This window comes from Ammodytes marinus (genome assembly GCF_949987685.1).
Source record: "Ammodytes marinus genome assembly, chromosome: 14".
NCBI lineage: Eukaryota > Metazoa > Chordata > Actinopteri > Uranoscopiformes > Ammodytidae > Ammodytes > Ammodytes marinus.
This window is the reverse complement of record NC_137218.1, coordinates 25,736,477-25,808,565: the sequence shown is the minus strand read 5'-3', so window position 1 is coordinate 25,808,565 and position 72,089 is coordinate 25,736,477. Positions and strand designations below refer to the sequence as shown.

Genomic DNA, 72,089 nt, shown 5'->3' with positions numbered 1-72,089 from the left:
CAGTATACTATAGAGTACAGTTTGGTTCCTCCAAGTTAAACATGTGTGTGGTTGGAGAGGTGCAGAATGTAAACGTGTCCCCAGGTTGTCACTATTTCATAGAAGAGTTGATTTACAATAACCCATTGCTTTGATCAACAGAGAAGCTCAGACGTTGGTTTGTAGCAGAGAGGTGTTGACTGCACATGAAATCATCATGTTAACGTTCATCCATCAGCTCCCCCCTACATGCTGATGGCCTTGTGCATGGCATGAAAAAACTATTTAACTATACCAAGATGTGGTAATCCTGCTGCTGTTGCCATTAAAATATATCTTACTCTGTTTGATCTAGCTATTGCACCAGTCTGCGGTGCAACAACACTGTCTGTAAGATAGACACAATAGAATTAAGATGAATAATATTTGATCATCTTCAGTAACCCTTGTTTTTCAGGGTCTCTGCTTTTTAGGCAAGAGAGACAACAAATAACAGATTTTGGATAAAGGCTTTTTCATTTTATAAATAAAAAAATACCATGTATCGCATTTTCCTCATGTTTTAAAGACTAAATGTTACATAAATCATACACATTACAACATATGAACAGATCTGTCTGTAAGAACCTTCAGAACAGTGCTAGGAATTATTACAGAAAGTAGAGTTGATGCTAGTGCTTTAAAAGTTTGCTTTTGGTATTTTTGAGTATTTTGAAAAAATAACTAATGTTGAGATAATGGACTTTAAAATGTTGCACTTACACTGGTTGTAATTTGGTCACATAATGGTAGTGCTTGACATATTTTTACTATCATTATAGCAATATATATTACTGTTGTAATAGGCTCCTCATATATTTCTTCATATATGCTGTATAGAGAAACAGAGCTGTTAAACCCAGGAAGAAAAGAACATTAACACAATAATCAACCAGCCCTTTGCAGTAGTTCTGCTGCTTCAATCTGAGCGTCTTCCTTTTTAATCATCATCAGAGTGGAGCATGTACGGCAGGTGCTCAACATTCAGGTGTTAAATTGAGTGAGAGCATGTGATTGTGTATGGCAGCCTTTCCAACCAAAAGTAACAGGAACTTTTAGTTTCAGGAACTCCTCTTCTCCTCCTGGGAACTTTAAGGTCCCTGTGGCCCGTTGTTGTCTCTGTTTCCACCGCGAGATGGAGAGATCGTTGGCACTGCCCAAAAGTTCCTGAACATTTGTAAAGTAGTATCACCCCAGAGCACCCTTTTTCAGGGGGTAAAACAATTACTATATTTAGACCCAGTTCCTCCAAAGTTGTCCTATGGTCCGTGCTCAGACCAGTAAGCTGAGCAAATTTTAATTTGCCAGTGGCAGGTCTGGATTTTTTCTGCTAGTAGACCTATGCAGCATGGGAGAACACGTTGCTCTGTAGTTGGTACATGAGCGACTCCTACTTCTGCTTTGTAATAAGTCACAGCTTGTCTATTGTAAAGTAATCTCCCTGCCATATTTATTCACTTAGTAAAGAAAAAGAGGAATTCAGCAATTGAATACAGTACAAACATAGTGTATCAAACAAAGCCACATGAATTTGTTGACTTGTTTGATATATTATGAATCTGATCCGCTGTTTGTCTTTTGCTGTAAGGGATCACATGGTTTGGATAAGTTGTGCTTTATGGGACGCCAAATTCATTGCAGTCATCTCCAAATTATATTTGAGAAGTTATAGTTTTTCATTAGTGTGCCGTGCGTCCAGTCTTTTTTTCATTTATTTACTCTTGTCAAAAAAATTCTGGCATCCCAGCTGAGATCTTAAGCAACCCATTGAGTTGACTTTGGAAGGCGCTAAGCATTCCTGCTCGACACCATATTAGCCCCTACTTCTCCCCACCTCGGGGGGGTTGGGCAGCCTGCCAGGTAGAGGGTTGCCATGACGCCTAACACCACCCTTTACACTGCCCCCCCACCCTCCTCCTCCTTCCAGAAGGTGCCAAATTTTTGGGAAGGGGCAGGCCAGCCTATAACGTTTTGATTTAGACAAAAGATGTCTTCACAGTGTCAGCAGAATACTTACTGGGAATGTTGTGGCTTTTCTGGTAGGAAATCATGTGATCGTTCCAAGCCAAGGGTTTTGTAACGGTGCCAGCCTGAGCTGAGAGAGAGACAGAGCAAGACACACAGAGGGAGAAAAGAGGGAAACTTTGAATAACGATGCCAGCTTATCCTTTTTTCTCCTGTGTTTTTTCTTGTTTTCTCGTTTGTTTCGGAGAAAATGGCGGACGGCACGTTGCTGAACTGAGCCATGCTTTGTCGGTGAGCTCAGTGTAGAAGTGTCCCTCGGCCTTTTCTTCATTCCTCTCATTACTAGAAAAAAAAACGGCAACATTCTCAGTCTCATTGCTCAAACCCCAGGTAGAGTAAAAGATTATAAATCAGACAGGATAGTAGAACTCGTGGGGTAAGTTGCATTTTCACTCTCTCACTTCACCCCCATTCCTTTGTCGCACTGCGGCCGTAGTAGGAAGAGTCTGTTGTTTTGTGTCTGCCTGGCACTGGCACAGTTAATGGTAGCTGACCGTGGCATGCTTGATTACACTGGCATCCCATCTCAGGGCTCTGCTCTCTGCTCTCTGCTCTCTGCTCTCTGCTATCTGCGGTAGTGGCTAAAGTTGAGCTAACCTCTCTCACCACAGCCACATTGCCGCTTGGCCCAGGAAAGAGGACTGCTTTGGCAAATTCTGCAGGGACCGTTTGGGATAGCAGTCCACAACAAACTACCGATTGTTATTATTACGGACCTCATTTCCACATCTGGGAACTGCTGAGGCATGTGTCGCTCACACACCGAGGCACAGCCATTTAGGAATATACAGTCGTTTGTGTTCAAATGTTTTTGTCAGAGCAGTTTCGGGCATGTTTTGTAGCAGAATACTTCTCACTTGTTTCTTATGCAGGTTAGCGATAGTGTTGCTAGTAGTTCATAACTGTAGTGATCATCCCTTGTTAAAAGTTACACAGGCCTTTATAAACAGCAGTTACATGTCATTGCGTGTTGTATTGAACTTTCTTTTTCCCTGTTTTTTAAAGAGCGGATCTGAAGATTGACCCAGGTCAGCAAACCCCCTCCACCCCCTGAACAAGACACTTCTATGAAAGGTAAGTAATCACAATCCTTTGACCAAACTGTTTGATGAAGCCTGATTTATGTGGTAAATCTCAACAAAGGCTTTTGGTTTCTCTAAATGCCATCTGAACTCAAAACCCTTTTCTCACTGAAATTTGGACTCACTGTGTCTTTCATGCCTCTGTGGAACGTAGGCCAAAACACAGTCAACTGATTTCTGGTAAACAAGCGGAATTTTGAGGTCAAGTCCTGTTTGTTTGATTGGCATCTCTCTCTAAATGAACCGACACACGGCACGTCACATACAGTATTCACATCTGGAGTCCTTTGTCATTTTATGAGAGACTCCATGTGCTCCAGATTTCATGCTACTTTTTAGCATCCTTTATTCAATTATTTTGATACTTTGGCCATAATAACCATTTGGCACAAACCCGTAGATCCGATCTTGTGGGCAAATCTGACAGCACAAGCTCGCCTCTGTGGGTCTCTGTCATCGTGGTGTGAACGTCATCTTTCTACTTTTTTTATATATTTTTTTCACTTCTTGCTTGAATAACATTGGTAATAAAGCTCATATGAAAGGTGTTATAAACGTATATGAATCACATGGCAGTACAATGATCTTACTCTGACATCCGTGCAATGACCAACAATCTGTTAGTAGCGAAAGCTTCCAATAGGCATGGGCCGACAACCGGTTTCAAGGTATACCACGGTTTGAAAAAGTCAAGGTTTCAAAAGCGCCATTATATTCCTTCATACCCTTCTAAGGTGGCCTGGTCCTACCAGTCCATCTTACTTCATTTCATTTGTACAGAAGGTCTGGAATCGCTCAATTGACAAACGTTAACTCACCTGAAGATGGGTGTCTGTTGAAGTTTAAAACTATTGGATCTGCCCAGTGCCACTCTGGATCTGCCAACCAATCGCATAAAGTTTGGTCGTGACGTATGTCATGCGCCGGCTTCTGAGCCACTCCTTCTGTTAGCTGATTGGACCGGCAGAAATCTGTCTGGAGAAAACCCAGTAATATACCGCACACCCAGACTGACAACTGAAGGGTAATGAAAATTGAGAGGAAGTATTTATGCGGGCGGTGTATGTTAACATACAATTTTATTAATGTTCCAGATATTCCTTCATCATTACTTTTACGAAAAGAGAAATGTAGAAAGTGAGCATGTCTCTGAAAAACCTTGTTGAGCTACTCTCTTGAAGGAATGCTTTTATTTCATTAATTGCAATACCGTGATACCCTTAAACTGTGGTATTTTTGCATTAAGGTTATCATACTGTCAGAATATCATGCCGGCCCATGCCTTGCTTCCAATATTACTTCCGCCTGAAACATGACAATGGCCATGATTCTGTGTCAGATAAGGAGAACAAAGAGTCATTTTAGCCAGAGGATGATGTACTTTGTTTAACAAATAGCCAGGAGGAACCCTAGCTGAAAATGTGTGCATCCGGGTTGAGGTAGTAGGTTGTATGGTTTAGAATTACACCCTGGGAGTTAACTGTACAACCTTCTAGCTTTCCTTGGAGTACACGTATGACATCAAGTCTGTAGAGCAAAATGTTTAGCTTATGTAACTCGCCAGGCGGTATGACATTTTTCTATAGCGTTAGATTGTATATAATGCCTCCATGCAGTGTTAAAGGTCTTTGTATTAATGTCATTTTTTTGCCCATCTGAGGTTCTCATTTCATAGCTGTGACCTTAAGCTGTGGTCACCCTGCCTGCTGCGCCTCCGAACATTTCAATTAGCTTTAGCTTGACATATACTGTATTATTTAGACATGCATAATGCACAATGCATTATGTTGAGGCCGAGTAATCCCACCGCATCGATTGCATTATGGTGTCGCTTTAACTGCTTAACACAGAACAAATGAATGAGAAGGCTAACTGTTTTCCTAGATCCTAAGTTAAGCAAGTCTTGCTAACTAACAAATCTTAGGAATGAGTGCAGATTTATGCAGGTAAATGGGCTAAATACATTTCAAACTGTTAAACCATACTGTTGCATTGTTGCTCCTCAAAGACTTCTTTGAGCTGTAATGTACTTTAAAATGATAATGTTAAAATATATCAATTATGCTTTTTTAATAACGATGGCTTCACTTCTCCAACTGTTGTGCACTCTTTAGCCCCTTTCACACATAGTTCCCATTACATTACCGGGAATACATTCATTTTACATTGATTTTCCCTTTTTAACACAGTTAGTCAGTGTCCCTCCTTTGCGTCGTTAGAATCAGTCGCATGTGACCTGTGCGTGCCAAACATTATAATGCACAGATGGTTTGACTCAAACACAAAGTTTGAAATATAATCATCATAAATCTGACTTGTTCTGTTTAACAGATTCCTGTCATGGCTTGCGATTTTTACAGCAATGCAATTTGTACATTGCATTTTGCCGCATTTTGTGTGGCAGCCGACTCAGGTTGAATACATTGCTCAGGGATTCAGAGGTTTGATTTTTCATAACATATCCCTACAGTATTTACAGCTGTTTGGCCCATGCTGCTGCCACAGTGGACCTCAGTAATATCCCAGGTTTGTCCCAGCGTGGGAAAAAGCTGTATGTTTATACATTGTCTCTCGGCCTAGTGATATTTTGTCCGCAGTTCCATACAATGAGCATTTGTGATATGAGGTCTGGTTTCAGGTTGAAGCTTGCCCTGGCGACACTGAAGTCTCTGTTTACTGTAGACTTGTCCACTAAAGGCTCAATGCGTCTGACTTCATTTTCTGTCTGGCATTAAGCCATGGCTTGTAAATTGACTCCATAGCAGCAGCGCACAGCAGAGACAAATGGCCCAGCAGATCACCTCAAGATTTACCCCACAGATTGTTACTCTTTAGGACCACTTGATTTGAAATGCAGCTTGAGTAGAGGGAGCGTTGTTGTCATTTATGCTCTGGTTCTTTATCATAGTGACAGTTTTTTTTTAGTTTGATGGATGACAAGGGGGATTTTAGCTGTTGTTTAGGGCCGGGCCGGGCTGAGTGGACCGGACCACCTTTCTGTTAGTTCCTTTGGTTTCATGCTCGTGTTTGCTTCTTTTTTTTCAGCAGGTTTGAAGTTCAGTTTCCACATCCTCATACTAAGCAATCACACGTATAATCCTTTAGAATACTCTCTTAGGGCTATATTTGCACTTTATATTTTTCTATATTCTCTTTAAAGGATTGCGTATACATGACACTATAATAATAACCAGGAGGGGCTTTCCATTTTAAAGTAATGGTGAGAACTGAGACATTTAGGCCACACTCCCAACGCTAACACACCTTCTTTTTTTGGACAAATAATATAGAAAATCCTGGAAAACTCCTTACTTGATTTCTTTGTGTGAAAGATATTGAATGGGATTAATTGGAAATATCTATTTTTAGCTCATCAGTAATTAAATCTGGAGCGGGTACTAAATCCTCCATAGAAGCCCAGTGATCCTGCTCAGCCTGGGCCATTGTCATCCAACAGGTTTCTGTGAGGGAATATGATCCTGGTAAATCCTTTGGAAACCCAATAACACCTTTTTAACTATTTTTTTTGTTGGCAAGAATCACACCTACTCATTCAACTAAACATTGCCAGGGCTCACAGCACTGGCCAACCACTCATTTGTAGAATATTTTGAATAAAAGCTATTTGCACACTGAGTCTGTAGGTTTCGCACAAAACTGTCACACATTTAACAATAGATACGAGCTCACGTTGAGTCCATCACGTTGACACACTGTCTTCAATGAATTTGTCTGTCACATACGTGTTTGGATCAGGTTGGATTATCAGCGTTTTTCTCTTATCATACACATGTTTGTTTATGTGTGTATGTATTTGTGTGGGGAGAGGACTTTAACATCAATTAATAGAAAAAATGTGCAACAGACTCAGTGTGCAAGGTTCTTTGCGGTAACGAAAAATTACAGATAAGGAAAAAACGCAGAAGAAAAATACAGACAGTTGGCACATCATGCTAGTCAGATTCTAAAATAAAAAACTAGTGAAGGTAGGAACACATGTAACTGCTTTATTCAATCTTCTAAAAGTAAAAAAAAAAAGTAGTTCCTCTTCCATACAAACCTTATAGAGTATGGACACTCCAGAGTTGTGAGTTTATTTAAAGAAGTGTGATTTTCTCATCTCTCCTCGCCTCTCGATGGGTCCTCCAGATGTGTGGAGGCAAAGCGCTGCTGCTGACAGTCATGCTGGCTCAGCACTCCTCTGTCCAGCAGCTAAAAGTCATTGTTTGCAGCTGGCCATTCATTTATGGGATGGTTGAACAAATAAATGATGGGATTAGATAAGGGCCGCTTCATGCCTTCACTGCTACAACAGTCCCCTTTGAGAAAGCAGTTGGCTGGGAGACTCAAGGTTATTCAGCTTGACTTTAAGAATTCATTAAATAAAGATTTTCTTTATTAAATGTGTAATGCTGTGGTCAAAATGATGTAAAGCAGGGGTGTCAAACTCTGGCCCGCGGGCCAAATCTGGCCCATTTCAATATTTAATCTGGCCCGCGAACCAATTCGGCAATTCCATTCAATTTGGCCCGCAAAAAAAAAAATATATATATATATATCATGATTTTTTTTTTTTTTTTTTTTTTTTTTTCATGTGGAGCCTGTGCCATATTGGCACGTCGCACACGCTCCCAACCGTTAGGACACTCGCATAGCTTACCACTAGGAATGTCTGCTGAAAGTTCCACAGCTCAGGATTTTAAGCCATGAATTGATGAATTTGCATTGAAGAAAAGATGTCAGTTTTCTAATGGCTGTAAATAGGCCAATCTATGGGGCTAAATAGCATGCTAATATGATGATTGATTGTGTCAACTGTCTAAGGATGAATGCTAACATTATCTGGTTTCTAACTTTTGCCTGAAGTTACAATATAGCTCACTAACTAACGTTAGATACCCGCTGATAGCCCACCCCTTTTGTTTCCAATGGTGGCTTTGCATTTCATTACCAATGTAAAGTGTCATAAATAGTTAACACTGGTGCTGGGTCATGATTCCTATAAAAAAATAAAATTTAAAAACGTGATATGTTTTGAATGTGCAGAAAGTTTTGAAAAATCCAAGAGAAAACATATTGTGGCTCAATCCAGGATGCCTGAGAGCCTTACTGCATTATAGTCCTTTATAATTGTTTCACCAGGAACCTGAATGTTGTCTTTTCCTTTACAAAAATAAAGACATTTCCACAATAAATTGACGCAGAAAAGGCACAGAAAACCAACACAGAAAAATCCACCAGAATACAGGAAATTAAGTGTTTGACGCACACAAATTTCTGGGGGAGCACCCCCATACCCCCCACATATAATTTGTCCCCCAAAATATGTAAAGAAAATCTAGCCTATGCCTCGTATGTACGCAGGTTATATACCTAGATATGTTGTTTGAGTTTTTGATTAAAAAGAAGGCATGTCAGTAAGCGACATGTCTGGCCCTTCGTGTGATTATCATGTCGTAATTCGGCCCTTTGTGAAAATGAGTTTGACACCCCTGATGAAAAGCAATGACTGACACTGGCAACGAGTGCAATGATGTTAGTGTCTATTGCACAAAGTTATATGACATATAGAGTATGCCCCAAATTCGCATTACTTTCTATTTAAAAAAAGAACAATAATTCTAAAAAACACAAAGTGGGAATTGATTGATTCAAATTTCCCTTTCTTTCATTGGCTAGTTTATCATGCATTAGTCAGCTTCTAAATGTATTGACTGCTGTCTCTTAATACCAAAGCCGAAACAAAGGAGTGAATTGTCTCCTATGGTGTGTACAGCTTAACTGGAAGAACACGGAAGATATCCAGAGATTTAAATAGCTCCTATTTGAAGATATAGACTTAGAGAAGCAAAAGCACACGGTCCCCAAAGGATCTTTATTTAATTATCTGTGAATGGATGGATTCAATATATACACGTGATCACATCGCGGGTTATCCTTTGCTTTTTTGTTTAGAGACATTTAAAATGGAATTAACCAAACACACAAGGGAGGAATTTACTTTGTCATACTTTCTCTTCCTCCGTTGTTCAAGAGCCATCCACAATCTATCACAGGGAATCTCAACCTGGCACAAAATACTTGTAAAAATCAGCCAATTGCAGCTCGCTTTCTGTAAGCGGTGATTGGTTTCTTGTTTCTTGACGTCACAGACGGGTGGGGGGTGGGGGGGACCTTAGTAACAAAATGGCCTTATACCAGAACACTGTCAGTTCTAGCTGAGCCCGGTTCCTTTTGCGCTCCCCTTAACTCATAAAATCTCACTTCTCCTATAAAAACCAGCAGCCTCCAGCACTGGATCTTCCCAAGGAAACATATTCCCCTCTTTTTCAATGTGCTGGAGTTAATGGCAAATGAATAATCATAACACAGCGATGGCAGACATTGATCTGTCTGGAGTCAGGCCCCTCTCTGCCTTGCTGCATCAGCCACTCTCTCCCCCTCTATTGATAGGCTCTTGGCCCTTGACCCCCGGGACAGATCAATGGCATCGATCAGAGAAGGGCATGGGACAAGGGCAGGATCTGCTGACGGGGCCCGACAGCTAGTGTGACAAGACATGATCGTCATTAATGTCCCGCTGGCTGGCTGGCTGGCTGGCAAGGCGCTGTGCATCATATATATTCCCCCCCCCCCCCCCCCCCCCACCGACACACACACACACACACCTACACACACACACACACACACACACACACACACACCTACACACACACACACACACTTCCCTCACCCCTCTTACTTCTGCTGCTTCCATGTTCCCATTCTGTGCTGCTTGCAGAGATATACTGTATCTATTGTTTGAATACCTGTCTGATGCTTTGCCTGGCATCCATGGCACACAGATATGCATCGGCAGGCTGCGTGGAGATATTTTGAGCTCATTGTAAGGACAAAAAAAACGGTGTCGTTTGCAAAGCGTCTGCCTTCTTAATGTCTCTCGGCTCATTGTGCGCGCTATACTTTACCAATTAGAAACAGAGCCTCCCGGTTCCTATTTTTGGGAGCTTTGAAAAAAAGAGTTGCTCTTATCTCGGTTACAATTCAAAGCCAGTGAATTGGAATCCACTTCAACCCATGTCACAACAACTTGATTCTGTGTTTTCCCTGATTGATGGTAAATCCAACCCCGATAAGTTACTCACGTGATTTTCCAATTCCCGACACTGTGAACATGTGTCATGTGTATTTATATAACAGGGACTGGATTGTGACTATTGTACTACGCTCAGGTGGACCAATTTCATCTTGGTTATATATCCGTCTAGACTGTTAAACAAAGTGAGCAATGTTTGCATGTGTGCCTGCATGCGTGTGTGTGTGTGCGTGCGTGCGTGTATGTGTGTGTGTAGGCGGAGGGGGTGATGGGTGGGATGCGGCGACAGCTCCAGACTCGGCAGTGACACGGCTGTAATGGAGCTGATTGATCACCTATATAGCCGCCTGCTGGCCCCGCTGGCTTTATCATATACCAAACCCCCCTCCCCCCGTCTCTGCGTCACTGCCGACATCAACCCAGCCAATCTGCGAAGCCCCAACCTTCCCCCATAGACTTCAACCTGGCCACGGTTTTGACATTGGCTGCAGGATTTTTCTGCACAGCTCTCCGGCGTTCGTCGATTCGTTTTTCTGTATGTTTCCATCGGATGGCAAAAGGTATACCGACGCATTTGCCGTATTTGTCGAAAGCGACATTTATCAATTCAGCCTTTTTTTCCGTGTATGGAGTCAAAAAGCCGCTGTTTTCCATTTGAATTAAAAGGGCATAATCAATCAATGATAACATTCACCGATCTCTCTCTCTGCCCCCACCCCCACTCCTCCACATGTCACACGGGGTCATAACCCTAATTTATCCAGGGCGTTGAAGGTGATTAAGCTCTGAGATTAGAACAAGCTGTCAAGGGCAGATCTCATTCAGACTAGAAGGAGAAAATACAATATATATATAAGGAAAATAAAAAGTCAATGTTCTGCTGTGTCCATGGTTGGAGCAGGTGTAAAACATTTATAAGCCTATAATGGTTTTCCTGTTGGAGTTGTCCATCTGAAGAAGGCTATCAGACCAGAAAAGAACGAGAAGCCCTTCAAAGTAAATTCATTTAGAAATTGATTCACTATTCTTGTGATCAGATACAAGTTTTAACAGTTTGACTTGAAAGGCTTTACTGCAGAGCTCAAATGCATATTCCATTGAATAGCTGCATGTGTACAGGCAGAAGTGTGAATGATAAGTCGTGTGCTGGCAGTCCATAGTCAGTGTTACATGGTTGACATACAATATGTTAAGGCCCTCGCGTGTTTCTGTCCTGCTACGCTGGCAGGAAGATCATTTACAGGAAGACACTTCATACACATGTACACATGGAAAGCCATCAAATCACAATTCAAAATTTAAATATGGACATAAAATATGACAAGTTTCCTTGTGTCAATGGATCGTTTGACTCACTATCAGCCATTGCTTTCCCCTCTGTGTGCCTTACGCTGCTGCCTGCTTCTCTCACGCCTCCGTCACAATATTGTGACAGTGACTGTTTGTTCACTTCACGCTTGAACTGACCACATCGCTGTCTGTCTGACAGGTTGTGTGTGTGTGTGTGTGTGTGTGTGTGTGCGTGTGTGTGTGTGTGTGTATGGCACACACATAGCCTGCCTGGGCTTGTGCTGCCGGTTCTGCCTGTGTGTGCATCTATTTTTGTGTGTCGCCTTTTACACATGTTTTAGTAGGGGCTTCATCTGTTTTGTGATTGTATGTGTGTTTCTACAGTTTCAATCTACAGTTCACATGTTGCAAGACAGTGGGATTGCTACAGTGCATCTTTCTCCATGGGCAAGCAGTTCGCTGCAGTGTGTGTGTGTGTGTGTGTGTGTGTGTGCGCGCGCCGCTGGAAAAGAGAAGAAATTGATCAGCGCAGGGAGGAACGTGTTCACCAGCAAAGGCTGAATGGAGGGTGTGAGAGAGAGATGGAGAAAGAGAGAGAGAGCGAGGGCTGTCGCTGCAGACTCCTGCTGCAGTATCTCACTTTGGGCAAAGCAGCTGCAGACAGGGAGTAACAGACAAGGAAGACAAGCAGACAGGTACGGGGGGTAGTGGTAGAGGGCAGTATAGATGCTAGAGAGGCAGGGCGTAGTTTGGGGGGGGGGTTGAAGGGTCAAATGGGGGAGGGGGGTGGGGGAGGTAAAGGTAGTGGGTTGCGGCAGCTGGAAGAAGCGTATGTTTTTGGCTCGTTTTCTTTTCAAATTTTTCCTCTGGGTGATGGCAGAGCATCATGTGGGACCTGTGACCAAAGGTAGATGGAAGTACAGAGGTGTTGATGACAGAGGCAAGGCATGGCCGTGTCTGTCTGGAGCATGGGAAGAGGAAGAGGAGTAGTGTTAGAGGTGAAGGAGGGTGGGGGGGGGAGTTAAGATGCTGTGGTGGAGCTGACAATGCAAATCCTTCGGGATGGAGCGATGCTGTGTGGTGGGGTGGGGGGAGGGGTGTTCCAGGCGTCCCACCTCACTGACCTGCGTCTGGGCTGCAGCAGCTTCCCCGCCGCGGACACCTTCGGCTTCACACACACACACACACACATACACACACACACACACACACACATACTCATTCTGCCACCGCTGCCCTTTTTTCTCCCTCCTCATCCTCGGCTCAGAGGTTGGATAACAAAAGGCGTGTAGAGTTGGTCGGCAGACAGAGGAGTGAGCGTGCTCGGCAACGCAGCGTTGGGGCTGGGTGGTTCATGCGTAGCATTTCATTTCCGGAAGCCTCCACTTTCTTACGCCTGGCGTTTCCCCAGAGAGAAAGAGACAGTCAGAGACATCTATCCTTTCTTTCTCTTTAGTCTGAGGGGGAGGAGTTGTGAGGTGGGTGGCAGGAGAGGAGGGGAGAGGTGGTGGGGGGGGTTTGGGTGGTGGTGGTGTGTTTGGGTACATGACAGGCAAAAATGGACATGGGAATGTTTTCAAAATGACTTTGTTGATATTTACTGCAGTTTGGCAATTTTATCGCAAGATTATTTTTTTTCATTAGAAGCTGTTATGTCTGACTCAAGCTTGTTGCCTTTGACATTGACAACTTATTGCCATGGTGGGGCAAGTGTCTGGTGTGAAGGTTGTGCCGCAGTCAAGTGTGGAGTTTTTACCTGTGTTTTCGCTCAGCCTCCGACCGCTGTATTTACTACATATTTGAGCGAACACTGTTGGTGCTTGCCCCTGTGCTGGGGGCTGAGGCTGTCTCAGTGCGTCCATCTGTCAGTGCAAACGGACAAACGGACGGCCGTCCACAGTCGGGTCCGGGGTTCAGCCACCATCGCAGGAGAGAGAGAGAGAGAGAGAGGTAGACTGATGATCAGCCAACGCTCCTTAGGACAAAGAGGAGAGAGCCCGGCTGCTTGGCTTTGGGGGGGCTTTTTCCTTTTTCCAGCACAAAGGCTAGTTAGCACAGAGCAGGCAGTGCTGCCCCCAGCCTCTGCCTGCCTCTGTCTGGCTGCTGCCATCAAGATCATTTGTACAACTAAATGTACCTCTTTGTCTTCCTTTGTCATCTGTCTTTTCTCTTTTGCTGCTGCTGTCGCTGTTGTCTGGTGGTATTTAATGCATGTTTCTACCTTTGCATGTCTTTGTGTGTGCAGGAATCAAGCTTGAGCCTTCTGAGCAAAATAACTTAATCTACAGTGGAGGAAAAGAGGAACATGGGAACCTTTTTTCTCTGTCCCGAGCACATAGCCGTATTAGATTTTTTTGATTTCTGTTCATTCCTCATAAAACGATCGGTGCCTACGGGCAGGCATTTGGGTACTTTTAAGTGAAAGCGGTTGCGGAAGAGACAGTGTGTGTATGTGTGTGTGTCTCTGTGTGTGTCTGTGAGGAAGAGAGAGAGAGAGAGAGAGAGAGAGAGAGAGAAAGGTGTCAGTGCCCACTCAGTGCCCTGCAGCTGACTGCAGCCTCCTTCAGTAGACTGTCGTACTTCACCTGCTCCCTGAGACCCTAACTTGTGAGCTCTCTTGATCAAATATCACGGGTTAGGCTCTTGGGACGCGGGCGGAGGGCACAATCCTCTTTTTCTGCCAGAATGTTCCGAGGATGGAGTCGGAAAGAAGCACCAACTGTCCTCACTGTTCAAACTGTATGTCTGGTAGGGCCGATGGACAGAGAGGAAGATGAGTGGAGATATGAAAAAAGGGAAGTAGTTGAGCACAATAAAAAAGCTAATGTTTGTTGGATCTGTGTCCGTCCAGCTCCTCTGTCACTGCATTATGTTGTGTATAAGTCGAATGTAAGCCATGATGACACCACAAATGTAAGAATGTGCATGTTTGTTGTGTTTATTTTTATAAGAGCGCCTTTCGGCCATTCACTTCCAGAAACCGAAACACTCATCGACGTTGCACTGCATTGTCTATCGAACATTGTCATCTCTCAGTGTCAACGTCTGTGTTTGAATACCATCGGAGTAACACATGATCTGATTAGAAATGGCAGCACACACAAACCACTCTGAAACCACACCACACCCTAGACTCATGTCGAATGACCCCCTGTCAGCACAGCGTATAGCAGGGAACCAGCAAATATGTGTGTGATGCTGCATTACTGAGAGCCTTCAGCCAGATGGAGCAGACTGAGACCAATGCCACATCTGCTGCAATACTGCCGCTTTTCATGTAAAACCTAAAGATTCTAATACACGTTTTACAGTTGTGTTTTAACAGGCCATTAGCGTAATCCATAGCCAGCAGCCAGCAAGTCTCATATATTCACATTTACACATTCAGTCATTTCAGTTACTGCTTCAGAAAGTGATCAAATATTTTAAATAAGAATAATTTAGCGTCTAATAACAATTCTACTAAGAAGTTTTTACCGACTCGTTTTAAATATACGGAATCCCCAGGTACAAGAGCAAAGTATGATGCTCTCAAAATTATGTGGACAGTTACAGAGCAATTATTTGGTTTCTGAACAAATTCATTTTTAATAGAAATGGGTTATTGAATAGTCACATGTACCGTATTCATGATGACTCAAATTGTCAGTGAATAACAGCAAACAGAAAGAGCCCCCTTCATTGTATTAAGTTGATTGGTATGTTTAAATCAAGAACTGAAGACAGAAAAATTAGAACGCTTAATTTTTTTTTTTAAATCAGTTCCACAGAGATGTTGCTGCTTTCTTAATTTTGAACATCTCCGTCAAAAAATGTGCCAGTGTCACGAGACCTCACGACCAAATTCTTCTAAATCGATATTCAAACTTGAGGCATAGGACCACTCACACAGACGCTGTTAATTCAGCAAGACAGGCCGGCGAAAAAAGACCAGATTGAACATTGAATAGAAAATGAAAATTCGGAATCGGTCTCTTATGAACACCACCAAAGAAGTGCAATTAAAAATAAATTAGGCCTGCTGCTAAAAAAAAAAAAAAATCCTGTTTTTACTTAACGCTTTTCAAAGGTGTGACTTCACACCCCATTATAGTTTGACCTGCTTCTTAAACTTAAGAGTGTTCCCAAGGCAGCTTTCTTTCTCTCAAAACCTAATTTCTGCTAAATTACCCATATTAAGAATGCAGTTCAAAACAATTGATTTTTTCTTCTTCTTCTCTCCTCTCCATCTCCCTCCCAGTCTTCTGTCTCCCTCTCTCCCTAATTATGTTTTTTTTTTCTCGTCCCCATTCGGTCTCAATAGTGAATAATGTCGATGTGCCAACTAATCAGTGTGTAGCCTATGCCAGCAAGCCCTCCCCCCCCCCCCCCCCCCACTCACCCACCCAGCTACAGCCCCATGCATACCAAACAGCCAAGCCAGGCACGGTGCGACAAGTGCTGAGCAGTGAGACGCAGAGCTGGTGCCCACTAAACAGCCAGACACTTTTATTAGTGTTCCGTCTGTCTGTCTGTCAGCAGCCCCAGCCCCACTGATGAAATCCTCACTGTAACACAAAGCAGCACGCTCAATCCATCAAGGATCCAATAAATATCATTAAAAAAAATCAGCTAGCGGCTAGTTTGCAACGCCGGCGACTAGGGATTACAAACTTTGTTCAAAGTCAAAAGTGTTTCTCAATGAGCGACTGCTAAATAGATGTCTTGTTTGTCATCTCAACATGACACTGTGTCTGACACAACATGGGATCTCCCTCAGGGAAATTCTGCAAAAGCTTTCTCTGTAAATGCTGCTATTTTATTGGCAAAAAAAAAAGCTAATTAATTTGCATCCAAATCTTTGACCTTTTGAGGATAATATTCATGAAACATGTTTTGGTTTGCCTTCCTTCCTACTAAGTTCATCTGTTCATATTTTTGGAGGAAATGCATATTGACAAACCTGCTTTGTTCTATTGAGTCAGAGTCAGAGTCAAAAGAACAGTGCTTTTCATTTTGCTGTATTCTACAAAGGCTTGTTTGTATGGAAAATCCTTTCATTTTGATATAATATGATGATGCGCTCATAGTTAATCTGGGTAGTGTTTGTCATGCTCAGATTTCTTAATAGTTGGACAATATTAGCATGTTTTGTCCTTCAATAAAAACATCTTTGTACAGTGTTTACATAGAGCCAATCAAACTCTTTTAGGAAAACAGAAACATTTTAAGCAGCGACTATTTCACAGAAGAAATAACTAGCACTTAGAATACACTTAGAAACTGATAATCAAGCAGACATTCAGCTTTAGCCTTGACATTGACTGCACTAGTAACTAATGCAATGCCTCAGCAAAAATGTATATGATAATTGCATGTTAATCTGTAATATGCCTAAATAAACGGCATTCACTGTGTGGGTTTTTCTACACTCAGCTAGTCTTCAGGTTTGTCCAGGAGAGATTGATTCAGACTTTGAATGGGTGTAGATAAACCAAAGGCTTCCGCTGATGGACCTGTAGTGTGCACGGCGGAGATTACACTCCATTGTTCAGGGGTGGTCGTGTAGCACACAGTCGCTGCTGCCTGATCAAAGCAATACGGACAGATTAACATTTATCCACACACACATGTCTGGATTTTGGGGCTGACGAGATGGATTTAGTGAATTAGAAGGGCTTGTTTGGTGGTTTTTTCTCCCTATTTTTTTTCATACATTGATTGTCGGTGTTGCGTTGTCTGGTGAAACAGCTTAGTGGATCTCTTATCGCAGTGGGATGGGGGGGGGGGGATGCGTCAGGTACATGTCTGATAGCAGAGCAGCGTAGAATGGAGAAGGGGACCGGGTGGGGCGGGGTACGTCTGAGAATCCAGACACTGCGGCAGGAGGCCAGACAGTCACCTGAACACACACACACACAGGCTAGTGTGTGCCTATGACACCACACACATGCACCTGTTTAAGGCGAGACACAGCAGACAGAAACATTGTTTTTATTTATTTTCAATTATAAGATTTTTTACTATGTTGCTGCTACCAAAATACGACGACTTTCATGTTGTGCATGTTGTAAAAATGAAATGAAGATTAATACTCCTGATTCATCCCATTTTTGTTTTATTTACGCATAATTAGTTAATTATTTCTACATTTACATATTTATTCATAAAAAGTTTAAAAATGGTTTTCAAACATGTTTTGAATTAAAGTTTTAATGTGAGTAATCAACTAGCAAAGTTTCACAAGTATATCTAAGTTAAAAATGTGACCCTATTCTCCTTGTTTTTAATTCAATCAAGGTTATAAATTGTAGTGAAATGTAATTATCCCTGCACGTCAAAGGCACACAAGTTGCTCTATTATTCTCGGGGAGATAAAGTCTATTACCGTTTTACAGATGACAGTAAGTGCTCTGGGAGGTCGGGGGTCTGCTGTGTGTTTCTGTGTGTGTGTGTGTGTGTGTGTGTGTGTGTGTGTGTGTGTGTGTGTGTGTGTGTGTGTGTGTGTGTGTGTGTGTGTGTGTGTGTGTTTGAGCTGAGAGCTGAGGATTCTCACGGCGGGCCTTGTGTGGGCTCAGAGCAGGAGGCTGGAAAGTGGGCCGGATGATTGAAAACCAAACAACAAAGCTCAAGAGGGCCACAGGTCTCAGTACACAGCCAAATGGAATGCTCTCACTGCCCCATTTGTCCTCTGTGTGTGTGTGTGTGTGTGTGTATTGTCCAGAGGTCCATGGTGTTTTAAAGGGGTACATCCTCTGCAGGCCTTGGCCTTATCTCCCCTTCTCCCTCTGTGTGTGTGTGAACTGTGATTCACAGTTGGTTCATAGGCGTTGCCAGGGAAACCTGCTATCTGGCTAGCAGCTTGATGGAAGTTAATGAAGTGTAACTGGCAGGGATAATTATGCTCTGTCTTTGCAGGTTGACTGTCCAGTGTCTGGGACTCCACTGTGACCTATAAGCAGGCCCAGAGCAAAACGCTTTCAACCCCTTTGGCTGCCACACTGTTCAACTGCTGTAACTTAAGCATCTCTATGACTCTCGCTTTTGTAAGCCCATGTTATGCCGAGTTCTGCATGCCTGCCGAAAATTGCATTCACCTTTGTAAATGGGCTTAACTCCTTTGCTGAATAATGTATTCACATTTTAACTGTATTTCTGGAGATTTACGGGTTATATTTGTATTATATAGCACATACTTTGAGTCATTTTGGCTGCCCACTGGGAATTGCATACATTTAATCATGGTTTAATCAGCACATACTTTATTTAATCCACTTTGACAAATGAATGAATTTGACAAGCAACATTCATTTTTCTATAGGCTACTTTAAAACCCAATAGATGTTGTATCATCATTGATGAACCTGGCAAAGAAGATTATATCGTTTTAAACTGAATTTTGCCTTAATGATGCAATTGTTTCCCCTACAGCTAAGGTGCCTGGTAGGCATGCAGAACTATGCATAACACCGTCGCTACACTTGTGCCAAAGTCAGTTATTTGGAGACCTAGAGAGTTACATTTTACCACTTCTGGTTAGAAATGAATCTTCTCACTTGTATTCTCGCGAACACACATAACATGCTTTCTACACACACACACACGTGTTCAGCTAGCCTAGTCACATTCTGCTGGTTGGCTTTGTGTCTCCTGAACATTCCTAGTGTGTCCTGGAGTGTATCCGTTCAGGTGAACACTTGGGTAGTCACAGTGTTTCTATTCTGGTTATGTGGGGGATCGTCTTTGATACACCGCCACAAAGGAGCTGATAGTTCACAGATAATCTCTTCTCCATTTTTTTCTCAGTTTCAAGTTGTCCTGCGGTTTACCTCTCCTTTTAAAGGCTACCCCCTCCCCACACACACACACACACATACACTCTCACACACACACACACACACACTTATTCTAAATTGCAATCATTACTTCTTGTCTAAGAGCCTTTGTTCAATTGTCTGCCTTTCTCCACACTCAAAGGTCAGACAAAAACCAATAACTTTTGAATTTTCCGCTCAACAATAAAAATCAGAAAATAATTTCTTTCTGTGTGAGCCCATTTGTTAGCAGCCAGGTGCGTAGGTCAGTGTCATGTTAGAATGACTGGCTTGTTTTTTTGCATGGCAGCAGTAGAGAGTGAGTCAGTACAAAGTGTCAGACAGCTGTAACAGACGGCCCTGTGCGGGGTAATTAGCCCGGAGTCATTTGGAAAAGGCGCCCGGCCCGGCCCAGGTGCCCACTGTGCACAGAGAGAGACCAGACGACCTCCTTAACTCTCCCCCGTCCCACTGCAGTCACTTAAAACAGTGATGGATGTGTCCCCTGAACGCCCCGCTCCCTAGCAGGCCTCTCTCTCTCTCTCTCTCTCCCCAGTCTCTCCATTTCTCCTCTCCTTGTTTTCCTTCCATCCTTGACCGTTTACAGACGCTAATTCTCTCTGTTCTTCCAGGGAGCAGAAAGGCGTCTCCTCATTAGTATGCAGCTGATGTAGTCCAGGTGTCATGGCCGACAGAGCGGGACAGCAGGTAAGGACAATGAGAAGGCAAAGGGATGGACTTCTTTAGGGACTGAACACCTCCTACACATGCGCACACTTTCTGTACGTCACACTGCTGTAATGCACACACACACACACACACACACACACACACACACAGCTCTTTGGTTCAGAGCTCCACGTCCATTTATGCCAGAACAAGTTGCATTCAAATATTTGTGACTATCTGTTGAGTTGTGCTAGTTGAATTATTACAGTAACAATTATCCTGGATCATGTTGTTTTGTGTGTTAATCATATATTCTGTATTATACTGCATTCATTTACATATCTTTTTTTTTCTGGTTTATTCTTTGACAAAAAAAATGTAATAATTGTACATATTTCAATATCTGCTCTTCTCATTATAAATAGATTGGATTTGAAAATAAAGATCAATAAATGATGAATGTGTCCTCTGTCTGGTTATTTAGCAATATAATGTTTTATTCCATATGAGCAAACAGCAAGGAATCCAACATTTACATTGTTTTCACTTGAGAGGTTTTCATTCCCCTTGATATGGAGGATATTAGTTTTGTTGCCAAAGGCAACAAGAGAGAGGTATATTATACAAATACTCATACAGTCTGTAAGTGTGTGTGTGTGTGTGTCAGAGGAAAAGAGAATACAGCGAGACGATAAGAAAATGAGGAAGAGAGTCTGTGTAAATGTATTTCTGTTTGCTCTATTTGTGGCTGTGTGTGCGCGTGCATGCTTTGTGTGTGTGTGTTTGTGAGCAGTAGAGACAGGTTGCATGATGTTTGTGTGTGTGTTAAAGAGGTAGAGACTGACGCGGTGTGTGTGCCTGTGTGTGTGCGCCTGGTTGTGCTTGCGTGTGTGCTTGTGGGGGGGAGCAGTGTGGCCCAGGCTGCAGATATCATCCATCTCCCTGTCAGCTGGCCCAGGGGCTGCTGGGAAAGTGGCAGACAGCAGCGCTCTGACAACAGAGGCTGCATCCTAATGTTCCTCCTCCCTCACCAGGCTAAAGCATTAACCCTGCAGACCAGGGAACAAAGCACGCGGCTCAGCCCGGGACACCGCTGGCTGCAAGGCACATCAACTCCCACCATGCACCACACTCTGACCAGCAACACGTTATGCATGGACTACACTTGATCAAACCTTTCCTAAAACCTAAAATACTGGTTAAAGATGCACACAGAGAGGAACACCCTTAAAATGAGTCCATCTCTCAAGTCCCATCTACAAGGTCATATTTCTGACTGACACTGCAGTGATTTCATTTGTCGGGTGCATTTCTTTCAAAATAAAAGTCTTGGCAATAGCTGTTCTAACTGGATTACATGCTTTCTGGTTAGCCGTGACTAACTTCTGTTCTAAAGCTGCTATGAAGACATTCTATAGCTTTTGTTATGTGGGCCAGCGCTTTTGATTTGCCATCTCTCCAAGTGTTTCTCTGTGCGCTGCTAGGCGTCTAATAAACACGTGCATGAGGATTCAATTAGTTCTCATCAATGTGTCGTTTGCAGGTTTTTATTTTTTCCTGCTTGTCAAGTTATTTGAGTTTTATAGTTTCAATATAAGAAGGAAATCAAAAGGCCTTTGAGCCATGTAGTGTAGTTCTCACATAGACACCAAGTTAAAGTGCACACGTCAGGTCATATTTTCAAATCTAATTAAACTCATGAAATACAGCTCTAATGGTTTTCCTGAGCATTTATCCGAGTCCAACACAATATGTAATAGTGGAGCAATAATGAAAATACATGTATATGGATAAATATATGAATTATTGTTTCCCAGAAGAGGGAAGAATGGAAATATTGTTTATAAAAAACAGTATATTTGATGTCAAATCATTTAGACTTAACTAGACTGCTTTAACATGATACAGAAATGCACAGACTACAGAAAAAATTACCGTTCAAATGTTTGATTGATATACATTTGAAAGGATATGCAGTTATAAGTCGACTTTTTATATCAATGTATATATAAGCTATTTCACTTCACTCATTCATCTTAATATCATCAGAATATTTCATTCTACTGATTTTACCTATTACCTATTGACTTGCTCACATTGTACAGAACTTCCAGGGCAAAGGAATCCTTTCCCAACATGTGCAATACAAACATTTGTTCTGAGCAGGCACATTTAACCGTTGGAACTTTTCATGAATAAAGAACCATTGGATAGATGGAAAATAAAGAATAAAATCAAACTGTTTGTTTTTGTCTAACTTGTGTATGAATCATTGGTATAGGACAGGTCATGATTGATGTCAGGGCTTCAGAAGGTATGCATGTATGATCAAGGCTGTTAACATATGAGTGGGACACATGGGTGGGATCACACACATTCTCTATTGAACAAGCTCTCCATGTCGGGTGGGAGCTAATGTGTGTTAGCGTTAGCCAGCCATAGGGAAACAACTCCCACTGAACAACATACAGTAAACCTCTGCTGCCAATAACAATAAAGCCAATACATGGGAAAGTAAAGTGTGACTGAACTCAAGGCAATATTATCACTGGTGTCAACACAGAACAGTGTAAGGAAATTCACATTTCATTTTATACAACACTATAGCTCCCCTATGTAGCATTTATAATACATTATTCAATGGCTTTTTACACACTACTTTCTAAGATATAAAATTATATTTTAAGGGGAAAACTCTAGTATGCCATTGAATACGATTGTCTATCTTATGGTACGTTACTAAGTATTCATTAACTGCATGCACCAGTTGCAGTTACAATTTTCACTTTCATCTGCTGACTATCTATCTACGTAATAAACAATGAATTAATTGTATACATAGTTCTAAGATGTTAAAGTTAAGACAATTTTCTTATCACACATTCTTATAGAGCGCTGTTTTGAGGAGGGTCGTGGGTTACAAACGGATACAAACAGTGGAGTAGCCTACTGTGAGCTCCTCTTCAACTGTAGTGTCATGTGGGTTAGAGCCTCAATACAGTAGTTGTATAAGGCGTCAGCTGTGCTAAAGAGAAGGGCTTCAGAGTTAATATCTCCTCCTGTTCTCACTCACAAGGAAAGTACAAAATGATACATTCAGCTTTAAATGAACCAAAAGAACCGTATGACCTCAGTCAGTTCTTGCTGACATGAAGAGAGAGAGAGAGAAAAAAAAGCTAGAGCCGGTATACAGTGGAGCTGGATTTGTCATTTGTGGTTTGCTCCTCTGTGATTGGCTTTACATGTAAAACATGAACTCCATAACCAGGAACACATGTGAAAGAGCTCAGGAGAGGACAAACCAAACTCTACAGACAAGTGCAATCACTGTGTCTTTAAATGCTTCAAAGTGCCCCGAATAGGAACACTTCCACTTCCAGTCATTTCTCCTAGTTATTCCCACATGGCATGAACGCAGCATGAGCCAGTAGTATGACACACAGGGATAACTGTGCAACAGACAGTGTCAGAGAACATAACAGCAAAGAGCATCTTATAAAACTGGCTGTAAGAAAGAAATACTACTTTTTGGATGAAATAAGCTGTTTCCCCTTTCATTCAAATAAATAATAATAAAAACACAGATTGTAGGCTACATTGAGGTGTTCAACTGACTAAGCCTTGTCTGTATATTTCTCCCATACAATCATCTTTAACAGCCAGTATCTCAACATTAGTTCATTTTTTTTGATACTCGTTGATTGATACTTTTGATTTATAAAATTTAAAAAAGGTTGCATCCAGAATCTGTTGAGTCAAAACCTTTATGACAGTAATGTGTTGTAAAACATAAAATACAGAGTGTAACTCTTTCTTTATCCAGCATCAAGATTTCAGTTTTTTTAAAGAGATGCAAAATGACATACACTATGATGAGTTAGATATTGACAAATGGGCATATTTATTCAAACATATCTGAAAATAATTGTATGTTGATATGTATAAGTAACACATTTGACCCTATTCACCTGCAGTGTCTCACCTTAATAGTTCTCCCACCCCCTTACTGCTCTGCTGAAGTGCCTGACTGCAGCATTGTGCATAAGGGTTGTGGGTAAACGAGCTTCCCAGCTGTTTTGAAATCCATGTGACTGTGATTCAACCACAGCTCACAAACACACTGCTGCGCTGAGCTCAAAGAGAAGCTCTTACTGCAGCCTGGAATCCAGCCACTCGCACAGGCACAAAGAAACACTTTGATTTGTGATGAGTAAAATAAACATCATGCTTGTACACGTTAGCACAATCTGCTGACTGTGTCTCTGTCAGGGGCCTCTGGGAAATCTCACACTGCGAAAGGAAAATGAAAAAAATAAACATGAGCTTCTCAAATGTTGCAAATGAGGCTTGAACACATGTACATACCACTGTGTGTGTGTGTGTGTGTGTATGTGTGTGTGTCAGTGTGTGTGTGTGTGTGTGTGTGTGTGCATGTGTGTGTGTGTCTACAGCCAACAAAGTTGTGAGTATGTCTGAGCTATTTTGTAGCAGTAAAGTCATCAGTCCATAAATATATAAGCACTTCAGCACACCACAGTTTCACAGTTTCTATATTTTTCAATATCCAGAGGCAAAATATATATATAGTAGTTTAAGATAAATCCATGAATGTGTTTTAGATTTTCGCTTCATACCGTTTAAATGGTCCATACCACTTACATGGTGCAGGATAACACCACAAATGAACAAAGGCCTCCGGCAGTTGGTGTTCATGTTCCAAATAAAAGAGAAATCATTGCTGTACATCACATACTGACATGGTTTGGTTTCAGACCAAATCAAAGATGATCTTTTTTTTCACAAAAAACAATGTAAAAAGCTCCTGTACAGCACTTAGTTTGTTTTAGCAATGCTAGCAGCTTGGTTCTGTCGATAGAAATGTCAAAGTGGTTGGGAAACAATGGAATAAATTGCCTGATGGGTTTGTACCTTCTTGTTCCACTGGACAGGAAATCAACACCTCCTTTGGTGCACCCTTCTCTTTTCATCTAGCACCATCATCAGGTTGAATGTGTCCAACACTTTGGTTTAAAAAAAAAAAATTAAAAACATTCCCATCATCCTCTGTACTCAGTGTTCACTGCTAATAATCTTAAATTTAGCCAATAAGCTAAATGGTAACACTGGTAAAGGTAGCGCTGCTTGCCTTTTACTCATATAGCCTCACAGCGGCACTAGCACATCCCGCTTCCTGATGACCAGGTATGTACACATTTTATAATATTTTCATTATTACAGCATCCAAAATAATAAATCATATTTTGTAGTGAATGGTATCATGGTCATAGTATTAATAACAATATAAAGCTAAATGCTTTTTATGTTTGGTTTCCTTTAACACTCAGATACGGAAGCCCTAAAAGGACATGCTCGTATACAGTCAAGTGCGAAAGTTTGTGAACCCCTTGAGCCTTTTGGAATTTTATTTATTTTAACCATTATTAATTCATTTTTATCAATACCAGTATTTTTATATGAAATAACAGATGTTTGTTTATCAATTCAACATTTTTATTTTCCAGAAATCAATTGTTAAAACAGATAAAACAAATTATTTGACGAATGTTGTATGTGCAAAAGTTTGTGAACCCTGAGCTGCATTGCTTAAATCGAGCAAGGTAAACACAATCAGGTTGGCCAAATTGGTTGATGAAATAGACCAATGTAATGAGAGATCTTTAGGAAAGAAATTGGGTGGCACTAGATAAAACAGAGATAAAACCAGGTCAGTTTAGGCTCACCAAAGTGAACCCATACAGGTCAGACATGCTAAAAGGGAAACAAATCTCAGAGGATCTCAGGAATAGAGTTTTGATGTTACACATTTGTCTGGGGACAGTTATAAATTCATAAAAAAAAATTTGAGCTCAATCGGTCCACCGTGAGGCAAATCATCTACAAATGGAGAGCTTTAAGAGTGACTTAACATCTGCCTAGAAGTGGACTTCCTTCAAAAATATCCTCAAGCGCCACAAGAAAAGTGATTTTTCAGGTAAAAGCCAACCCAAACATTACACCTGGAGATTTGCAGACAATTTGAAACCACCATTATTCACTTGGGAGAAGGTTCTCTAGGTGGTAGGCAGAATTGCGTTTTTGCCCAAACATGGCGGTTTTGGTTATGACCAAACAGTTCAATTTTTGACTAATCTGTCCACAGAATAAGACTTCAGGTATCTCCAGGTGCTCTCTGGCAAAGTTGTGACAAGCAGTTTTGTTCTTTTTTGAGAGCAGAGGCTTCTTCAGCAACCATCCCATGAAAGCCATGTTGACTGAGTTTTCTTCTTATTGTGGAACCATGCACATCTGTCCCAGATGCTGCAAGAGAGGTCTGCAAATCACCAGATGTAATGTTTGGGTTGGCTTTTAACTGAAAAATCACTTATCTTGTGGCGCTTGTGGATATTTTTGAAGGAAGTCCACTTCTAGGCAGATGTTCAGTCACTCTTAAAGCTCTTCATTTGTAGATGATTTGCCTCACGGTGGACCGATGGAGCTCAAACTTTTTTTTAAATAATTTATAGCTGTCCCCAGACAAATGTGCAGCATCACAACTCTATTCCTGAGATCCTCTGAGATTGTTTCCCCTTTTAGCATGTCTGACCTGTATGGGTTCACTTTGGTGAGCCTAAACTGACCTGGTTTTATCTCTGTTGTATCTAGTGCCGCCCAATTTCTTCCCTAAAGATCTCTCACTACATTGGTCCATTTCATGACTCAATTTGGCCCATCTGATTGTGTTTACCTGCTCCATTTAAGCAATGCAGCTCAGGGTTCACAAACTTTTGCACATACAACATTCGTCAAATAATTTGTTTTATCTGTTTTAACAATTGATTTCTGGAAAAGAAAAATGTTGAATTGATAAACAAACATCTGTTATTTCATATAAAAAATACTGGTATTGATAAAAATGAATTAATGATGGTTACAATAAATAAAATTCCAAAATGTTCAAGGGGTTCACAAACTTTCGCACTTGACTGTATATTCTTTTTCATGTCCATTTGGGGCTCCTGTACATAATATATTTGTACATATGAACAACATAGTGCTATTGGTTTCCACATAGCAACAGCCTACCACACCTCTGTTAGGCACTAAATCCTTTTCAGTACTAAATGCAAGTTTGATTAACCCATATATTCTGACTTTCAATGTCTTCCAAATCTCAGTGGCCTTGTTTTTCTTTTACCACCAGCTTAAAAAAATCTGAAATCAAACCAATATCTCACATCACAATTTCCCATTTCTATTGCTGCCTCACAACCTGCTTATTGAAAAATAGCGCCCTTATTGTCAGTACTCACCCCAAGTACTCCACAACAGGGTTCCAACCATGTCCTCTGTCTCAGCTACGGGTTCCACCTAACTTTATTGAGAACCTGGATCTATGTTTTGCATGGTTACATACAGTAGATAGTTGCAGGTTTTCTTTCACTCGTGACAGAAAACTTACTCTGAACATTACTCTGACACTATGATGAAATCCTCCCAGATGTTTAAGTCCTTTGTGTAGCCTGACACAACAACAGTCCTCTACAGTGAACACACACACACACACACACACACACACACACACACACACACACACACACACACACACACACACACACACACACACACACACACATAAATATGTACAGTATACCGCCAGTTTATTGTTACATCTTTATTTTCACAGTCTCACATACAGCAATGATGGCGGATACGGCTGGCCACGCAGCCAGGCGAGCGTGCAACAACTGGCCGCCATGCACACAGCAGGCAGGAGGAGAGAGAACCTGGATATACAGATGTATCCGTCCCTCACACGCTCACTGGGGCTGCACACCACCACACACACACACACACACACACACAACACAGCTAACACAGTCCTGATACAGCCTGTCAGACAGACAGCCATCAGTGCACAGACAGAGCACACAGCCTGTTATACTGCGGCTCTGTCTTAAAGATGTGTATGAGTGGAGAGGACAGACTGCTGTCAGAATGAGCTGTTGGAGCAGAGCAGGCGGTTGTGTTCTCAGTGTGTTAAGGAGACAGAGTATCATCTTGGTTTAAGCCAGACTGTGATAGTAAAATGACAGCTCTTTACACCACAGGCCAACATGATAACACTTGTAAGCGTCTGACAATAGATTTTTAAATAAGAAGGCAATTTTGTTGTACATTCAAGATGTTCCTCACTTTCATACAACAAGAAGTGTCACAGTAACTATGAGTCAGTTGGATTCTTTATGTATTTCTCAGGTATACAGCATTTATAGTCACGTGCAGACCTCACTGTCAGCTGATTGGAGGAAGGCCCTGCAGTGGCGCGCTGCCTTATCTCCAGACAGGGCTCTGGCTCCATCTTGTGGTAGATGTCATATCACTCTCCAGCAAAGCATTGTTTCAGTACTTTCGTTCCTACCACAACATTTCCTATTTGCTTTAAGAAGAAAGAGAAAGCACTTGTCTCTGTTTTTTGCAGTCTTTTGCCATTTCTTCATAAGTTATTATTATTATTTATTATTATTATTATTTTTATTACTAATGACCAATATGTAGATTCCATCCTGAATGGACATTTTTCAACTGTTATCTCGTGGGTCATGAGATACATATTGTGTAATCATGAGATAATAAGCTGGTTATGGAAAATATTTATCTGGTGATCACGGGATAACGGAATAGAAAAAATATATAAGTCTGTTTAGGGTTTACATAGGATTCCTCACCTCATAGGAACTTCTGCAGAAATGACAGTATCCATTTAAATTTAAAAGAAATCTGAAGCATTCATATATGTCAGGCAAAAGTTTACATTTCTTTCAAGGAGAAGTCTTTTCGGTAACGCTTTATATTAAGGTTCTTGTTATAAGCCTTAGTTAATAGGTAATAAGGACCTTATAAGATGCTTATTAACATCAGTTTGTGTTAATAAGACTATATTTAAGTGTTAATAATAACACAATAAACATGTTTACTGTGTGATTATAAGACGTTTATAAGCACTTATGAGAAACTTCTTAACTATTTATTGATTGCTTAATAGCATTAATAAAAGTCTTATGAGTTTCTGATAGCTGTTAATAAAAGCATTACAATCCTATTTATTGAGTCTTACTAACTTACCTATTATGTCATTGTTAAACCTTTACTAAGCATTGTTTGTTGCTTTATGAAGGTGAACACACCTTTATTATTTGTTTATTAGCAGTTAACTATGTTCTAAGAACGATGCTTATTAAGGTTAATAAGTCCTTTATTAAACAGGTAATAATGCATTTCTATGCTCTAAGAACAATGCTTATTAAGGCCAATAAGTCCTTTATTAAACAGGTAATAATGCATTTTGAAGGTACCTGATCTAAAGCGAGAACAATGTTTATTAAGGTTAATAAGTCCTTTATTAAACAGGTAATAATGCATTTTGAAGGTACCTGATCTAAAGCGAGAACAATGCTTATTAAGGCCAATAAGTCCTTTATTAAACAGGTAATAATGCATTTTGAAGGTACCTGATCTAAAGCGAGAACAATGCTTATTAAGGCCAATAAGTCCTTTATTAAACAGGTAATAATGCATTTTGAAGGTACCTGATCTAAAGCGAGAACAATGCTTATTAAGGTTAATAAGTCCTTTATTAAACGGGTAATAATGCATTTTGAAGGTACTGGATCTAAAGCGAGAACAATGCTTATTAAGGTTAATAAATCCTTTAACATACACTTTTTAACAGTTAATAAGTACTATATCTTGTCAAGGTGGATACAATGTGAATTAAAAAAAAACTACATGTAAATACAATGTTAGAGGTGAAGCACAAAAACTTACTTTTAAAGAAAAAAAAACACTTAACAACTGTGCAATTGTAAACATGTTTGTTTGTTTCCCAGAACTTTCATGAACAACATTTTACTAAATGTAAAAAAATAAATACCTTTGTAAAATAAAAATGCTGCCTGACATCAATTCAAGTGTCCAATGATGAAGACTATTAATTTAAAATATTAAATGAATAAGAACAACAAAACAATTAAACGAGTAGAGCAAAAAAAACTTCCATCAAACAATAATAAAAAAAAACTCTGTTGTAGGTAAAACAATATAAAACGACGTGGGGTTGTATGAGTTGCTTCTGCATATTGAATCTGTAACCTTATGGAGATGGCAATCCTCACTCAGAGGAATTTGGGCGAGACGTTGCTGTATCAGAAGTCAGCATTATACTGTTGCAGATAGGACAAGCAGAAAACCACATACAACTATATAGATGCTAACCCAGTGGTTCTCAAACTTGTTTTGTCATTCCCCACTTTGGAGGTGGGAATATTTTCAAGTCCCACCGTTCCCCGATTGTGTCAACAAAATAGTAAGAAAATTGGTCAGTCTTAAAAGTTTAAAATGTATTGAAATAAAATCAAGTAATACAATTCAAAAATAGATCATTTAAAAAAAAAAGCCTTCTTCTGCTGGCCCCCTCTGCAACAGTATAATGCTGACTTCTGTTATACTTCCTCTTCCTCTTCCCATCGTCTGAGGAGGGGTCAGAGGAGTCAGACGACAACGGACTTGAGCCCCAGGGGAAGGTTGAGTCAGGCTGGTCTTTCTTGTTACTGTATAAATACAACACAAAGAAACATTGATCACAATTAGACAGATAGCAGACAGGTTATACTAAGCATTTAAGCGATTTGGACATGGAATCTGCAAAAAGGGGTGCAGTATCAAAGTAAATTTAGTCTGTAATGGTGACAATTGTTGGAAAAAAGTAAATATTTTCTTTCATTCAGATAGTTGTCCCTTCAAGAAATCTCTCTCCGTTGTCAGGTCTTTTATTTTTTCATACTGGCATTCTAATTTATACCTGGCCAGCTCATGTTTATATTTCTGTAGACCCAGTTTGGCAGTTAGGACAATTTGGGCAACATCTGGGTCAGCACAGAAATAACCATTCAGCATTACTTTGCCCCTTCCTGACAAGCTAGCATGACACAACTGTTAATAGATACGTTTGGTTGCAGTTTTTATGATAGTGTAAGCTAAACGTTAGCTCAAAAAAGAAGCTCACCAAAGCTTCTGAAAGAAAGTAATGTAAGCTAGGCAAACAACTAGCAAGCTAGAACCAGCTAACGTTACTATAGCATTACATTCTTAAACTTACCAGAAGAGTCATCCTCCAGTTTCGGACCTCACCCTCTTATTTTTCAGAGACCTGGTTTGGGGTGCTGACTGTGCTGACGACTCCGACATGTTCTCCTTACTTTCGTGAAACACTTTGTCAAGCATGGCCGTCAAGCTGGCGTCAAGCCATCAGCGACTTGCATAAACGGAACTTCCGGTTTTACAACTACCTTCAAAATAAAAGCCCTTAAGGATCTGATTTGAGGCACAAAACCGATCATACGAGTCATATTCATCATAGATTGTGAAAAATATACAACGTTCTCGGGGCATCTCATTTTAACACTCACTCAACATGTGTGCGCACACATAGAGGTGAAAGAATCACTTCAGAGCAAAAACAAATATATTATGCACTCATTATGCAAGATGCCAAAAGACAACATTTTGGAAAGAGGGATGAAAATCAGTGACTTTAGCCAACTAAGGGTGTATTCACACTGGGAAAGTCCGCTAGTGCACTTGCTTTGGTCCAGACCAAATAGAGTTTTTTTTTTTTTTGTTTGGTGTGGTCCATACGGTGGCGCTGAGCATTCACCAAATAAAAAAAAGTTTCAGAGCAGGATCTCGTAATTACGAGATAATATCTCGTAATTACGAGATAAGGATCTCGTAATTACGAGATAATTATCTCGTAATTACGAGATAAGTATCTCGTAATTACGAGATAAAGATCTCGTAATTACGAGATAAAGATCTCGTAATTACGAGATAAAGATCTCGTAATTACGAGATAAGGATCTCGTAATTACGAGATAAGGATCACCCTCTCATTCATCAATAACGATGTGTGTGTGTGTGTGTGTGTGTGTGTGTGTGTGTGTGTGTTTGTGTGCAGACGAGGTGAACCTAGCCATAGGAAAACGTAGGCAATAGCCTTGGTTTCCGGACTACAATGGGCCCCATAATCAATACAATTATTTTAAATATTTGTTTACTGTTCATTCATTAATCAGCGATCGCATTGGGAAATGAGGGACACACTTTCACTTTGTATATGCAGTTTGTTCATTATGAGCCACCGGAGCCACCGTACTGTGTTGCCTCATCCAATCAAAATGCCCGGTGGGCTAGTTCACTTTTACCTCCTGTTTGTTACTGTATCGGAACGCAGTTTTATTGAATGCTTTGATTAAATGCAGTCGTTAAACTCGGTGTAATCCATGACTCATACAAACACATAAGAACTTTCTACAAGGAGGGCATGACAATGATAGCCATGTCAACTTTGTGCAGATATGCAGTCACTGGGACTATTCAGGAGAAAAGCCCAGTCGGACCTCAGCAGCTGATCACGGGCGTAAAGCCGAAAGTGTGTCCCTCAGTAGCCTACCCGATGCGATCGCTGATTAATGAATGAACAGTAGCCTAAACAAATATTTAAAATAAGTTTATTGATTATGGGGCCCATTGTAGTCCGGAAACCAAGGCTATTGCCTACGTTTTCCTATGGCTAGGTTCACCTCGTCTGCACACAAACACACACACAGACATCGTTATTGATGAATGAGAGGGCGATCCTTATCTCGTAATTACGAGATCCTTATCTCGTAATTACGAGATCCTTATCTCGTAATTACGAGATCTTTATCTCGTAATTACGAGATAATTATCTCGTAATTACGAGATATTATCTCGTAATTACGAGATACTTATCTCGTAATTACGAGATATTATCTCGTAATTACGAGATCCTGCAGTGAAACTTTTTTTTATTTGGTGAATGCTCAGCGCCACCGTAGGTCCACTTTCATATTGCCCCTTTTGCAAGTGAACCAGCATTACGAAGCAAAACCACACGTGATCTGAGGTCATTCATTCATTGGACAGACATTCTGGGGTGGAGAGAAACAGGAAGCACGAAGTTTAAACTGCGAAATACATATCATTGATATAATATGGGGCTAAAAATAATAAAAGGGCCTACATCTAACCTATAAATAAAGAGGAAAAACATCAAATTATTGCTGTTTCATATGGTCATAATATGTAGCCCTATGTCAATGCCACGTTATGTGGCTTGTAGCCTACGATGTGAAACATAATTTTTACTGTATTTTTGGTGCTGGATGCGCGTCACGCGAGAAGAATAGACACAAGCTGACACTCAGCTGATTAAGCTGTGTATCAGCTGGGTCGGCGCAGTTCAGCTCCAAACTGACACGGGGATAGTATTGACGGTCCCGTACATGGGAAGCAAAATAAAAACACACACTTCTTGCGCAGCGTGAACCTGTTGGCACTGTGCGAGAGACGCCCCTCTCCTTCATCTGATCGCTGATCGCTGAACACGTTCAGCATTTATATTGTTCTGGGCTCCCGGTCAAACCACAACTAATCTTCCTAACAATGGCGACAACAACACTTTCCCATAATGTGAAGCTGACGGCTATTTATTAAAAAAGAAAAGAAAGAAAAGGCGCAGTGCTTCCTGCATTTGGGTCGGATCGAGTCCGGCCAAATTCACACCACAAACGAACTGCAGCAGAGTGCGTTTGGAAACGCATCGAGACTACCTCTTCAGCTGGGTCTCGGAGCGTTTGTTTGGTCCGCACCCGAGTGCGATTGCTGTATTCACACCTGCCTGAAAGATGCGCACCGAAGGCAGAAGTGCATCTGAGTTCGTTTCAACCGAACTAAACACGGCATGTGTGAATACACCCTAAGATATGGCGCTGCAAACCAAACTCAGAAAACTCATTTTTGAAGGTACTTCAACAAGAAAAACATTAAAGCTTATCAAATACCTTCACCGCTCTAACATTGTATTTACATGTCGTTTTTCTAATTCTCATTGTATCCTCCTTGACAAGATATAGTACTTATTAACTGTTATTAAGTGTTTAATAAAGGACTTATTAACCTTAATAAGCATTGTTCATAGAGCATAGTTAACTGTTATTAATTGATTAATAAAGATGTGGTTACCTTCATAAAGCAACAAACAATGCTTAGTAAAGGTTTAACAATGACATAATAGGCAAGTTAGTAAGACTCAATAAATAGGTTTGTAACGCTTTTATTAACAGCTATCAGAAACTCATTAGACTTTTATTAATGATATTAAGCAATCAATAAATAGTTAAGAAGTGTCTTATAAGTGCTTATAAAAGTCTTATAATCACACTGTCAACATGTTTATTATGTTATTATTAACACTTATATATAGTCTTATTAACACAAATTAATGTTAATAAGCATCTAATAAGGTCCTTATTACCTATTTACTAAGGCTTATAACAAGAACCTTAATATAAAGCGTTACCGTCTTTTCTTTTCTTTCATTTTTAACCAATGAGCTACATTAGGTTGCCCAGATTAAATAAACATCTTTTATATTTTTTCCTGTCACCAGGTTCAAGGCGACTATCTCTTTGGAATGAAAAGAAGTTTGAATAAAAAGTGTTTGCAGTGAGGAGCCATTGTGCAGAAAAAAATGATTTGTGAAATAATAACATAACTGTTCTATTCACTCATCTTTGTAAGCCATGGCAGTGTGTCAGACACTCAGGAGTCAGGAGCATGGACAATAGAAGGACCCTTAAACTGAAGCAGCTCAATGGAACTCCTCCAACATTCATTTTCTTATTTACAGCTGATTTTACCATTGTGACATGATAAGAGGTCTGCAGAGGAGGAGGCATCTGACACTGACTGGAACGACATCATGTTGCTGAGTCCTTTTCAAAGACGTTCTACTGCAGCTGTGTGGAACTGGGGAGCCAAACAGTTTTGGGCTCTCAGTAAATTCAATGTCCTAAATATAAACTTATATATTATTGACTGTATTGACTGTATGTGTCATATTTAATAACAATATTATAAGTTATATATGTTTATACACTGGCCACTTTATTATGTACACCTTTAGTACTGGATTGGACCTCTGTTGGCCTTCCAAACTGCCTTAATTCTTCGTGGCATACTTTCAACAAGGTGTTGGAAACATTCCTCAGAGGTTTTTGTCCAAATTGACATAAAAGCATCACACAGTAGCTGCAGATCTGGCGGCTGCTCAAACATGATGCAAATCTCTCAATCATCCTCATCCCAAAGGGGCTCTATTGGGATGAGATCTGGTGAGTGTGAAGGCCATTGGAGTACAGTAAACTCATTGTTATGTTCAAGAAACCATTTTGAGATGATTTGAGCTTAGTGACATGGTGCATTATCCTGCTGGTAGTAGCCATAAGAAGCTGGGTACACTCTGGTCATAAAGGGCTGGACGTGGTCAGCAACAATACTCAGGTAGGCTGTGGCGTTTAAACAATGCTCGATTTTCCCAAAGTGTGCCAAGAAAATATCCCCCACACCATTACACCACCGCCATCAGCACAAGCCTGAACTGTTGATACAAGGCAGGATGGATCCACGCTTTCTTGTTGTTCCCGCCAAATTCTGACCCTACCATCTGAATGTCGCTGCTAAAATCGAGACTCATCAGACCAGGCAAGATTTTTTAAATCTTCTATAGTCCAATTATTGTGAGCCTGTTAATAAATAAAGGGCATATTCACAAGTTTTATCTGGGTTCCTGCTCATGTTGTGAAGGGAAATGAGCAAGTGGATAGTCTGGCCAAACAAGCACTCAAGACGTACAGGTTCCTCTGAGCAAAGCAGGTAGAAACAGGTACCGAAACCTACCGAAACAGGTAGACATATGTACAAAATACAAAGACACGTTGGTGATGGGAGGAAGGTGGGCTTCAAGCGTAGGGATGAAAATATAATCACACGTCTCAGAATTGGTTATACAGGTCTGAATTATTCATTGCATAAAATATGCACGCATCCAACTGGGAAATGCCATCAAACAGTTGAACACGTATTAGTTCATTGTAATGAGTACAGTCAGTGGCGGACTCAGACTGTTTGAAGGGCAGGGGCGAAAAAATAAAAAGGGCACATTCTGGAAACATGGGACCCCACCAGCACATACAGTGGCTTTCTAACTCGATGGTGTTTTGTTCCCCCAATGGAGCCTGAGAGGCAGCGCTGCCTGGAAGGCCCTATCCCCTAACCTTAGCAAGCGCTGCTTTGAAGGTCCGTCTCTTACTTGTTACATCTCCATGTAGCACTTACTTGTGGCACTTAATAATTAGTTTTATTTGCAGCTATAGCACTTATGTGATTCTTGTTGTTCTGAGTTTGTACCTTCATTGTTGAATGCACCTAATGGAAGTGGCTTTGGATAAAAGCGTCAGCTAAATAAAAAGTAATGTAACGAAACACCCAAAAAAAACGGTTGGGCTCATACAATTAAATGGGGGTTCTGGGGGTCCCCCCCCCCCCCCCCCAGAAAAAAATGTAGCTTCAAAGACACTGTTTCCCCTTATTCTAGCGTCTTTATAAACACCAAAATGACTTGTTCACATCATTGTGCTCTTTCACATTTTAGCCAACGAAGGGAGGATGCCTTGCTGCTTTCATCTTTACTAACATTTAAGTAAAAATTAGACTGGAGAAAAATCAATGTCCCGCAACCATACAGTCTTTGTCCGCTGACAGCCAGCTATGGAAACATTTAACCCATTGATGACAGCTGCTGCGCGATGCCACATTGTATCTCCTGCCTGATGCTGCATCATGCAGCATTGTTACTTTATCTAATTTTCATGGCGTGCGAAACATAGAATACACCATCATTGGTTCAAATACACATGAGGTGGGTTTTGTTGATTTTTTAAGACCACGTGACCACCCAAAAAATGTGTGGTTTGCAGAAAATTACGCCAATCAAAAAATAAATAAATAAATAATAATACAAAAATACGCCAGCTGTGTCGGCGATAGTGTATTACAGAACATTTAGTGGCTTTCGGAGCGCAGAATCAAGGTATACTATAGGCTACTGACAAAAATCACACAACACATTGCATCTATTTATTAACAATATTTATGAATTTAGGCTATATTTTGCTGCTCCAACTCAAATTCAGCCCAGCCAGGCGATAGTTAAGTTTCAGTTTCGTTTTCATCTCCGTGGTATACAGCCGTTTGGACCAGCTGATCGGCTCCCGACAGCAGGAGTCAGTCTGCGTTCCAGTTGTAGGCCTACTGGGAAATCGGATTTATGGTGCCAGTGATAACTGAACTAAATAATAAAATAAAGATATCTTCTCCTTCCTATATCTATCTATCTTTATCTAATTTTGACGATTTTTTTAAAAATGTGTTGGTTTGTAAGCGCTAACGGAGCATGTTTAAATAAAACCTGTGAACCTTAACTTTTAAATGTATTTTATTTCATGTTTCTATGTGCTACACAGGCTTAGATATTAAGGTTTTGGTAGACTTTACAATTCATACTATTTTTTCAGAAAACCCTCAGGCATTAAGGACATGCATCCTAGATTGCCATAGTCATCAATGGGTTAAGGAAGTTTTCCTTCATTTTGAGGTGATAGCTGACTATTATCGTCTCTCTTGCATGAAATGACCTACACTTGAATGAGGACCGGATCTTGACACTCAAAGGGCACCAGACGGGCAGAAGGGCACTAGAAGGGCACCATATGGGCAGAAGGGCACTAGAAGGGCACTAGAAGGGCACTAGAAGGGCACTATCAGGGCACTAGAAGGGCAGAAGGGCACCAGACTGGCAGAAGGGCACTAGAAGGGCACCAGACGGGCAGAAGGGCACTCATTAAGGCACATCATCGAATGTTCTTGTTCTAGAGGGCACATCATAATTTATTTTATGAAGGGGCACCCTAGAGGGCACCCAATCATGTTTTGCACGTGAAAAGGGCAGTCAATAAGGCATTTCCTCTCGTTTTTTACCACTCTTGAGGGCACTTTAGCGAGCTTTTTCAACCATTGAGGCACGCGGGGGGGAGCAGTCGCCCCTCCCCCCCCGAGTCCTGCACTGCAGCTTTAAATGAATTGTCCTTCTCTACATTCTTAAAGCTGTACCATGGTGATGCTCAACATCCTCTGAACCTATCCTAGTAGTAATATTCTACTGTAGTGTATTATATCAGTGCATTGTGTTTGTTAATGTGGAGTCTTCATATGAAAGGTAACCAGTAATTAAAATTGTGAAATATATGTAATGGAGTATTATGTATAATTTTCCCTGTGAAATGTATAGCTGCATAAAGAGGAAAGACTAAAGAAGAAGGACCTCAAAATGTTACGGCTGGCCAGAGAGGACAGTACCAGTTTAAGATGTTTTATTTGCTGGAAAAGCTGGGAGCTGGCTGACATGGGGCTCCAGGGGGAGAGCAAAGGGGAAAGTCCAGGGAGACGAGCAAGAGCAGGCAGGCAGGGGGGTCCGGGGTGGAGAGCAGGCAGGCAGGGGGGTCCGGGGTGGAGAGCAGGCAGGCAGGGGGGTCCGGGGTGGAGAGCTGGCTGACGAGAGCTGGAGCTGGTGGCAGGAGTCAGGCCGGGAGAACTGAGGCAAAAAGAGACAGAAATTAGGCGACAGAAAAAATACAGCCAAAACTGTCAAAAATCAAGATGGCTGGAGAGTGACTGACTGGGTAAAACAGAGACTACAATCTGGCAGTGTCCGGAAGGTTGAACCGGGTATTTGTAGAGCAGTAGATTGTTGATTGCTGGCAGCTGTGGATGCTGGTGCCTGACTGACTCCTACACACCTGACTCCACCCCTGCAATCAGACCAGACTGACAAGGGAAAGGGGGAAAAACACACAAGGGCTTGAGGCCCAGGCAGGATCATAACACAAAATGCACTAATGGAATAATACTCAAAGTGGACCTATTATACTTTTCGACTTTTATGACCTATAAACGTTGTTAAAATGATTGCGTATAAAACAATTACATACATGCATTTAGACGTATTCCCTGCTGACCGTCTGGGGTGGCTGTGCAGAGCGCTAAACACTAGGGCAGCCGGTCGAGAAATCACGTGTTCAAATCGGTTCAAATTTCCTGCCATCGTGTCGTCACGATTCCGGATTTTTCCATATATGGTAATGCTGCAACGTGCTGGCGCGCCCCGGCCATGCCCCCACCTTCCTGCTCTCAAATATGCCCGTGCGCTGCTGAAAATGTTCCGGCAGGAAGGTAACCAATTACAACAGAGTGGGGTTTGCAGGAGGTGGTGGCGGAGAAGCACAAAGCCGAGTGTGGAGAGAGACTGCTGTGCGCGCTCAGATGAGAGGCAGAGTGTCCCAAAAATCTACATGGTTTTTTGTGATGTGATTCGTGTCAGGTTGCTCTATAGCAGTTTTTAACAAGAAATGAAGACCAGAAAAGTAGTATAATAGGAGATCTTTAAAGGTGCACTATGCAGGTTCAGGGGAGAAGGGTTTTTTACATTTGCAGAGCCTACAGTCGGTTTTACAAAACAAAATCTATAATTCTCAGTGTTGAATTATTCTATTATCATTTATCGAAACAACCTTATTTTGAGGCACCTGGAACCAAGCGTATAAGACTAGAATATGGTTGTAAACAAAACTGTGGGGCCAGCCACTGTTCACAACTACAGTGAATTACTTTTGAGGATGCTTTCTAACTTCAAACAGTGTCCCAAGGATCCAATTTTCCTTTTGGGAAAGTATGTTTATTCATTAATAATAATAATAATAATAATAATAATAATAATAATAATAATAAAAATAATAATAATAATAATAATAATAATAATAATAATAATAATAATAATAATAATAATAATAATAATAATAATAATAATACATTTTATTTATATAGCGCTTTTCTCTCACTCAGAGCGCTTAATGAGAGTATATCTTCGAGAAATGTCACTTCTTTGACACACCCAAAGTTACATAGTGCACCTTAGGTAAATGTGCTTTCCGTCACTGCCTTAGAAGAGTTGTAATCAAATTATGATTAATATTCGTTAACTCTGCAGGGCTGACGGTTTGAAGGCATTTTCTCTCAAAATAAATCAGGTTACATTATCATTACAGCAATCAGTTCCTTTTGTTACTATGGGCCTCCTTCTGAAGTGTCAAGTCTCCCGTGCAGAGCATAGCATACGCTCCACATAACAGAATTAAAAGTGGTGAGGAGGGTAAACAAACATGGTGGGACTGTGAGCAGTGTGTGGGCTGAAGTGAGCGACCACAACGTCTATCAAGATGGAAATGAGGATATGTGTGTTTTAACATCTGAAGAAGAACACGCTCCTCGGGGCTGCCATGCTGACAGAACACATTAGTGTAACATGGCTCTCTCCCACAGAGACCTACCAGCAGGGGACAGTAGTGCATCTAGGCTGTTTGGTCATCGCGGCTGGGTTTGTCGCTTTACACAAATACCTTCCTAAGGAGCGAATTTTATTTCTGAGCCCGTTTGGGTGTGTGTGTATGCTCTTATCTTGAAGATGTATCCCATTAACTTTGGTTTCATCACTGATGTATTTCCAAGACACAGCCCCTGAATGTACAAAGTGAAAATGAGTGTGTGTGTGTGTGTGTGTGTGTGTGTGTGTGTGTGTGTGTGTGTGTGTGTGTGTGTGTGTGTGTGTGTGTGTGTGTGTGTGTGTGTGTGTGTGTGTGTGTGTGTGTGTGTGTGTGTGTGTGTGTGTGTGTGTGTGTGTGTGTGTGTGTGCGTGTGTGTGTGTGTGTGTGCATGTGTTTGCTGATAAGTGTCAGCTCAAAGATGTCAAGCACATAGCTGTTCAAAGTTAGATTAGATAAACCATGTACCACTGCAAACAATCCGCCATGTCCCTTATTCTTTCAGCCCCTTTGCATTGTGGCTCTATTGGACGACAGTGTCGACTGCTATACTGGATTGGATTTGCCCATTGAATTGACTGCAGGTAAATTGTTATTGTTATGACACTGTATACATATATATCATACAGAATGTTGATGGTGCAGTGATTAAATGTGTTTGAGTTGATCTAGGGCAGAATGTCTTTTCAGATAATTACTGCATAGCGACTGGAGGCTATGTGCCAAGTTGGATGAATGCTAAGCGACGCATCACTGTCATCATTATTCAGATGAAGAATTGACTCTTAATGTATTGGGTAACAAGCCAAATGCTGCTAATATCAACTATAGAGGATGTGTGGAGCAGTACGGTGTGGCCTTTCACTAACTCCTTTAATAACCTTTAAAAGTGGATCTCTGCAGGAATGTGGGGGGGTGGAAGATGTTAAAGGTGCAGTGTGTAGAATTTATTGGCATTTTTTCAGAAGAGACTTGGTAGAAATGGAATATAATATTCATATGTATGGTTTAATTAGTGTATAATCGCTTGAAAGTAAAAGAAGTTTCTTTTGTGACCTTAGAATGAGCCTTTAATATAGGAGCAGGAGAATGGGGGGGGGGAGGCGGCTGTGTTGCACCGCCATTGCCCCATATTTCTAAATGAACACAGAACGGACAAACTTTACTGCCTTGTTTTTATACATGTTTTTATATTGGGCATCGTAGAGAATTGCACCTGTTCGAAGACAAAGCAATAACTAAATACATCTTCACCTCTTCACTTGATATTGTGGAAAGACTTGAGGCAGTGGTGGAGATGCCATCTTATGTTTCTAGCTTCTTGTCCTTAAAGGCCACTGTAGCTTCTGTAATTATTCAAAAGGGAAGGGTTTCACCACTTTCCATTACTTGTAAATGTGAAGTAGCTACACCTCATCCTCACAGAACATCTTCACCTTCTACACACGCTGGTAAGATGCTGAAAGGGATTCTCATTTTAACAGAAATCTCCAGCTTAGTGCCCATCCAGCTACGTTGTCATAAAGTATTATATTACCAGTATAACTGGGAGGTGATGCTCAAAGCGATAACGCCCAGGATCCAGACACCATCTGAAGGTTTTATGGTTAAGGTTTCTTTTCCTTTGTCTTATTTATCTTCACAGCCTTAAAGGAAGCATAAAAAGATTTGGAGGCTGGTGGCTGGGGAATAGTGTAAACAACAAACTACCATGGTGTGTCAACAGCCTCTGCCTGTGTTTGTCCTGGAAGCTGACACTGCTGTGGGCTGTGTCATAGACTTCACAAAGGCTCTGATTATATCTGAAGACAGAAACTGTCATATAGTCATGTCTGTCTCATAATGTACTTTTGGAAAGCAATGTTTTCATTTGGGCTGTGAATGAAAGAATGGCCAGGTCTCTGTAAAAAGAAGCACAATGTTACAGTTGAAAAGACATCTTGTTTCCTGACTTCATCCAGCTTCTAATCCAGTAAGTGGACATTGGCTAGAAAAACCAATAGAGGACTCAAATAACATTTTTGTAATCGCCATTGTTCATCATTGGTCATGATGAATAAGGGCTGTGCACCAACAATCTAATGTGCAAAAGTTGATGTCTATCATATTGCATGATAGGGGCTATAGCTTTAGCAATGGCGAAAAAAGCCCTCAATAAATAATGAAATGATCCATTGCTCCATCTCGAGCCAATTGTGCTCAATGAAGCGTTGCTGCAAGTCAATATTCACAGGGTCTGTACTCTGTTAGAGGCTTTATCTCCAGCTCTGCAGTCCCTCTGAGAGCATTTGGTGCTTTTTCTGATCATCTAGTCGAGTCATATTAAAACCACAATGTCCACCATGAGACCTGTATGCATTACAGTGGCTCTAATTCATCTTGGAGATAAGCATTTGAACTGTAAAGACATGTTTTCTTGTTCCATACTAATTCATTCATAAGATTTAATATGTGCAAATAGTCAGTTTAAGAAGAGACACAGCTGGCAATAGCGCTGGTCAATTTTGATATGTTTGTCCATGTTGCTTCCATTAATGTGGTTTCTTTCATACCAGTGTAACTTAAAGGTCCAAAATGTACATGTAGGTGTTTATTCGACTAAACCTTGTCGGTTTGCGTCTGTATATTTCTCCTACACGATTCTTTCAATACTCTTTCCATAATCATTCTCAGCACTGTTCTGGAGCTTATTGAAGAAGGATTCTTTTAATTATGTTAATTGTCTGATTTATACATTTTCTTCATTTTGTAACAATGAAGATAAGGTAAAGATTTGAACTCTGGCCTCATCGAACATCTGCATAAACATAAAGGGATGCAAATTTACATATTCACACACACAGTGAGACATTGTCACATTTGCATGAAGTATTTATACTGATATTTCTGAAAGAAAATGTGTTAACAGTTGTAATCTAAGTAATCAACTGACAAAGTACTATAACAATATACAACGTACAGTACTGTGCAAAAGGTTTAGGCACGTGCTGTAAACTAAGAATGCTTTCCAAAATATAAATAATAATTGTTTATTTTTATAAATTAAAAAAAAATGCAACATTGAGGATCATAGACACAGTGGTCGGCCAAGGAAACTAAGTGCAACAGATGAAAAACCCATCGAAATCAGATGATGTTCAGTTCAACAGTGCCATCAGCTCAGAACTGGCAGAAACCAGTGGGGCCAAGGTTCACCCATCTACTGTCCGGACAAGTCTGGCCAGAAGTGGTCTTCATGGAGGGTTGCAGCCAAAAAGCCATAGCTCCAACCTGGAGACAAGGTCTAGCAACTCAGCTATGCACGAAAGCTGTTGCAGAAGGCAGGTTGTTCAATGAAGGGCTGGACAGCGGTACAATAATGGGTGTCTGAAGGCAACAGTGAAGCATGGTGCAAGTTTCTGCAAATGGAGTTTAAGATTTGGTCAGGATTGACGGTGTCCTCAATGCTGAGAACAGTAGTCGGGTGTACCTGGGTCCGACTGGTTTATGCCAGTTCTGAGCTGATGGCACTGCTGGATTTAGATTTATCTTCTGTTCATTCACTGCATTTTGTTCATTTATGAAAATAAACTGTTCAATCTTAATTTTTTGCATTTGTACAGCATTTGTCACACCTGCCTAAAACTTTTGCAGAGTACTGTGTGCATAGGTAACACTGTTTACCCTAATCACCTGCAGTGTCTTTCCAAAATAGTTTTAATTAACAACTGGTCAACACAGACACAAAGCTGTTCTTGAATCTCCCTGTGTGGATTATAATCAGTGAGTGTGATGAGCAGAGGGAGCCAGGCTTTCTGAAATGGACTCATTGGTGTGCTACAGACGGCAGTGGGTTTGATTGAGAAATGTCACCTTCACTTCTGACATAATCACCATTCATTCTGATGTCTCTGTGTGGGGGAGAATTCAAATGCAGGCAACGCTGCACACTAAATGCCTTATTCAAACCTACTGGAAGTAGAATTCAACTCAAAGTGTCTGTCTGTCTATCTGTCTATCTGTCTATCTATCTATCTATCTATCTATCTATCTATCTATCTATCTATCTATCTATCTATCTATCTATCTATCTATCTATCTATCTATCTATCTATCTATCTATCTATCTATCTATCTATCTATCTATCTATCTATCTATCTATCTATCTATCTATCTATCTATCTATCTATCTGTCTATCTGTCTGTCTGTCTGTCTGTCTGTCTGTCTGTCTGTCTGTCTGTCTGTCTGTCTGTCTGTCTGTCTGTCTATCTATATCTCTACATCTCTATATCTCTCTATATCTCTATCTCTATCTATCTGTCTATCTTCACCACAGCGTGATGTTCTAATATTCCCTCCCTCTCTCATGTTTCAGTATTAATTTCAAACCCTGCAGGATGGATTTCACAGAACTAAAGGATGATTCTAAAGAGTTTGGGCATCCGTGTCCACCCAATCCCATCTGAGAGGCAGGGAGACTAGCATCTTATATAACACAACATGTTGGAGTCAAATGCTTTTGAGACCAGTGAAAAACAAACACCGCCGTTGGGCTCTAGAAACACAATAAGGAATAAACTTATAGCGTGAGCTGGACAATCCACTGAATATTTCATAGAATAATGGAGGAGTATGTGCAGTGTGTGTGTGTGTGTGTGTGTGTGTGTGTGTGTGTGTGTGTGTGTGTGTGTGTGTGTGTTTTCCATTGCTGAATTGACCCACTGTGAAACTCGAGTGACCTCAGTGTTTGGTAACACACTTGCAGGGCGGAGAGCGAGGCTGCAAATGAGTAAAACAACATGTATCTGTCTGAACTGTGTGGGCGCTTGTTATTAAGGACTGAGGTCAAAATGCTATTTTGGTAAGACTCTCTACCAGGCTTTATTACTCAGGGTGGCACTGTCACTCTGTGCCCACTGCAGTTTGAAAACACAGCTATATTGCCACTGAGATGCTGTTCAGCCCATATACATTTATATATAAAACTGTAGATCAGCTTTGGTATATTCTCATTGATCAAAGACACAGGATTTGATGCAATATTTAGAAAGTTATTATTTTGGGTGTTGGATATCAGGTGAGCATGCTGAAAAGAAATTGTAGCAATAGTGCAATAAATAAAAATCCTTCATGACAAATATTTAATATTCAGTGCTACTGTAGAAACATGGCGATGCAACATGGCAGCGCTATCCGTCCCTATGTCAATATAAAAGGCTTATTCTAAGGTAATTCAAAACTTTTGAAGTGATCATACACTAATTAAAACATACATTTCTACCAAGTCTTTTCTGAAAAATTCCAATTTAATCTTCAGTTTCCATCTAGACTGTGTCACAGAGGTTTTCATTTACCAATATAGTAAGAGAACAGATTTTTGGATATTTTCTTCATTCAGTGACGTTATTTTTTATTATAAAATGTGATACAATAAAAACAGTCAACCAAAATGTGAAACTCCAAGCTTCAAAAAGGAAGCGCTCCCTTCTCACACAGTGCCCAACCTCTTCTCTTTGTTGATGCTCATTTAACAAAATGAATATCACATCCTCGTGTTCACATGGTTATGTTGTTCAGTCATTTGTCATACGCATGTCAACATGTTCCTCTATGAAGTGTGCAATTAATGAGGTGTGTACACCTCCGACTAAAATGTTTTACCAAAGCTTCTGCAATTAAACCACCAGGCGGCGCTATTTCTACAGTGAGTATTGGAAATAATCCAAGCAGTACATCTGCTCATATACAATATCTGGCCAAGTGAGAAAAGTTGATTCTTTACCTCAGATGTGTACAGTGAACATGATTGTTTGCGTTCTTTTAGCATCACTTTAAACCCCAGAGCTGTTGTGATAGTGCTATAGTGCATAACCTTGAGACATTTCACGTGATGCAAGTGTAAACAGCTGAATGCATTTAATGAAAATAATGGATTTTATTAACATGTAAAGCATAACGCACCAAACATTCATGTACAGTCATACTAGTTGTATGGAGAGTCTTTACAACCACATGTAGCACTTTGGAGTCTTCTATCCCTCATGATTACAAACCTGTAGCAACCAGCGGATGGATTCCAACAAAAATTCAGTTCTGATCTGGCTAATGCTAATGCTCTGGTTGTCATCTGTGTTAGTAAGACCTGTCTATTTCATTAACATTGGTGTGCTGTACGTTAGAAACACTAAATACTGTATGTACTAAAGTAAAATTATAAGGAGCTACAGAAAACTGTCTTCAACCAACGTGCGTCCTTCTTCCTGGATATAAACTCCTATTTGTGCAGTCAGCACCTTCCTGGATAATCCCAACTTTCTAGACCCAACAAATCATGTCCAATCCTCTCTGAGGATCTGTCATATTTGTTAAAGAGGCCCTGCCTGCCAGGAGGCTTTCATATCACTGTTCACCATTGGATTTCACATTAAACTCTCATGTTTCCTCCAATGACCTCCATTATCCACAACTGTCCAGCCATTCACAGTGAATCTGGCGCGTCAAAGGGTCAGGTGGTCCACTCAACATGAGCCAGTGTATGAGTGTGTTCCTCACAGAACACTGAAGAACTTCTCTCTCACAATGCCCTTCTGAAACAGTCACATGGTGGACTCTGTTAAGGACCTTTTCACTTGTATCATCTCGGGATGTATTCCTGTGGGATTCTGCTAAAGTTCCTGCTCTGCAGCGCCTGGTCAACAGACTGTATGAAGGGGTCGATCACATGTCTCATATCAGGAGTGAAAGGGTCAAAGGAGGGCTGCTGGGCCCCTGAGCGTTTGAAGTGTCCGTCCTGGTTGCTGTGTGCACACAGCAGCCTCTCCTCTGTCATGGAGACGTTCAGGAAGGCCGTGATGACGCGGATCTGAGGGAGCAGAGCCCTCTGGAGCTCCTCATAATGCACCACCAGCAGCCGCCGGCCCAGCTTCAGCCAGCTCAGAGCATGAGAGGCCCACCACGGGGCGTAGCTGGACACAAACTCAGGCCATTCTGCAGGGGACAGACCAGAACAGTGGAGGAGCAATGAGACAACAGCTAATCCAGCATCAATATAATACTTAGATATTATAGTGACTGTTTACTAGGGTGAGAGCGATCAAGCTGCTAAATGTCTTGCATGTGGAGAGTAAAAAGTTTATATTCAAAATGTACTCACTTACGTTTTTGAGTTTGTGTGTGTGCGTGTGCGTGTGTGTGTGCGTGTGCGTGTGTGTGTGCGTGTGTGTGTGCGTATGTGTGTGTGTGTGTGTGTGTGTGTGTGTGAACTTGGCGGGAAAACCACAGGAAGTAACTCTAAACAGAATACACAACCATGACTATATGGACTAAATAGAACAGGAAGTGAGCTCAAAAGAAAATCACATAGACACACTTCCAAACTTGTTACGGTCTTATGTAATGGCTGATGCATTTTTCAATTTCCTTTCAGTTAATGTCATACTGGTTTGTTTCCTGTGCCTCCTCCTGCGTCTGAGTCATAGTTTTGTACAGCAGTGTTACACCGAATGGCTAAGCATGATACAATGCAACCTTTTATGGAAATGTTGAACTGCATCTCAGTGAATCAAAATCATAATATAATCATCAGAAAGTCATTGAGACAATTCACCCAGTTGAGAAAATGGGTCCAGCTGTAAATGGTGGGTTCTTCCAAAGAGAAGAGGACGTGAATACAGAAAATGCCAGAAATGCAATTGTTATTTCCTTCATATTTTATGAGTGGATATGTCTTTATAATATCCATAGTGGATATTGAGCATTTTAGGCAAAATTATTTGAGTTAAGTATTAATATCTTGTTGATATTACTAAAGCTCAAAATGTCATGTCAAAATGGTTAGTCAACCATTTACAAACAGATATTGTGAGGGCACGGAATCATTTTAGCCCGGTGAGAGCACGGAATCTTTCGGCTCACTGCAATCAGGTGTGTGGCACTGATTGGCTGATTGAGCCCAGGTGTGAGGAGGTTATATCTGCCCTGAGACCCCAGTGCTCTGTGCTGCTCATTGTCTCGCCCTCTGGGATAGTGAGAGCGGTAACACTTTACAATAAGGTACACAAAAAAAGAGTAGTTACCCTTTTTAAAAGGTAAGTTTACCTTTTTAAAAGGTAAACTTACCTTTCAAAAAAGGTAAGTTTACCTTTTAAAAAGGTAAGTTTTAAAAAGGTAAATTTACCTTTTAAAAAGGTAAACTAGGGTAACTACTTTTTTTGTGTACCTTATTGTAAAGTGTTACCGTGAGAGCTTCTCTCTTATGCTGCGTCCACACCAAACGCGTTTGGGGCGGAAGGGGCAGTCACTTTACATACAAATTTAATGTACAGACGCGAATAGACGCAAATTCTTATCGCGCGGCGCGAACACGCGAAATTCGCACCGCTCATTCGCTTGAGTTGAAAATATTCATCTAACGCAAATTTTTCGCGTGAGGTCCCGCTGTGATTATCATGCGGTTCACGCAGAGCAACGCACATTTTCACGTTTGGTGTGGACGCAGCATAAGTGTTCCCTGGCGTTCGAGTTCCAAAGTAAACTGTTGAGTTACTTGTGTATGCTTTCAGCTGCTTGGCAGTGGTGGTTTAGTTTGTTGTTTAGTGTTTCATCTTAAAGGTAGCCTGTGTGGCCCTTTAAAGCTCTGTGTGTTTTTGTTTTCTCCCTTTCCCCTTCTTCGTTATAGCGATTCAGTGGTTATCCCTCCGGGGATAACTTTAAGACACCCCTGGGTCCGCACCTGTGTCCCAAAGCTATATTGGGACATATATTAAAGCTATAGTGCGTAACTTCTATCCCAGCCCATGAGGACCTGCGTGTAGCCGGAAGACAGTAGTTTGTAAACATTGCCTTACTGAGAAATACAGAGACAGTTTTGTGGAGCTGATAGGCTCAATCAACTTCATGTCATTTCATTTGGCGATGCCTTCAATGTAACGCACATTCATTTATGAAAAAGTTAGCTTTAAAACGCAGACGAGAAGGGAATGGGTTGTGGGGGGGGGGGTCTGTCTGAGGCGTCAAGTTGTTTTTTTTTTTTGTTTTTTTAATCATTATTCAATGCTCTGAGCACAACAGAAACCCCACTTCATCCTATTTTGGTGGTGGCCCAAATCAAAAGGTTTAAAAGCTGTTATATACTCAAGAGTGCCGTCTTCACATCAACATTATGCAGCATTAAATACAGTATCCTTCAGTGGAGCAATGACCCTCTGTGTGTGTGGATTAGTCTGTACATTACCTTTGCTGTTCCACTGTGCGTCTGTGGCGTGTCCTAAGTGTCCGGCACACTTGCGGTTGAATTCGGCCATGAGGGAGCGGTAAGGGTTCCTGATGAGCAGGATGGCAGAATCAAACATCTCAATCTCTTTCTGACCGCTCTCGTGGGTCTTAATGCAGATGCTCCGCCCACTCTTCCAGAAGTCCTTCTCTCCTTTGAAACCTGGGACCAATGAATGAATAATGGTGGTCAGCTACCAGGAAATATTTCAAGCACACTGTTCAAAAAAAACTAAAAAGCTAGGGAAACTCAACATTTCAAGGCAACTCTCAAGACTTAGAATAGAAACTGCCTATATTTGAGCCAACGAGTTATCTTTTGTTGAGATAACTTACCATTCAAATGAATAAACTTCTTCATCTTAAGAATTTTAAAGAATAACAGTTGTGAACTAATTCTCGGACGTACAGGTTACCTCACATGGTTTTAAGCACGGAAAACTAAATTCACACGAAAAAAAAAGATCAACGATCCCGTTCTTTGCGAGAAACATAACCACAGAAAATGTTTCCCTCTTTGTGAAATTAGACAGCAATTATTTCATTTTCACAGTGCAGCACTCTCTCAAATGTTTGTTTTTCAGCAGTGTTAAGCCCCCTCCTCCTCACCTCTGTTGTACAATGTGCCATCGAAATAGAAGCTGCCGGTGTAGTAGCCGGTCACGAGCTCGATCAGGTGGCGTACCCAGGTGTTGCCCGCGCCAGGGAAACTAGAAAGAGCCACCAGGGAGCTGGACCTCTGAGGCAGAAACATCCTCTCTTTGCACCTGGAGTCTAGAAGCACAGCCATTTTGTTTGTCAATTACATTCATAGGATGAAATTGAAATAGAGCACCAGATCAAAATGTTTCACAAAGTGTGGATGCAGCCAAAATGGATTCCTTTTTCCACAACAAAACAGAGTGACACAAATTGTAGCATAGCGGTACGAGTGACAAAGTGGGACCAGAGAGAGATGAGATGTCCCTGTCTGATCTGAGTATGGGATGAACACTGCTTTCAACAGCAATTTCCCTCCTATCATGCACTGTGTCCTCTCCACAGAGAAGCACACAACATTCACACAGACAGTGTCAGTGGTTTTATCACAGGTTATTTATATAGCAGAAAAGAGAGGCTGGAACTTTAACTGCTGTGCACGCTCTGTAAAAATGACTGACATGGCAGAATAGGGAAGGGATTAAAATACAGACACGGTCTGGTAATTATTACATTGTCCCATCTTCCTCTGTGAAAGCCAATCACAATGAGGCTTTATGAGGTTTATAAGGCCAGACACTGAAGGCAACAACATTGTTTTTTTCAAGCACCAGTCAGTTTTGAGAATTTTGCTTATTTTGCTTCCAAAACATGTCTTCTTTCATACTAGTATAAATACAAGGTCTAAAATGTACATTGAAGTGTTTATTTGACTGAACCTTGTCTGTTTGCGTCTGTACATTTGCCCTCTACATACCATCTTAAATGACTATTATCTCAACATTAGTTTTATTTTCAATACTCTGAACCACAAATCTCAACTTCTAAAGCATTTACATCAACTAACGTTTTCATAATAATTCTTAGCACTATTCTGAAGGTTATTACATAAATATTTGTTCATATTTTGTACATAGTATATTTTATTTATACAATGAAAAAAAAGGCTGTATCCAGAATCTATTCTGTAAAACTTTTTTTTTTTTATGTACCCTATTCACCTGCACTGTCTCGCCTTAAAACAATATCTACAGTACATTCAGTATAATCAAATATCTCACCCAGCACAGGTGTGTGGTAGACATGGTAATGGTCTAGCTGGCTGGGGGCTGTGGGTGTGGAGCTGTTGGTGGAGTTGATGCTGCCCACACAGTGCTGGCTGTCAGACTGCTGGGTCAGACTGAAGAGAGACGACGTCCACGTACAGAAGCAATGCTGCTGTCTGATCACGGCCAGCGGCAGCTCCTACAAAACAAAAAGCACAAAGGTTCTCTGTGTTTTCCTAAGACTTGTCACACTTATTTTCCTTCAAAGACTTCTATTCTGCCTGTGTGTGTGTGTGTGTGTGTGTGTGTGTGTATGTGTGTGTGTGTGTGTGTGTGTGTGTGTGTGTGTGTGTGTGTGTGTGTGTGTGTGTGTGTGTGTGTGTGTGTGTGTGTGTGTGTGTCAGCCCAGTTGAAGGTGAAGTCAGCAATTCTGGAGAATGCTTGTTGTCAAAATCACTTTTTTTCCTCTAAAATCAGTGAATAGCTCTTCATAAGCAGTTAACTGTCCGTACTGTGTGCACGCCAGAGTTTATACACAGCCTAAGTTCTGTAATGGGCATGTTGCTAGCTACGGTGACCCCCCCCCCCCCCCCTTTGTTTTCATACCCATTGTTTTCACACCAGTTTACAGAGCCTAGGCTCTGTATTTATTTATACACTGGATTTTTCAGCACACACACAATACGGACAGGTAGCGGATGAGAGATATTCACTGATTCTGACTACAAGCATTCTCCAGAATCGCTCCAGAAGGTCAAAATGCTCAATGTCAAAGCATGAGGACAGACTAGAATTAACATTTAAGAAAGGTTACTCATAAACACACAAACACACACACACACACACTCTAGCAGGCTTTTTCTGTTTTTTTCTGAGGCGGAAAAGCTGCATTCAGCACTATTTCTGTCCAGACTATTTACTTCTCATTAGCGGCACATTAAAACCTTCAATATTCAGCAAAATCCAAGGAGCTCTGTGCAAACACATGTGATTCCCCCTTGGGACTGCAGACGAGAGCTATAGCAGCTATGCACAGACTCCTCTCCACCAGTGCAATACAGAGGATACACAATAAATAGATCAGGTTCTGTAATGTTGACCTCATAGGACTGATTCCAACCTTGTCTGTGCAGGTCTCGATGCAGGACTGTGTGGTGAGGTTGGGCTGGAAGGAGGTGATGGGGAAGATGCCCACGGTGCTCTGAGGCAACTTGAAGCAGCCGCGGTAGTGAACATTTCTGACTGGAGGGAGAGAGAAAAATACACATGACGAAATAGTTGCACACTGCCAAACGGTAAAATAAAGCAGCTACTAAGAAGTAAATTCAGCTCCTCCCTAAAAGAAACAAGAAAATAAGATGAGTCTGAATTTAAATTACCAATACGCCCCCAAGTATTTCTGGCCTAATTACATTCCTATACTTTAATGGAATGCTGGTGAATAATGCATTCACAAGCAGCAAATCTCCAGAGACACTGAACTTTCCAATCAGGAATATGAATACTGTATACGGTATGAATATGTTTAACCTTGCCAACAACATTCCTGATACATACCTTTGAAGTACTCCATATTGTTGCATTTCCTCTTGTTAGTGTAGTGTGTTGTTTAGTGATTTGGGATTCAAACAAGCAGTTCCCATACGGTGAGTTTCCCCTTTTATATTGTGTTCTTTTAAATTGAATATACAGTAGCTTAAATCATTTCCTGTGACCTATGCAAACAAGGGTAGACGAGCAGACAGCGTATCATCACACTCTACAAACTCCACAGTGGCTGTCTGGGGAGAATATTCTTCAACAAATGTCATCAATCTAGTGTAAAGTAGCACTCTAGTGTGATTTTTATGCAGAGATGCACCTGTTTAATCAGCCCTGAATCATGACATGGGGAGGCTACAACACAGCAGAGAGTGCCATCCAGTCATCCTCTCAGCCTCTCAGCCCAAATGAATAGGGACATTTTCTCAACTCTTCTCGGGCCTCTGAAGAAGTAATAAAGTGAAATCCAACAAAGCTCGGCACATCAAAGGACTCGTGAAAGATGAAGTCGGGTGATTTTCTATACGTCTGCGCCACTGACTGTCGTTTCTATTTTCAGCCGGGGATTAATACACGTTTAGTTGCTCTAGTGCAGCGGGAGAGAGGGGGGGAGGGAGGGGGGGGGGGGGGCGGGGGGTATCTGTTGAGAGCAGACCAAGGATGACGCAATGTACAGCGCTGTACTGTAAATCTTGGATTTTGTTTTATCTCTATGAAACAGCGAAGTTAGCATGAGATACATATTCATAATACATGTTCAAAAATATCCAAACTAAAATGTTAAAAGCAATGTTAAAGGTGCAGTTATAGAATTATAACTAAGAGTGGTGACGACAGCTGGTTCGTGGAGAAATGAGACACTTTCTGGGCAGGCAGTTTCCAAGGTGAACATCAAACAGTTATAATGACAGAACAGTGAGGGAAAAGCTTTGTTTTTTTTTAACTCAGCCCTTATCACAGGACCAAACAGTGAAATGAGAGTGTACAAAAACAAAACATTTTGAAGATATGTCTTTTTGTGGAGAGAGGAAGCTAGCGGTCCTACAATAGAACAAAGGAAATGCAAGCAAGCTAAGTTTTTATCAATTGTCTAGTGCTGTTTAAGTTTGAACGTATCCGATGATCTGAAGAGGAATGTATCCTTATTCACAATAACTGTATACATGAATAATGTGCAACTTACAACTATAACTTTTACAATAAAACAAGTATAAATGCAATAACGACAGTCAGTATAAAGGGATGCTTGTTCACCCTTGCTGTACTCTATAGCTTCTCTATTTCTGGAAGCAGAATTGTGTTGGTTGGATTGGATCTAAAAACAATGCCCATCTTCATGCTAATGAAGGAACAGTGTAATTCAGTGATGATGATGATATATATAGCATATAAAAGTCAGTATTTCATCGCTTATGTGTGAGATTTTCCCAGTGAGTGGCTTGTGGGGGAAATAAATAGCAGCAGCCCTTGTCTTCCTCCCTCAGGGGAAGTCACACTCACATTTGCGGTGCCCTGGCGGCTGCTCCTCCACCTTGTAGATGGAGAGTCGACCCACCCCCCCACAGGGAGCGCCCCTCTGCCCCCGACAGGCCAGGCTGCAGTCCTCCTCTGGAGCCCGGGGGCTGCTGATACGGTTCCCACAGTGGCACTCGGCTCCAAACTCCAGTCCTGCAAACTGGTACCCACTATAGACACACACATACGCACACAGCCGCGTACACACACACAGATACACACACACAGACACACATAGACAGGCAAATACACAAGTCAGAATCTGCAAAAATGTCCCTACTTTCCAAAAGTGTCCGTACATGTACATATGCACGCACAAACACAAACACACACACACACACACACACACACACACGCACACGCATGTTATTAAAATGCATTCCCTAGCCTCATACCTTACCCCTAAGTAACCATCAAAACTAAATACTATATACACTCAACAAAAATATAAACGCAACACTTTTGTTTTTGCTCCCATTTCTCATGAGATGGACTTAAAGATCTAAAATTCATTCCAGATACACAATTGTACCATTTCTCTCAAACATTGTTCACAAATCTGTCTAAATGTGTGATAGTGAGCACTTCTGCTTTGCTGAGATAATCCATCCCACCTCACAGGTGTGCCACATCAAGATGCTGATCTGACATCATGATTAGTGCACAGGTGTGCCTTAGACTGTCCACAATAAAAGGCCACCCTGAAATGTGCAGTTTTGTCTCACAGCAAAATGCCACAGATGCCACAAGCATTGAGGTAGCGTGCAATTGGCATGCTGACAGCAGGAATGTCAACAAGATCTGTTGCTCGTGCATTGAATGTTCATTTCTCCACCATAAGCCGTCTCCAGCAACTTCGCACAGCCATTGAAGAGGAGTGGACCAACATTCCACAGGCCACAATTGACAATCTGATAAACTCTATGCGAAGAAGATGTGTTGCACTGCATGAGGCAAATGGTGGTCACACCAGATACTGACTGGTTCTGAGTCCCCAGACCCCCAATAAAGCAAAAAAATGCACATTTCAGAGTGGCCTTTTATTGTGGACAGTCTAAGGCACACCTGTGCACTAATCATGATGTCAGATCAGCATCTTGATGTGGCACACCTGTGAGGTGGGATGGATTATCTCAGCAAAGCAGAAGTGCTCACTATCACACATTTAGACAGATTTGTGAACAATGTTTGAGAGAAATGGTACAATTGTGTATCTGGAATGAATTTTAGATCTTTAAGTCCATCTCATGAGAAATGGGAGCAAAAACAAAAGTGTTGCGTTTATATTTTTGTTGAGTGTATATTACCACAGTGCAACACTATCCCAAACCTTAACCTTATTCTAAACTTAACCTGAAAACCTGGTCTTAACCCCTCAAACAGCCCTGCCCCAAATTGAGAACGGGCCAAATATCCTCACTTTCCCAAAATGTCCTCACTCTTAATGTCTAAAACTTAAATTGTTTCTCACAAAAATAGTTGCACACGCACACACACACACACACACACACACACACACACACACACACACACACACAGTTATTGCCCTCGCCAAAGGCAATCCATAACCTCAAGCTATTGCCTTCGGTCTACGCAAACCCACAGGACACAAGTTAACATTTCAAACTTATTATTTAGCTCAAACTTCCCCCACATTAAATATCAAGTATTGTCCGCCCCCCTGTGATATTTGCCTGTGTGGTCTCCTTACTGCACTCGCCTGACTGTGTAATGCTTTTTTTTCTCCATCTGAACTGCAGTCACCTCTGATCTGTGCTTTACATATCAAGGCTGTAGTGATTCATCCCCCCTCTCCACCCTGCCTCCTTGGGACGGACAGAAAAACCTCATCAAAATTGACCTTTTCATATGTGTCCTTTTGAAGCTTCCCCCCTTAAATTGCCTTGACTTTTTTCCTTGTACTCATCGCGGTAATTGGCCCACTCAGGTAACGAGCGCGACCGCTTCCCCTGACGGGGCAGGGGAGAGGGGGGAGAGGGGGGTCTGAGATGTGAGCACCCACTCTCAGTCTGACTGCATCCATCTGTCGGCTGCGGTTCTGTTTCAGTGGGTCTACACTGCTGCTCCCCTTGTAGCAAAGATATTAAAGAATAATTCAAGCGGGTCATTCCTTCACTTTGCTTTGAAAAAAGAATCCACCTGCTCTCTACATTTTCCTCACATCTCTTGACAGTCGTTTCAATGTCAATTTCAATTGGGCTCACCCTGACCCAATCAGAGATGATTTTACCCCCTTCCCGGGCCCCTCCTTCCTTCTTCTGCAACAGATCAAGCCTTCTGTCCCCCCCCCTCCCCTCCCCTCATCTTTCACTGTCATCCAGCCACCTGGCTCTCCGCTGGCTCCAAACACAGCAGGCCATTCATTGGAGGAGACTGAGACCCAGAGCGTTTTACTCAAACAGCAGGCCTTCTGTTGTGCTCCCCTTAGTTCACATGGAGCCAATGCCCCCAATAGAAACACATTACCTTTCTGAGCAGGTGTCCTGACACAGAGAGCTGGTCATTTTGCGCAGGTCATAAAGCACGGTTCCTCCCAGGGCGCCGGTGCTGGCGTTGTGCAGAAAGCAGCCCATGTAGGTTCCTGTTTCAGAGAGAAAAGCATTCAGACGTGAAGCACTCCCTGTAAGGTGCTCACCACCAGCCCCCCTCACATTTGAAAAGGCTTGGTTTGGAAAGCTGCTGATTGAAAAAGTATGTTTGTGTTACAGAACATTTTCATGTATGAAATGATTAGTCAATTCATAATCAATGGTTAACAGATTAAGTCATTTGCCAAACAAAAATACTAAACATTCTTGGCTTGATTCTGAGCGTACTTACAAAGAAAATGAATAATTATTATAATTCTGATTGCACATTGCTCCGTGTTATCACAAAATGTAACACCTGTTAATGCATGTGCACACTCTCTTTTATGACTTGATGTGGACCTAGACCAGACTTCCTCTGTCTTCAGCCTTTGCCTCAACACTTACTGACAGCGTTACACACACACAGCCGCATGTATTGTGAGCCATCTTATCTCAATGGCTTTTTCTACGTAGAGGCCTAATTCATCATCCAATATAAATTATTTTTATGTCTACATTACAGTGAACCTATTTACTTTCACTGGAATACAACCCCCCCCCCCCCCTGTAGAAAAAAGGCCGTAACGCATAATAGGCCACGGCAGACTATTATGATGTGCTGACAAGATTAAGGCTTCATATGAAATGTCAACCAAATTCACTCTTTGATGTTATCCTTCGTCTTTGCCACATTGCTACATCAAACTCTGCATAGCTGATACATCTTCTGTATAAATAATAGTCTGCGTGTGGAGGGTTAACATACTGTATGCATTTTTTTTTTGTGTGGAGCCCTCATTTACATCTGCTCCCCTGGGGTCTGAGACTAGTATCATTTTAGGTTATGCTAGATGTTTCTTCTCATTCAGGAGCTGCATTTTGTGAACACGTACTGTAGTTTTGAGTCTTTATTTTTGGTGCGTGCAGATCATTCCTGTTGGCTTTCAGGTATTTTCCACAAACTTTAGTACGAATTTGTATTCTACAGGTTTCAAGGACACTGAGGATCTAGCCTGTGTTTCATTTTATTTTATATTTACAACCAGCATAAAAAAAGACAGATGCCAACTGGTCAAAAGAGGGGATTTAAAATGCTTGGGAGGAGATACAGACTAAGGATTGAAGAGATGTGGCAGCAAAGGTGCACAGACAAGATGGAAGCGAAGAGCAATGGAGTGTGAAATCTCTGGCAGGCCAAGCATCACCATATCAAATTTGTGATTCAATCAGTGTGATATGTCCTCTGAAGCCCCATCCAGCCTGTGTAGTGCCTGGGCTAAGGCTGAGTCACTCACACCAGCCAGTGGACAACATCCAGCAAGGAGCTGGCTGAAAGTAAGTCAATTTAGTCAATTGTACACAGGGCACACTGAAATGTGTCTTTTCGCATATCCCCTCTTCGGGTTTTTCCACTTCGGAGGGGGTCGTAGCGCAGTGTAAGCCATAGTACCACAGCGACTCTGGAGCAGTTTGTGGTTAAGTGTCTTGCTCAAGGACACAATGGTAGAGATGGTGGGCACCGTATATTTAAGTAGCAGCCACCACTAGCTTTACAAATATCACCTTGCTGTCCGGTGGTTACCAGGATCCTCCCACCACTAAAAGCACTAATAGACTGGGGCTGCCAAAGTCTGGTAGGTAAGTATCTCAAGAGGTATCACCCAAGGTTGAGCCCCCCTACACCCTGACCCACCCAGAGGGGCCAGGTCATTGCTTTAGTCAAAGTGAAGGAGAGGCCCCAGGCAGCAGCAGTGGAGGCTTAATGGAGGGAAGCAAGCCCCAAATTCCCAGGCACAGTATAGGACTAACTGCACTCCGGCCTGGCACCGTGTGGCTTTTTCTTTAACACTAAGACAGATGGCTGTGCTAGAGCGGATTACTCCCCACAGGAATGGATGGACAAGGATAATAAAGTCGCTGTCGGGGGCGAAAAACCTTGTGTGTCCAAAACGGTCATTTTTTAGGAAATAATTTTTATTTTATTTTTTTAAACAAATGAACTATGCTTTTTCAATTCACTAGCTCTTTTAGTACTTTTCCTTGGTTAAAACCCACACTAAGATGTGTGAAGTGTGACCAATAGCATTGATTTATGAATAAAAATAAAAATGTCAAATAAAATGGGAGATATGAGGTTTCTACCAGACAGCGACGTTATCCACGATGGCCAAGTATGAGGATGCTAAACTTGGCTGTGTCACATATAGTGATATAATAATAATATAGGTATATGTGCCACTGCCATGTTTAGCATGTGCACCTTGTGTGTCCATTGTAAGCTCAACAGTCACTGCAGGCTCTATAATCTCCTCATAGTGTGAGTCATCGAAAGCCCACAGAGGGTCTACACATATGTACAACCAGGGCACAGAGGTTTGGTTCCAGAAGTGGGGGAGAAAAAAGGATATATACCATATATACTGTATAGATAAAAGGTGAATGTTTGAATCTCATTATATAACCAGATTCAACCCTAACCCTGAAAAGCTAATGTGCAATAATAATAATAACAATAACTAAATTAAATAATGAAATCATAATAAGAATAATAAGAAACAGAAAAAGGAGAAAATGCTCTGTATATGTTTTAATGCTTAATGTGTCTTAATCCTTTTCAGTTTCAGCACTGTCGTCATCTAGTAACGCCCGCCCATATCAGATAGTACGATTTCATTGGTAGCAAATTTTCCGACATAGTTAGTGTGCTCCGATGGTTAGTGCCCAGAGTGAGCTACAGAGCAAATTTAAATTTGCCAGCAGCGAGTCTGGATTTCCAGGGTACCTGTTCCAGTGTTCATTAAACTGTATTTTTTCATAGAATTCCACCATCATCATCACCACCTGCACCTGCATTTGGGTCCTTCACTTGCTCCACTCCTACCCACACCTTGACAGTCACATTAACCTTCACCAATAAGGTAGGGCAACGTTTCTCTCTCTACTTAAAACCATGAAGACTAATCAACATTACCTTCAGGAGAATAACATGTAATGTAATGTAAATCAACATAGAGAGTGTTGCTCCATCCTGAGTATCATCGCCTGTATAATCTCTCATTTCTGATCCCTCACCACATCTGCGGGCGTGTAATACTTCTGATCTGTACTTTACATATGGAGCAACTGTGACTGGACCCTGCCAGGCACACAGTTTGCAGCAGCAGAAGCAAAGCATGACATATCTCACGCTTTTTATTATAAAATCTTTGAATAGGAAATGCTCCTGGATCTAAGAAATGAGCAAACTCTCCCTCCGACTGTGTAGTGTTATAACTGCTTTGGTACTGAGAGTCAACGTAGACAGTGAATGAAGAGGAACCTACAGCTTGAATATCAAACCATAGAACTGTAGATACTTCATTACAGACGGAGAAATAAAAAAAATTGTTGATTAAAATATTTTGACAACAAGCATTCTCCAGAATTGCTGACTCCACCCTTAACCAAATGTAAGAGATTTTAAGAAAAGTATTTTCTAAACTGTCGGATATAAAATTGGTATGGTCCTCCAGTAGGCATTTGGTAAATAAGTCTATTTGTCTCAAAATGTCTATTGCTTTAAAACAATCTTTGATCAGAATACTGTAGTTCCCGATACATTTCCTGACAACTTAAGGCAACAAATCTTTCCAGGACTACCTGAAAGCAATCATTATCGTTTATGGACGTACTCTAGAGGTTTATGAATGATATGACAGGTTGCTCTTGGCTTTTCTCTCTAAAAAATTCCAACCAGTTTCTGCTCCAGGGCATGTGGTACATTAGACCTCCATAATTTAATTGTGTGTCCTGGGTAATACTTTTTAAAAAAGGAACCTTTGCCAGATGGCTTCTGAAGAAACTGATCTCCTTCCTGCCTGCAGAATTTTTCATCTGTATTACCCTACTCAGTGACTGAGCGTTTTTTTTGTAGCGTCTGATTTATTTTTTATTTTTTTAAAGAAAAGAAGAATGCTTTTTCAAGTATGAACTTCAAAAACAAATGTTCCAATGGAGTTATTTCCTTTGTATTTACCATCTGAACAAAAAAGAAAATTGCACGGGCAGGCACTGTTCCACAACAGAGCAAATCTCCAGGGGACATCTTAAAGCACTCAAGTAATGGCCAAGGCTCCTTAACAGGGGGAGCGCCAGCAAGGAATTAGATCATTTTTATCTTCATAATTACTCCTTCATTTTCTTTAAAGTACTTTGGTGTGGCTGCCTACGAGATATCTGAAGCACCCACACGTGAAATGTAATATAAATGTATAATGAAGCTCCTCTTAAATGTTCTTAGGTCATGATTATCCCTTCATAAATGTACAATGAGGTCTGTTTGTGAGTGTGTGCTATGGAAGCTCAACACATAACAATGTGTAACCCCAGCTCCAGGCCAGCTGAGCTGAAAAAGTAAATCACAAAATACAAAAGATAAATGTGTATATTTGCTTCTTCATCTATTATTCACCAGGAAAACCACACATCTTCAATCTCCCATCTCCCCCCTCCCACCCCCCCCCCCCCCACTTCAGAGAGGGTGATAGTGTTCTAGTATAGCTGAGAGCTTGTAATGATAGCTCTTGTTGTTCCCCTGGCTACAGAGGTGCAGAACATTGGCAAAAAAAAAACACACATTAGATGTTGTGATGAGGGCACACAAGTCAACTGCAGGTGACATATCTTTTTTGGCAGCCATATTGGATATCACCGTGTTCGGGAAAAGGCCCGACAACAACAAATAGCGGATCGATTGGGTTAAAGCACATCTTCACAATCCCGAGCAGAATTCATTAGACTTAATTCATTTCGGTGCAGTTTGCGGTTGAGAGTAATTATAATGGCGCACTCATTAATGTAAATAGGCCAAGCAGTGGCCAGTAGTCACATGTTTAACATTAACACTGTGCTGCTCTGCTTTCTTTTGCCTGCTGGCTGGAGAGCTGTAAGGAAAGCTGCTCCAAGTCACAGCTCAGGAGTATTTAAGGTCGCGTTCACACCAGCCTTGTCTTGGTCTGGTTGAACTGAACCCTGGAGCGGTTGAGCCCCTGGTGTGGTTGGTTTGGGATGGTTTGAACACAGTCCCAGACTCTGGTGTGCACCACACAACGGGACTCTGCTCCGCTTGAAAGAGGTGGGTCTCGAGACCTCATCCACACCAATCACAGGAAGTGTAGTAGTTTACAGAGTCGGCATACAAACAAGTGAGATTTCCGCACCGCAAATGTATGGTCATTTTCAATATTTACAGTAACAATCGACCAAACAACACCAGGTCTCCATGTCATTATATCGTTCAAATATACATAAACCTTCCCCTTGTGACACTACATTTAATAGACTCTGGCTGTGACAGTACGCACTCCAAATTAAGAGACCAGCATGACAATAACTTGCAGATGCTCCATGGTGTTGGCTATCCTTTTTACTCCAAAAACTATCTGACCAACAACATGATTGATTGATGATTTGTGTTTACTATTCGTAGTTCGTTTGGAGTTTTCCTTTTGTGAATGCATGCTGAACAATCTGAAAAAGCAGACAACGTATCCAACTCACATCTGGTGCACACCAAGGGAGTGGACTATGAGTTGTTAACCGACCTAAGACTAAAGACAGCACCGTGTCAACTCAATGTGGAGGCAAGTCTGTCTCTTTAGACTGACTTTAAAGTTTCATTCAGTGGCTGAGCTGCAATGTGTGTCTGCTTCTATTTACCTTTATGTCTGCTGCTCCTGTGGAGAGACACCCTCTGCTCTGGACTGTCTGGCAGCAGACTGTGGAACCAGCGGCGGTGCCAGTGTTGGACCCCCAGGCTTTGGGCCCCGGGCCAGTGTCTGCCTGCCTTGGCCCCTCCCCCTCCTCCGGACAGAGGCTGAGCGGGAGGTGCAGCCCAACTGGAGCGCGCCCTCACACCCAGGCCCACTGTCCTGGGGGCTGTAGGGGGGGCAGGGAGGGACACTAGCGGGGGCAGGCTGGCCAGGTTGGGCTGGCCTACTCTGGTGCTGGAGCGCTGCAGGAGGAGGATGCTGCCTGCCATCAGATAGGCGATGCCCAGGCAGAGGAGTAGCACCTGGGCCCGTTTCAAAAGGCAGTGCAGTCTGTACAGGGGTGCCACCATGTCTGTATACTCCCCTCTCTATCACCTTAGTGGAAGCAGGCCATTTGGTGGTTTTAGGAGTGAGAGGATCTGTCTCAAAGTGTTATCATCTTGGAAATACTTGCAGCGTCTGGCGATGTTGTAGACATGATGTCTTGGTCTTTCATCACCACCACACAGTCCGAAGGCAGCGCTGGAACAATAGAAGTGTCACAACAGAGAGGGGTTTAATATCCAAGGCTGTGGTCACTGACTCGGGGATGAGCCCTACAGGGGGAAAAAGACAAAAGCAGCTGGGTTTAAAGCACAAGATATCTCACTGTGTGTGAGCAGCACAATCAACAGAAGAAAAGTATGTGTCTGCAGAGTAGATTCACAGCTCATGTTGACATATGGGCTTATGGGTTTCTTTCTTGCAGCATCTTGCAACACATCCTTTGGTCTCTACCGCTTCATTGCTTTCATCCCTGCCTTCCTGTTTTTCTTCCAAACACTGCTTTAGTCAACACGGCTCACAAAGATAATTAACCCATTTTTCCGAAGACAAAAAGCTGTGGCTAACATGAGTCAAGTAAATGTTGGATGGGGTGTGGAGAGACAATGGCTGTGCATTTACACATGTTTAGGCAATGCTCAATGTGAGACAACTTTTGGAAATCCTTCACCAATGTTGATCATGATTGATATTAGCAATACACAAATGATGTTTGTTCTGTTCACATAGATGTTTATGCAACGGTCGTTATTTTTTAAAATGATTTCATTTTATATTTTCTCTTTGATTTATTTCTGAACACGTTCTCCTGTTTGAATTGATTGGACACAGAAGAGCCTTTGAATGGTATGACTCCTTGCAAAGGACAACGTGGAAGCAATTGCTGTAAAATGAGATTTGAAGAATATTCTAAATAAAATTAAAGTGTTTTTCTTAACCTGTTTCAAGTTCTGCTGTTCATGTAGACCATGTTTCCTCTTGTGTGTGTGTGTGTGTGTGTGTGTGTGTGTGTGTGTGTGTGTGTGTGTGTGTGTGTGTGTGTGTGTGTGTGCTATCCCATCACATTAATCATTTTTAAATATGTTGGAACTAGGAAATGACATCAACCTTTAACAATATGACTTTTAAATTGGATTCAGAGATTTCATTCTATTCCTGCTAGCCTCCTATTATATTTGAACACCGGGAATATCAGGGTGAAATTACATCCGTGATAAAACATTTTTTTTTAAACGCTGGAGAGCGTATTAGTGGTGCTTATAAAATAGGGATTATCCTAGCAGTGTGCACACCATCCCTCCCTGGCCTCGAATGAATAAGTGATGAGTTTAAAAAAAAAGCACGCAAAGATTAGGCTATAGCCTATGTCGGGAGATTTCTTAACGATTAGGGATGTAAAGCCTCCCATGTGTTGTTGGTGGCGTTTTGTGAAGGCTAATACTTTGACTTTGAGAGCAGCAGTGGAGTGCTGCTGTGTGTCTCATTTCTGTCACTTGCAAGTCCCTCTCTGATACAGCTGCTGCTCTGACTGACAGCCCATAGGACGTTCCCATGTAACACCAGCTGTTTGTAGGCTAACCCCCCCCCCCCCCCCCTCCCCAAAGATGCCTAACAAACCGTCTCACTCCCCAGTCACATCCAATATCCCCGTTCTAACACTATGCCCTTCAGCTCTGTATACTTTCTCATCTCAGGCCTCTCGTATTCTGTCTTAGTAAAGCTGGAGACGTCACACTGTTGCCTACGTACCCCCTCATACTACTCACCACTACAAATAAGAAAAGTAGGGGTGCGGTGTATAGCCTGGTGCTCTCGAGGATAGAAGCAACAGTTTGCACAATGAACAGTCTCCCCCTGTCAAGTCCGAGTGCCCAACTTAGGCTCAAACTCCACATCTTTTACCCGTACAATGACTCACCATCCATACGAGTGTAACAGATCCACAACACTCAATGTTAAGGGATGGATGGGATGTTGAAAGATGCATGTAAAAACATATAGTAAACACACGAATCACCTATTGAGGGAATGCGAGGTCTTCCATCTTAAAAAAACTCACCACTCTGCCTCCACCATTTACAGTATGAGAGGGTATTATTTAACATGCTGCTTACCTTCACCGGTGGAGTGCTACAGTAGGCAAGGCTACGCGCGGCATCCTCCTATTGTATTGCGCGATCACTGAGCAGTCCGTAGCCGTTTTGATCGCTGTTGTCCCCAGCGAAGGTCTCCAGCTTTTCCCAGAGCTGGTGTTATATAAACTCTCTCTCTCTCTCTCTCTCTCTCTCTCTCTTCCCTTCTCTCTCCGTCGCTCTGGAAGGCTGGCACGGCGATATAAAGCACAGCCAGTATGCCTATGTGTGAGTGTGTGTTGCGATAGAGAGGAGAGAGAGAGACGGGGAGAGAGAGAGAGAGAGAGAGAGATAGAGAGAGAGAGAGAGAGAGAGAGAGAGAGAGAGATGGGGATGAGGAGGAGGGTGAAGAGGGGTAGTCGTCGGTCTCATTTGCATTGGTGATCCAAACGCGTCACAGCTCCTCCACTGTGCAAACGGCAGAATTCGTGTCCAGCAGCCCCAAAGCCTGCACTGCTCACAGGGGGGAGCCTTGCACTAAACAGCTGGCTTCACCATATATTCCATAATCTTGTATCGATTTTAATCTTTAATCTTCTACATGCGACAACAGATTTTGTCATAAATCACTTAAAAAAAAATTAAAACAAACATCCTCACAGCATGCACGCTGCAGTAGCCTACTACAGTGAGTTTCCTTGGCAGAACAACAACAGGCTAGTAGTGTACATCAAGGACGTTCGGCTTTGAGCGTGCGCTATTTGGTAAAGAGAGCCAGCCCGAGTGAGTTTAACCTGAGACTGCTGCGAGGTTGCATTTGTCATTATAATGGAGTGCAAGGACCAGGAAAACATTCGCAAGACATTTATCTTTGCGGCCGTATCTCCTAGTCCCATCAGGACTCTACATCCTGATAGCATCTGATATACTTTGGAGGTTCCTCCTGAAATCAAATCATTCGCCACATTGCCCAATGTATTGCAGTCACGTATAGTAGTTCACTGGGATGTAGCCTCGCATGTTAGTTTAGTTGAATAAGTACTACATCAATGGACTTTGCCGTAACGACCGTGTGCGTGTGTATTCATTCTGCATTTCAGCACCACGAACAGCGCCTCGTCTGTGTTTGCTCCAGCCGTGAACAAGGTAAAATCAACAGCGCATAACCAAGTGCTTAATCACGGCTGATTGACATTCAGACTAGGGCCACATAATAAACCATGGGTACAAGTGCTGGCAGTGTGTTCAAGGGCGCAAACAGGGTGGTGCTTTTTAATGTAGTTTCGACACTCAAAACATTTAAAAGTTTCTCTGATTAGTGAAAATGGAGTGGTTTGAATTTTGACTAGGCCTTAATGAGGGGAACACGATATGTGGTTGAGGCGGAAATGATCTACGTCAAAATCGAGGATGTCAGGGGGGGCAGTACACTGACATAAAGGGAGATAAGTGGTTCATTTGTAGGCTCACTGTAGATGCATACAAGAAGAAAAAAGCAACGTGCTGTGTCAAGTGCTGGCCCTAAATGTCTCTAGAGAAAGAAAACCCTGAACATATAAAAGGTAGCCGTATAACAGGAGGCCACTAAAATACACAGAAAATCTCACAAATGTGTTGCTGCGAATATATAACTGAAAGCAGTGGAAGATGTTTTCATTCTCCTGCCTGTTACTACAGGAAGGCTGCAGACCATTTAGAAGCAGGCATACTTAAATCACTGGCTCCAAGTGCTCCAAGTCTGTAAGGCAATAATGGTAAAGCTCCCCAGTATATTACTGACCTGCTCAGAACACTGCAGTCTGCTCAGAGCTCTCAGGTCATTGGGTAGAAGCAATCTAACTGTACCTAGAATAATATCCAGGGGTCGATTTGGCAAATATATTTTGGACTGGTCTGCAATGTTTGGCCAGACAGCTTTTTTCTCTTACATTATCCAAGAAGGTTTGACAGTTGAACCATAATAAAAGTTGACTTATAAACCTTACAGTTGTTCTCCGTAACATTTACATCTTGTGTATTGTCTGTTCAGTTCCTATCTATCAAATAGTGAGTTCAAAAAATGGTGATTGAGCATATGACCCACAGATGAAAGCACCTGCATTTGCTGCTTTGCCCAGTTATACTATCAGACTCGGGGCTTGGGAGCTTCATACTCGGTACTACTGAGATCATACCTGTGTGCATTCCATTAGATATGTTATTTTTATTTATTTTTTCATTTTTATCTTGGGCATGGTCCTAGGTATTAACCCAAACCACAATGTATACCAAATCTTTACTAAGACCTTTTGAAAAAATCCGATCCATGATATTTTCCTTAACCTGGTCATGTTCTTTTTGTTGTGCTTGAACCTTCATGTATATGTGTCGTCACATTGAGAAACACATTGACTAAAGTAAAGTAATGTATTTGGTTTTGGAAGGAACGGGCAAATGATTTCACCATGGAAGTCCCAGAGAATTTAGAGTCACATTTTCATGGTAAAAAGCAATGGCAACCACTGACCAGTATTTCCGTGGTGTTGATTTTTGGTTTGCTAACAATGTTGTGGAACCAGTAATGAGACGGTAGTATTTACAAATTGCAGTAAACCAGTTAGAAATACACTGCAGTTTGATTCTATTTGTCCAATGAAGCTATCCAGAGTCTGCCTGACCAGTTAGCAGAATAACTCAGCCCTGCCAAATTGTATGTTGCCTAGTATGAGTAAGCTGTAGTAAGCTGCTGCCTAGCTGTTTCCCAGTGGACAGGTTGCCTTAGCTGTAGGCTCATTTCACATCCGGTATATTTAGAGTGACACTGCCTCCACCCGCTAAGCTTAACACTCCTGTTATTAATCCAATCAGCATTCATATTACTTGGCCTCAGTTTCCATTGTGTAACTCAACCTCTATGTGGGAACAGCTGCACCAAAAAAAAAACACGGGAGCTTATCCACAGGAGTCTTTCGAGAGAGGGACAAAGGTAAATCCACGCCCAGCCTGCCTATTTGTTTTTATTACTTTTCCCTTCACAGTATACCCTCATCCATCTCTCTTCTCACACACTTGCTTGCTTTTGCAGAGGACAGGCAAGAGCCATCTGTCCCCAACAATGCAGGCAGCAGTCAATTAACCTTATCTAACCCTTTAGGTCGGCTCACTTCTCAGACCATTGCAGAAGGGACACGGAGGCTGGAGGTGTCACTCAAACAGTCCAGACACCAGAGCTCTCATCTTCTCTTGCCTGTCTCTTGCCTTTCTGTGCTGCCTGGCTGCCATACATTGATCACCTCAGACAAGACACTTGCTGCTGTCTCTATGTCTCAGTGCTATATGCTTCAGTCTAAGCTCCTCCGTCCTACATTTCTGATCCTCTCTGTCTTCATTGCTCTTCTGTCCCAATTAGAGAGCAGAGGAAAGAAGCTGGCTTATGATCATAGACTTCCCTAGCTGGTCCAATTTATTGTGCTTGAGACACAGTATGCAATGTTTGGCCGTGTGTGGTGACATTGGAACATAGTGTATGGCAGATTATTGATGCCACTAGGGGTAAAAAAAAAAGAGCGGTATTATATTATAAAAAGATGTGTATCACGATATAACAAGATCAATCATAATTCCATGATAAAATTATACATATCTTGTTATAGAGTGATACTGATCTTTTTTTCATTTCCTTAAATTGTTATATACTGTATGTATACCTATCACATTATAAAGTGATGCATATCTCATTATAACCAGACAACGGCTTATCACCTTATAACGAGATAAAAACTTAATTTTTTTTAAATCTTCGGTTCCGGACTGAGTTGCACTTGGCTTTTGGCATGGAAACAGGGAAAAGCATGACCTACAACACAGATAAAAGGCCAAATTTCACTATTCAACAAAACTATCATGTATTAACGTGCAACCTTTAGATTACACATAACGAAATAAGTGTCACATTCTAACATACATTCTTTTCACGTTATATAGATATGGACCTAGCCTGGCATCGCCCGCCTACGTACTTCCGCTCAATTTTCATTTCCCTTCAGTAGTCAGTCTGGGCCTGCTGTATATTCGCTGGTTTTCTCCGCCAGATTTTTGCCGGTCCAATCAGCGAACAGAGGGAGTGGCTGAGAACAATGATGTTGAGGTTGTGCGCCAGTTTCAGTTGTAGTCAGAAGCTGGCGCATGACATACGTCACGACCAAACGTTATGCGATTGGTTGGCAGATCCAGAGTGGCACTGGGTGGATCCAATAGTTTTAAACTTCAACAGACACCCGCCTTCAAGTGAGTGTAAGTTTTTCAATTGAGCGATTCCAGACCTTCTGTACAAATGAAATGAAGTACGATGATCTGGTAGGACCAGGCTAACATGGACCTGGATAGTGAGCTGAAATCTTTATTTGTATGATGTATATGTATCATTGACTTTTATATTTTAACATTTGCATGTTTCAGTGCAAATTGTTCCTGATGTATTTGGAAGAAAAGTTGCTGTTTATGGATACTGTTATTGTCTGAATTTATCGTATCGTAAAGAGTAACAATAAACAAAAGAAAAGTAGGAAGGTGTATTACCTTTAACTAAAATCGGGCAGGTTTCCCAGGCAAGAAAAAGCTAAGTCATGTTACTAAAGAGAGAATGAACGTTGAGTGTCATGTTTTTTTGATTATTGTTTGATGATTAAAAAATTAGTCTTTTTAGCATTGGCACTGCAATGTTGTATGCCATTTCTGGCAAACTCGTCCCTACTGCTGCAAAGGAATGTTTGGCGTCTAACATATTTATGTGGGCTGAGCACTTGAATGTGCATTCCCTAATAAATAATACAACAAGGAAGCTAACTATAGTGTAGCGTGCTTCTTCCATACTGTATTGTCCTATCTCACCCTTTCAGGTCCACTTAAAGGCTTTCTAACAGTCACGGTACATCTTAGCATACCTCACTATTCCTACACACAGGAATTATTTCCTTGTCCATCCCTATTTATCCTCTGCATTCCTGTCTCGACCAACCCCCTTTAATCTGGTTTCACTCCACACTATCACTGTTAGGCAGAATCTGCAGTCAGCAGTATCGCTCCCTCACTCCATGGACTGTCCTCTGTTCTTCCTCTGACCTTCACTGTCAGGATTTTCTGCTACTGGCATTCTGAAAAACTTGCAGAAAAATTCCTCCCTGCTGCTGACAGACGTAGTGAAAACCTTCCTCCGTGTATGTCTCACACCTTTCATTTCTCCTCTCTTTCTATTACTCCTCTCTATCTCTTTCTAAATCCAGCAAGAACAACCTTCAACAGTCAGCGTCCTCCTCTCTGTCCAGGCATCCTGCCCTGCGCTCATTAAAATGTCACATACATACTCATATATGAAGCTCCTCTTGCCAACCAACCACTATAGCCACTCATTGGGCTCACTCTTCCTCTGACCCCAACCCCCCCCCCCCCCCCCCCCCCCATGATTCAAATTCTCCTCCATTTCAGTGGTCTGAAAACCTTTTAAAAGGTAGCAACTCCAACTTTCATTAACAACCGTCACTATGAGATGACATTAGGTCAGCCTAAAGGTCACCTGAAGCTCCTCCTCTCCCCCTCCTCTTCTACTCATTAGCTTTTAAATGTTTTATTTCTATTCATTCGCTTTTCTAATGTGTATTGTGTATTTTAATCTTGCCCCTGTAAAGCACTTTGAATGGCCTTTTGTCTGGCTTGTGCTATATAAATAAACTTGCCTTGCCTAGCCTTGCCTTCTCTGGAAATGAAACCTTAACATTTTTAAAGAGACTAAGACAAGCTTTCAATTGTTGTTGTTTCTAGCGGCCCCTGTGGACAAAAGCGGTAATGTTTTACGACACACCGTGCCGTAACATACATATTCAGTGTCCTGTACTCACTTACTCCCCTAATTACAGTAATGTGTAACTTTACTGTAGTTTTCAAATGGCTGTAGTGTATAGTGCTGTTTTGAGCATTTTCAGGTAGTGTCACCGAGTTCTGACCTTTTTTTTGCATTGGAAAACACTGAGAGAATAAACTGTCATAATGAAAACATGACACAGCCATTTGACTATCTTGTTCATAAACGATGGTGTCAAGACTTCTCATTTTGATGACACTGGCAGTTTCATTGACATGAATACTTGCTTTTGAGGAATAGACTGTCCATTTTGAGCAAGCGACGTACTTTTGCAGGTTATCCACTAGGTTTTGCAGTTTGCACTAATTGTTTTGAGAAATGCACTAACTGCTGTGCAAATGTTAATAGTGATGTGAGAAAAGCACAAAAGCGACTGAGAAAAACTGTTAATTAATAATGGTAATATAACAATGGTGAAGCAAATTAAACATTGATTTGGTACCATTCATAAACACAGGATGTTCCTGTCTACCTGCCATACATCTTATTGACTGAGTTCACAGGGATTAGGAGTATGGTGGCATTACAGTTTTTCTCAGTCGCTTTGGTGCTTTTCTCACATCACTATTAACATTTGGACAGCAGTTAGCAAATGACAATTTTATAAAACAGCAGAGAATTGTATGAAAGCAACTGATACATGTCCAAACGCATTTGCAATTTGTTCAGAGGAAGGAGAAATTGCTACTATGATGTGCTCAAATGACTAAATGTTGCGGAGGTTGAACTAATAGTTATGAGAATTTTCATTCTGATCTGAGAAAAGCACCAAAGCAACTGAGAAAAACTGTAATAATAACTACACAATAGATAGATAGATAGATAGATAGATAGATAGATAGATAGATAGATAGATAGATAGATAGATAGATAGATAGATAGATAGATAGATAGATAGATAGATAGATAGATAGATAGATAGATAGATAGATAGATGGATGGATGGATGGATGGATGGATGGATGGATGGATGGATGGATGGATGGATGGATGGATGGATGGATGGATGGATGGATGGATGGATGGATGGATGGATGGATGGATGGATGGATGGATGGATGGATGGATGGATGGAT

General features: G+C 41.5%; 1 protein-coding gene across 1 annotated transcript; it reads right to left on the bottom strand.

Moving 5' to 3' along the window:
• Positions 1-46,420: 46,420 nt before the first annotated feature.
• LOC307260486 (sialate:O-sulfotransferase 1-like) lies at positions 46,421-65,259 on the bottom strand. The gene is made up of 9 exons (XM_080040742.1): positions 65,160-65,259; positions 62,669-63,243; positions 56,868-56,982; positions 54,366-54,550; positions 52,444-52,565; positions 51,339-51,522; positions 50,188-50,352; positions 49,541-49,741; positions 46,421-47,295 (listed from the first exon to the last, which is right to left on the bottom strand). The coding sequence occupies exons 2-9, from the start codon at positions 63,069-63,071 to the stop codon at positions 46,943-46,945; spliced, it is 1,728 nt and encodes a 575-aa protein (XP_079896868.1). The 5' UTR covers positions 63,072-63,243; positions 65,160-65,259; the 3' UTR covers positions 46,421-46,942.
• Positions 65,260-72,089: the final 6,830 nt, after the last annotated feature.

Bases quoted from the DNA above. Each gene is read 5' to 3' on its own strand.
- LOC307260486 (XM_080040742.1), bottom strand. From the start codon at position 63,071: ATGGTGGCACCCCTGTACAGACTGCACTGCCTTTTGAAACGGGCCCAG. The intron at 56,983-62,668 runs GTAAATAGAAGC...TCTCTGAAACAG, and splicing joins CAGGAGCAGCAGACATAAAG to GAACCTACATGGGCTGCTTT. The intron at 47,296-49,540 runs GTAATGTACAGA...TGTCCCCTGCAG, and splicing joins CGCACAGTGGAACAGCAAAG to AATGGCCTGAGTTTGTGTCC.